At 46.5% G+C, this 63,461-nt stretch overlaps 2 protein-coding genes, 1 long non-coding RNA gene and 4 other non-coding genes across 7 annotated transcripts; 3 read left to right on the forward strand and 4 right to left on the reverse strand.

The window, feature by feature from the left end:
• Nucleotides 1–2,596: 2,596 nt before the first annotated feature.
• LOC118996858 (olfactory receptor 4D11-like) lies at nucleotides 2,597–3,535 on the forward strand. The gene has a single exon (XM_037060428.1). It carries the CDS (start codon nucleotides 2,597–2,599, stop codon nucleotides 3,533–3,535), a length of 939 nt encoding a protein of 312 aa, XP_036916323.1.
• Nucleotides 3,536–12,393: 8,858 nt separating this feature from the next.
• Nucleotides 12,394–12,466, reverse strand: TRNAV-UAC (transfer RNA valine (anticodon UAC)). The gene has a single exon. It is a non-coding gene; the product is annotated as a tRNA-Val (tRNA).
• Nucleotides 12,467–12,751: 285 nt separating this feature from the next.
• TRNAR-UCU (transfer RNA arginine (anticodon UCU)) lies at nucleotides 12,752–12,837 on the forward strand. Its single transcript is given in 2 exon segments — nucleotides 12,752–12,788; nucleotides 12,802–12,837. It is a non-coding gene; the product is annotated as a tRNA-Arg (tRNA).
• A 3,685-nt stretch (nucleotides 12,838–16,522) lies between these two features.
• On the reverse strand, nucleotides 16,523–16,595 carry TRNAF-GAA (transfer RNA phenylalanine (anticodon GAA)). Its single transcript has one exon. It is a non-coding gene; the product is annotated as a tRNA-Phe (tRNA).
• Nucleotides 16,596–16,919: 324 nt separating this feature from the next.
• On the forward strand, nucleotides 16,920–25,527 carry LOC118996877 (uncharacterized). The gene is made up of 3 exons (XR_005068569.1): nucleotides 16,920–16,932; nucleotides 23,463–23,467; nucleotides 25,463–25,527. It is a non-coding gene; the product is annotated as an uncharacterized LOC118996877 (long non-coding RNA).
• On the reverse strand, nucleotides 19,682–19,754 carry TRNAF-GAA (transfer RNA phenylalanine (anticodon GAA)). The gene has a single exon. It is a non-coding gene; the product is annotated as a tRNA-Phe (tRNA).
• On the reverse strand, nucleotides 25,124–57,747 carry OSBP (oxysterol binding protein). The gene is made up of 14 exons (XM_037060463.1): nucleotides 57,019–57,747; nucleotides 51,662–51,870; nucleotides 49,480–49,730; nucleotides 44,513–44,711; nucleotides 44,212–44,314; nucleotides 43,862–43,916; nucleotides 43,542–43,673; nucleotides 38,336–38,581; nucleotides 37,954–38,074; nucleotides 29,825–29,928; nucleotides 28,360–28,455; nucleotides 27,448–27,629; nucleotides 26,411–26,637; nucleotides 25,124–26,310 (listed from the first exon to the last, which is right to left on the reverse strand). The coding sequence occupies exons 1-14, from the start codon at nucleotides 57,378–57,380 to the stop codon at nucleotides 26,168–26,170; spliced, it is 2,430 nt and encodes an 809-aa protein (XP_036916358.1). The 5' UTR covers nucleotides 57,381–57,747; the 3' UTR covers nucleotides 25,124–26,167.
• Between the last annotated feature and the right edge of the window lie 5,714 nt (nucleotides 57,748–63,461).

Below are 63,461 nucleotides of genomic sequence, written 5' to 3' on the forward strand. Positions count from 1 at the left end.
AGACGTGGAGACCCACTGAGGTCTCTCACTTCCCCAAATCACAGTGACGGAGCCAAGACTTGAGCCCAGATGGCTCTCACTGCGGAAACCACGCACTGACTTCTCTGGTTGCTGAGATGATGTTGGGTGAGAAGCCAAACCAAGCACACACTCCCCTTTCTCTCATTCACTGTCACCAGCTGCTGGGCCACGCTTACTGACACTGAAGGAAAAAGATCTATTTTCCTCAAGACAGTACGTTTGGCTGAAGTTGTTTTATAATACACATTCAGGGAAATACACAGCTTTCCTAAAAGGCTGTCAGTATAGTTAAAGCATCCGTGTCTGTGAGAGTCGCTAGCCTTTCCTCTCAGGCAACACTCATAGCATCCCACTCTCAGCAACTTAGGCAATGCTCTAAGTGCTGTTGCTTTACATGGGTCAATTCACTGAATTGCCACAAAATTCACAGAGGGAGATGCTATCGTTCCCAAATTCTGCTGCAGAGACTGAGCCCAGAGGGTGAGGTCACTTGTATGTTTCCAAAACCAGAACGTGCCCAGCGGCATCTGAACCAACTGTGTAGTGCCAGAGAGGCTCTGATACCTGTTGAGAGGATTTTTTTTTCATGTTAAATAGAAGTTGGACAAAACTGCTAACCGAGAAAAGAAAACTTGGAAGGAAGATGAGCTAGGTGAAAAGAAGTATCTTCATTTGAACTGAAAGGCACACCCAGAAAGTGGGAAGGGAGTGACTTCACTTTTCTTTTGTTTCTCATTGACAGAAATGGGAGGAAAAGGCCCATTTTAAGGCTTCATGGAAAGAAAAAAGGAATTCAAAAGCAACAAGGTTATACAGTAAGTATACTTTTTAACATCTTCATAAACTGCCAAACTGTTTTCAAAGGAGATTGTACCATTTTACATTTCCACTGGAGTTCTAATTCCTTTACATTTTTACTCACTCTGGAAATACCCTTTTTTTTTAATTTTAGCAATTCTAATACATATGTACTATTACCTCACTATAGTTTTAATTTACATCCTCCTGATGATAAATGAGGTCAAACATCTTTTCACGCGACTTATCTGCGACCCCTGTATCTTCTTGTTGAAGTGTCTGTACAAATCGTTTGTCTTTTCAATTGCGTTGTCCGTTTTCTTACTATTGAATTTTCAGAGATACAGTCCTTCCACCCCAAGGTACTTCCTCAAGAAAAATAAAAACATATGTTCACACAAAAGTTTGTACGGCAATGTTCAGAGCCAGAAAGTAGAAATAACCCAAATGCTCATCAACAAGCAAGTACATAAACGACCTGTGGTACATGCGCACAACAAGAAGGAACAAGTATCAGCAGACACAAAAGCATGCTAGAATTTTAGAGGGAAAGAAGCCAAACAAAAGGAAGTTACATATTGCAGGATTCCGCTTATGGAGCATTTTCGAGAAAAACAAACTGATGTGTAGTGACACAGAGCAGATCCGTGGCTGCCTGAAGAAAAGGACGCAGCGTGAACAGACTGCAAAGATTACAAAGGACCCTGCTGGGGGACAGATATATTAACTGTCTTAAATGTAGTGATGGCGTCATGGGTATAAGCTTACACCACGTCAAACCCCATCCGAGTGTGTATTTCAAATATGTGAGTCTATGGTATGTCAATGAGAGCTCAATACAAAAGTAACTTTTTTAAAAATATATTTTTATTTTCAGAGAGAGGGGACGAGAAGGAGAGAGGGAGAGAAATATCAATGTGTGGTTGCCTCTCATGTGTCCCCCACTGGGAACTGGCCTGCAACCCAGGCATGTGCCCTGACTGGGAATCGAATCGCAATCCTTGTCTTTGCAGGCCCGTGCTCAATCCACTGAGCTATGCCGGCCAGGGGCTGAAAGTACCTTTTTAAGAAATAAATTTAAACCATGAACAGAAGGAAAACTCTGAGTTACACTTTTTTCCCCCTGTAGTTGAGGTTTTGGTACCTAAACTAATCTAAATTCAAAACAGAAAGAAAAGCTCCCCTTAAGGGAAAAGTGAGCAATAGAAAAATTATGTGGCTTTCAAAGTTTCTAATTTTCCATAGAATTAAGTTCTACTTAGAAAAAGGGGGGAACGCTTCTGTAGAATTCAGTCCAAAGAGAACCATTTGCTGACAGGAGTTCTCACACTATTTCAATGGAGCAACCAGTCTGGAAAAATGAAACAAACAAACAAAAACTGTGTCCCTGTGGGACTCGGAAGGACCCGAGTCACACCAGACAGAAACTGCCGTCCCCACACACCATTCTGACCCCATTTTCACATCCCTGGTGTCACGGTAGTTCCTTTCTGAATACTTCCCGGGTCCCTGTTTATCTTGGATAGCTACAGCAATATTTTTATGCATTTTCTAAGATACTTGTAATTTACAGAGAAAAGGACAATTAAATGAATGTTTATGGGGTAAGATGTCCCTTTGGACACATTAACAATAATCTCAGGAGAGCAATTCATGTTGTGGTAACAGCTCACTGGTTTTCAGACCTATAGCTGACTCTGTAAGGGAGAGTGGAGAATTTCTGAAATAACACTTTTAATTTTTTCCAAGCTACATGAGGAAGAGAAAACATGATTCAATGGCATTGGAAAATGACACCATGCTAAAAGAATTTACGTTTCTGGGGCTTACTCAGTCCCAAGACCTGAGCTTCGTCTTATTTCTCTTTTTGTCTTTTGTGTACATGACAACTCTGCTGGGAAACCTTCTCATCCTGGGCACCACGACCTGTGAGTCTCGCCTTCACATCCCCATGTACTTCCTGCTCCGTAATCTAGCCATCCTTGACATCTGCTTCTCCTCCATCGCCTCTCCAAAGGTCCTAGTAGACCGTTTGCCACAGAGAAAGACCATCTCCTTCGATGGCTGCTTCACCCAGATGTTTTTCTTCCACCTTGTTGGAGGGGTGGATGTATTTTCTTTGTCGGTGATGGCCTTAGATCGGTATGTGGCCATCTCCAAGCCCCTGCACTATGTGACCATCATGAGTAGGTGGCGCTGCACTGCCCTCATTGCAGCCTGCTGGGTGGGGGGCTGCGTCCACTCCGTCGTCCAGATTTGCCTGCTGCTCCCGCTCCCCTTCTGTGGACCCAATGTTCTGGACACTTTCTACTGCGATGTCCCCCAGGTCCTCAACCTCGCCTGTACAGACACCTTTGCCCTGGAGCTCCTCATGATTTCCAACACCGGCTTGCTCACTACCCTGTGGTTCCTCTTCCTCCTGGGGTCCTACACAGTCATCCTACTGATGCTGAGGTCTCGGGCAGGGGAGGGCAGGAGGAAAGCCATCTCTACCTGCACAGCCCACGTCACTGTGGTGATCCTGCACTTTGTACCCTGCATCTATGTCTATGCCCGGCCCTTCACTGCCCTCCCCACGGATAAGGCCATCTCTGTCACCTTCACCATCATCTCCCCCCTGCTGAACCCCTTGATCTACACTCTGAGGAACCAGGATATGAAGTCAGCCATGAGGAGACTGAAGAGAAGACTCCTGCCTTCTGCGATGGAAGAGTAAGAATCTCCAACTTCTCCACTGGGGACTCCTTTCACTATTTCCCCAATGGCTTATAGAGGTATGCAAATAAACTGTCAATAAACCAACTGTACTTACTAAGTAACACTCTATTTTCCTATTTAAGAATAGGTTACTGATAACCCAAGCTTCTGCTGAGAGTGAAATAACTAGTATTATAAGATTAAGTTGATAGATGGGTTTCCCATGAAGGATAACTAAATGCCAGTGAAGAGATTAATTGAATCCAGCCCCTTTTTCAAGTGGTAAATAAATAGAAGCCTAGAGATAAAGGGATTTGCCCAAAATCTCATAGAGACCTCTTTAGATACCCAATCTATTGTTCTACCACCACGTAAATGTATTACATTATTAGACCTATTTATACCAAATCCTGTTCTGGAAAGACTGCATGATCAGTGAGTGCCTCTGAAATACACCTACATGGGTACCTCTCACAGACTAAGAATTTTTCTCTCCTTAGTTAAACTCCTCATGGTCTTGTGACCTAAAATATACATTATGGTTGTTCTCCTGGATCCTTAGGAGGAATGAAAAAGCTTGAGAAGATATCCCGAAATAGCCTAAAGGGATTTATCTTCCCCAGTCTACACAGAACAAAGGCAGAATCCCCCAGGGATCCTACACACAGAGCCCTTCCTTCTCGCTGTGCAAGAGCTGATTTTTCCAGTGGCCGCCTCATCAGGGCCAGTCTCCGACTGGCTTCACCATTGAGGATTTCCATTCTTCCTGCCCGAGAGACAGAGAGCACATGTTAAGGAAGCTAAAACTCTAACCAGCCTATTTTCCAATCTGTTGTTGTTGGTGAAGAGGCAGTCGTGGCTAGCACTTTTGTCTGGGAAGGCATGGCAAAAGTAAGATAAAAAGGAAAAGCATTATAGCTAAAAGCTCTGAGTTCTGAGTCAGGCAGACCTGGGTCCAGACCCTGTCTCTGCTGTCTACCAGCTGTGTGATATTGAGCAAGGTATTGTACTTTTTCACAGCTCATAGTTTACCTATCCAAAGGCACTTGTAATATCTGTCTCATGGAGTCGTTGCGAAGATTAAATGAGATGATACATGTGAAACAGACAATTCCCTGCCAATGGTAAATGCTCAGTTAAAGGCTGATTTCATCCCTGTTGCTCTGGTACACTCTTCTCCTACATGGCCTAAAGTTCTCATCATTTAAAAAAAAAGATAGGATAGAAAACAGGGGGACATACACTGAATTCAAAGCATCTATTATCTTAAAATTTCTGGCTTTCTGTCATTAGAACATGACAATAAGTTTGTTGTTATTTAGCTAGCTTGCAGAGTTACTCTGAAGCTGATAAGACAGAATGTAGGAGAGTTTAATATCGAAGAGGACAATGGGTCCACGATAAACCCTGGGCTTTGAGAGTGAGAGTAGGAGATCAGACCAAGAAGTCAGACTGACCCAGAGGGTCAGAAAAGAGCTCAAGGACACTTAGCCCAAGAACGTGAATGTGGATGTTGATGTGGTTGTGGTTGTGGGTGTGGGTATGGACATGGACATGAACATGAACGTGAATGTGAATGAGCATGTGCAGGGTAATGTGCATGTGAATGCGAATGTGAATGTGAACATGAATGTGAACGTGCGTGTGAATGCGAATGCTGGAGACAGACATCACCGCGGTTCCTGCTGGATCTTGGCTGGCCCCGCAGCACTCATCAACTAACTGGCCCAACTCTTCACCATTCCCTGTCTCCTGACCAATCAGTTCTACCTGTTTACAGTATTCACTTTTATCCACTAGCCTACAAATTCTAAGAACAATTCCCACCTCTCATTGCTCATAGAGTCCATAGTCAGGTAGCTCTGGTCTCGAGAGTCCCAGGCTTTGCATTATAAAATTGCCTATGAAAAATGGATGCCACAGGCCACTGAATAGTCGATTCAATGCAAATGTGTCCTTTCCTTTCCTTCTTAGCTCTCGTGAGTCACTCAAAGCAGATTTTTATCGCTATGTCACAATTGGATGGCACCGAAGATCTCCGGGGTCTGAATCACTGTACTCAGAAGCCTAGTCCCTGAAACATCCTCAGACCCTCTCTAAACATAACATCCCCTGATTCTACAGTTTGAGGGAAGGGGAAAGCAATTGAGTCTGATTACAATATATATCATTTCTCTGCATGACATAAAGTCACAAGCTGGGCTGCATTCCTCTCTTTGAAATCAGTTTTTGTTTTTTAAGATTGTATTTATTTATTTTTAGAGAGGGGGGAAGAGAGGAGGAAAAAGAGGGAAAGAAACATCCATCGGTTGCCTCTCCTCTGCACCCTGACCGGGGGACCTGGCCTGTGACCCAAGCATGTGCCGGACAAGGAATCGAACAAGCAACCTTTTGGTTTGCAGGCTGGCACTCAATCCACTGAGCGACACCAGCCAGGGTGAAATCGGCTTTTGTTATTTCTTCAGCTCTGCTGCTGCTGCTGCTGCTGCCGAGAGCCACAGAAAAATCAGTGCATTCTAGGCACAGACATGGCTTTCCAAGAATCCTTCCTTGCTTGGCTCACTAGATCCAGCATTTTGATGATAAACATCTCTTGCTACCCATGACCCCACTAACATAATTTTGAAGAAATTGAACAGATGGACACCAAGGGCTCTCCCTGTGCTACCTCTCAGCGAGCTGTGGATCTCAGAGGTGCAGACTGAAATAATTGCGTGGGCCAATCCACCTGCCCCGTGAAACTGAAATTGCGCACATACATCTACACTGTTGGGTCTCTCACAGTGGCTCTGACAGTGGCCACAGAGCTTCGGATTTCCCTTTGCTACCCTTCTACTGAAGTTTCGGTTCTCAGCAGACTGCAGCCCAGGTGATTTTGGTGAGGAGAAATACGGCATCCTTGGTGTGGTTTAACATACCGTCTTCTTCCTAAGCCAAGGGGATAATGAAGTGTCACAGGCATGGTCTAAAGAAAAGGACATGCCCCAGAGGTGCACTGGTCCATCTGCATGAGCTGTGAGATGGGGCACAGAGGGAAGAGGGAGAGAGAGAGAGGAGGAGAAGGGGTCAGTGACATTCAGTGACCCCCAAAAACTGCTGAGTCGGACACTCAGCTTCCACATTCATACCCAACAACATTCTCTTGCTATTTCCTTCACTGGGCTTGTGGCTGAGGGTCTAGTAGAGATGGCCAGGCTTCGCAAGTCAACATCGGAGAGTCAAAATGAGGTGATTCCCTGAGGTTGCCTTTTCCCAGCTGAAGAAAGATGATCACAGAATCACTAGCCTTCAGGTAGACATTCGACGAGACACAGAACTCCCCCAGAACCTACTTCTAAGCTATAGTTGGAGCACCCTAAGAGGCTTCATTTCCCTCTTGAAGGCTCAAGTCAGTGTTGTGTGTGTGAACTTCGAAATTGAAAAGCTGTCTGTATTCTACCCTGTGGGATGTTGACCTCAGAGTGCTTCACAGGTACTTGAGAAGGTGCTGATAGCCCAGCTCTCAGGAGGGAGACCTGCCTTGGAAAAACCATTTTGTAAAGATAGAAATGCCAGAATCAGTAAATACAGTCTGGTCAGCTTTGCTTCTTGGCTAGGATAGGAATACAGGGGGCTTTGAGTCCGACGTTTTAAAGGCCAGCTTATCTGTGCCCTTGTGTGCCCTCATTCAATCAGTGTAGAGGCTTTTTAATATTGGGAAAGAGAAAACTGCACTGAGAGACCCCAGTTCGACGCAGAGAACAGGGCAGCATTGGCTCAGAGGGAGGCTGGCGTCTGAGGGCCATTCTCAGTTTGCAGGCTCTGCCTGGGGTGTTTGATAAGCTTGTTTGCAAAGGGTAGCGCTCTTTGGGGTGCTTTTGAAGAAATCCTCGTGCTCGTTAATTTCGACCTTGCAAAATACACATAAAATTGTATTTCTTCATCCATTTCCCTCTCTAAGAGTGTGTGTGTGTGTGTGTGTGTGTGTGTGTGTGTGTGTGTGTGTTTCAATGCAAGGTGCCCAATCCTATACTTTCAAAGTACCCTTCCCACCCTTTGTAAAAAGGCAGCAGCACCCACGGGAAACCCCCAGACCCCTCTTTTGAAGGGAGTTCATGTTTAAGTTAGTGCTCTGCAGAGCTCCATTCCTGCCCCTCACGTGGAGTGCTCTGTAGTTGACCTCCTGGTGGAGGCAGCTCTAAAGACAGCCAAGTCTGCTTTTCCGGACTCCGCTTTTTGTTTTTTCATAGTCACTTCGGACGTCCTCTCATGCTGAGTCACTCTCACCTGTCACTCATCCTGTGCAGACTTCCTTCTCCCGCCCGCAAAGGTTTCTCCTGAGCCCTTTTCTTGGCAGGATTTTCTGGGAAGGGTGGATCCACCCTGGGGAGAAGTTGCGTTGCTGCCGTGAAGAGCACAAGTCTTCGCATGAAACAAACCTCGGCTGAACGAGACAAGACCCAGCTCTACCAGCTGTGAGATGACCTTGAACAAGTTACTTGAACTTTCTGTGCCCCAGTCTCCTCATCTATAAAATCAAACAGTAATAGTTATTTCACATGGATAGTACGGGTTTAGAACAGATGAAACAGAGCAGTTGGCACAGCACACAAGAATCACCCCACAAGTGTTTGCTAAAAGCAAGTGAAAAATAAGCGAAGCAGAGCTCCAATATTCTGCCCACTTTTCTGTAACGCTGGGACCTTGAACATTGCATGGACCACCTGCCGCCAAGGCCTGATATCCAGATGACCATGTTTGTAACTGAAGATTATCATTTATTTTCTTTCTGTAAAGTTTATAGTATAAATAACTGCACTTGCAACTGAATACAAAAATTATTTATGTTGCCCTGGCTGGTGTAGCTCAGTGGATCGAGCACAGGCCTGTGAACCAGAAGATCGTGGTTTGATTCCCAGTCAGGGCACATGCCTGGGTTGTGGGCCAGGTCCCTAGTAGAGGACGCATGAGAGGCAACCACACATTGATGTTTCTCTCCCTTTCTCCTTCCCTTCCCCTCTAAACATAAAGAAATAAAATCTTAGCCCTGGCTGGTGTAGCTCAGTGGATTGAGCACGGGCCTGTGAACCACAAGAAATAAAATCTTAAAAAAAAATAAAAGGCTTCAATTAAAAATTATTTATGAGACTTCCGCCAAGATGGAGGCGTAGGTGGAAACAGTGTGCCTTCTCCCACAACCAAGTTTGAATACAACAAAGGTTTGGAGAACAAAGACGCAGCCAAAGAACAGAAAATTGAACTATACGGAAGTCCAACAACAAACCCCTTCTACCGGACGGGTAAGAGGGGCAGAGCCAGCAGCGGAGCAGGGTTGGGCAGGAAGGATCCCCCCACCCCAAGCGCCCAAGCATCCAGGGTAGCGCCGGCAGACCCAGTGAGGGCTCGGGATGGTAGGAGTGAGAAGTGAGACGGACCGCACAGCCCCCAGCGACGAACCTGGCAGCGGCTGACTGAGGTTGCACGTTCACGAGCAGTGGGGCGAATTGCGCGGCCCTCCGTGGCAGCGGGAGGAAGCGGAGGGTGCTTGCCATTGCCTTCCTTCGGCCCCGCCCCCATATACAGCGTCACAACCCAGCGACTGGGATGCCCGGCCCTGGTGAACACCTAGGGCTCTGCTCCTAAGACGTAACAGGCACGAACAGTCCAAACTATGGCTCAAGAAGAACTCAAAGTCCCAGAGCCGATAACTCTAAGTGACCAGGAAATAGTGAAACTCTCAGATGCACAATTCAAGACACCGTTTATCAGGATGCTCACAGAACTGGTTGATTTTAGTCACAAATTAGAGGAACATATGAAGGCTAAACTAATTGAAATGAAGGGAGATGTCCAGGAAACCAATAGTGATGGAAAGGAAACTGGGACTCAAATCAATGGAATGGACCAGAAGGAAGAACAAAACATCCCACCAGAAAGGAATGAAGAAATGAGAATTCAAAAAAATGAGGAGAGGCTTAGGAACCTCCAGGACATCTTTAAACGTTCCAACATCCGGATTATAGGGGTACCAGAAGGGGGAAAGAAACAGCCACGAGTGGAAAACTTATTTGAACAAATAATAAAGGAGAACTTCCCCAGTCTGGCAAAGGAAATAGACTTCCAGGAAATCCAGGAAGCTCAGAGAGTCCCAAAGAAGTTGGACCCAAGAAGGAACACACCAAGGCACATCATAATTACATTAGCCAAGACTAAAATGAAGGAGAGAATCCTAGAAGCAGCAGAAGATAAGGGGACAGTCACCTACAAAGGAGTACCCATCAGACTGTCAGTGGATTTCTCAAAAGAGACCCTACAGGCAAGAAGGGGCTGGAAAGAAGTATTCCAAGTCATGAAATCCAAAGACCTACATCCGAGACTGCTCTACCCAGCAAAGCTTTCATTTAGAATGGAAGGGCAGATGAAGTGCTTCTCAGATAAGATCAAATTCAAGGAGTTCATCATCACCAAGCCCTTATTATAGGAAATGTTACAGGGACTTATCTAAGAAAAAGAAGATAAAAAATAGGAACAGTGAAAGGACAGCAAACTCACGGTTACTAACAACCACACCTAAAACAAAAGCAAAGCAAGAGGACAGCTAGATCAGGAGTGGAACCATAGAAATGAAGAACACATGGAGGGTTGGCAACAGGGGAGTAGGAGGAGGAGAAGGGGGGAGAAGAGACAGAAAATAAGTAGCATAGATGGTAGGTAAAAAATAGATAGAGGAGAGGGCAAGAATAGTAGGGGAAATATAGAATCTAAAGAACTTGAGACACGTGGGCATAAACTAAAGGGGGGAATGATAGGGGAGGGGTGTGTAGGGTGGAGGGGAATGAAGGGAGGAATAGAACAACTGTAATGGTATAATCAATAAAATATATTTAAAAAAATAAAAACTATTTATGTTTTTAAGCAGGTATGGGAAACAATACTCTTGACTATTTTAGGCATATGTCTTAGCTCAAATTCCTGAGCAAAAAAGAAAAAATATCCGCAGAGGAGAGATGGCACTTCCCACTTTTGTACCAAAGTGTTGGGAGAGGGCTTTGATACAGGGTCAATAGCAAGATGCATCACTGTCAGGCCCCCACAGGTGGACCTGGCCTGAGCTAGGAAAGAAGAGCTCACCTGGAGTTGGTGAGACCAGGTAGCTACTGGCAAAATCAGATTCCTCGGCTGCTTTCAGTTTCCAAAACCGACATGCAATCTCACCTCCTCCTTAAAGACACCCTGGGTGTGAGGTAGGGCTTATTATCACCATGTTGTAGATAAATTAAAATGATATAGGCTAAAAATGGACTCTAAGCCATGCCTTGTGAACCTATTTTTAGATTTCCACAATATTTTTATCAGCAAACAAATGTACCTATACACACAAACGGGCTAGTTTAGGAGGGATTCTGCCATTCTGGACTTCTTTGAGAAATTCCAAGAAAGTTAGGGCTGTTTTCATTTCATTTTTAAGATGCTAGTGTAGTCAGCACCATGGAACCAAATTTAAGCATCTGTAAAATTCCAGCCCCGACACTACCCTGGGGTGCGGGGTACAGGGGCCCGGAGGGGCTCTGCAGAGTTTTGTTGAGTTATTGTTGCTTGAGTTGTCTTTCCAGTCTGAAAGGGAAGACAGTCCTGAGTGGCAAGAGATACATGCCTACAATTGCAAGCCCTTTTTAGTAAATGCCCTAAGAAAGGGAGGTCAGGGACTATCTCATTGTTTGTGGGAAAAAACAGTCAATTCTCCAGGCAGCTTGCTACTTTCCCAGCAGGCATTTTCACGGGAGGCCGGGGTCATCATCCTAAGGACATGCTGTACTCTGCCAGAGTCTCTGCTACAGCTTGGTGTCTCTTGGCGCAGAGGTTTGCACGGAGTGGTTACTGTATGCTGAGAGTTCTGCAATTCTCAGGAGCACAAGGAAACTTTAAGGGGTGATAGAGATGTTCCTTATCCCAACTATGGTGGTGGCTTCACAGGTGTATACATACAGGGTCCAGCAGAAGTAACGCCTGCTGGAGTGTGGTTGGTGGGGTCATAATATGGGTGTAGTAATTTATAGCTCTAATTTGAACGTTTCACCTAAAATGTCCCATGGTGTGCTTGAGTGTGATGTTGTTACGTTAAAAAATTACACACTTATGATTTTGTAATAAAAAGGGGGCATTATTTGTGCTCGACCCTGTATATGTCAAAACTCTTCAAATTGTACCCTTTAATTAGGTGCAGTTTATTGTATGCAAGTTACACCCCAACAAAGCTGATTTAAAAGTGGAGCCAGGGTCTTCTCAGGGTCCCTCCTTGAGGCTGCTAGAAACGATGTTGATATTACTGTTTATTCAAATCTTTCCAGGCAAAGGTCGATGGGTGTCCTTGAGAGGAGCACTCAGAGGAGCCAGGCTAATGTCTGGTCAAGGAGAAAACCTTTGTCAGAGGGAGACATCAGGGAAAACATGTGGGACTGTTTAAATTCTTTGCCACAGGCATATAACTTTTTTAAAGCTATTTTTAATTTAGGTATCTGGACTTGAAGTTAATCAACAAAGGAAGGAGGTAGCTGTCGGGATATCTAGCTAAGTGGTGGCATAACGCAGTTTAGAAGGGAGCACCAGGGGGGCACCTGCAGGCGGCGAGTCAGGGACAGTCGCCAGGGCGCAGGCCCAGAGGCTGGAGAAGGGCCGCCCGCCTGCACCTCCCAAGTGTTGACACACGGGGGCAGCCTTGGCTGCTGATCTACGGAAGCACGCCGCCAAATGGTGCTGGCTTAGGGAGACAAAGCCCTGAGCCACGGACGAAACCGAGGCGTCTGCCGCTTCCCGGAGCAAAACGCCAAGATCCGGCTGGCAAAAAGAACGCTTATCTTAAAGGATCACTGATGTCAAAAGGGGATTCCCCTCACGCTGTGGTTCCACTGGGGATCGAACCCAGGACCTTCTGCGTGTAAAGCAGATGTGCTAACCGCTACACTATGGAACCGCACGTGAAAACTTGCTCGCCAAGGTCGAATAACTCCACACAAAGACCTTTTGCTGTCCGACGTGGAATGAGGCTGAGATTTGATGCCGAGCGATCTTTCAGGGAGAGAAACTCTCAAGATAATTTCAGCCTCTGAAGCACAGCTTCGACCCACGCTTTTCCTTGGCGACACAGACGACATTATTTCGTGAAGAATGAAAGCGTGACCTAACCAGCGGTGAATGTCCCCGGGCAAACGCCGCTCATGCTTTGATGTAAGTAGCGCAACAATCTCCACAGGCGCTTGGCTCTGTGGCGCAATGGATAGCGCATTGGACTTCTAGATAGGTGGAGGCATTCAAAGGTTGTGGGTTCGAGTCCCACCAGAGTTGCTTTTATTTTGCTATATGGGGGGGGGATAATAGAAGTAGAAAAACAACAAAATACTTAACTCATTTTAATTCTCTAATCCGACTCTCCCACCACGAGACGGAAAGACACTCACTCCAGTTCCTTCTGGGGTGCGCAGTGGTGAATGAAGGGGTGAGGAATCCCTCTGCTTGAATCTGCCTTCTCAATCAGTTTCACGTGGCTCCAGAATTTCTGGAACCTGGAGACGAAAAATTAGCAGGATGTGATAAAAGTTACTAAGATTCCCCTCCCCCCGCTTTACAGTACTATTCTTTTACGTCAGGAATAAAATTTTTACATAGTTCTGCAACTTTGCAGTAGCTTGGTCCCGTTCAGATTATCAGCCAAATAATATGAGGTAGTTGGGGGTGTTAGGATGGTCAGGTGGTTAAGGCCCTGGACTTAAAACCTACGTAGGCTTCTACTCTGGCAGGTTCAAGCCCCACCTCTGGAAGAAGATGCCCGTTTTCTCCAAACTTTATAAAAAAAGAGAAGGACAACTCCTGAAAAGTTTGACCATGGTGAACCGTTTGTAGTATGCTACAGCCCTGGGATTTTTCCCCACGTGACAGTTAACGTGTATTTGCCAAACAAACATCTTCAGAATTGATGACTTGGAAACTAGAAATCACCTGCATTGTGAGGGAAACGCATTGCGCAGGAAAGACATTCACTATTTGAAATTAGTCGAGTTATTTCTTAAAATCCTACTTTGTGACAAGTACTGTTTGTTCTAAATCCTGGGGTTGTGGAAATGCAGAAAGAAAAAAGAAAAATGCAAAAGTAAACAAAAAACATCAGCAACTAAAAAAGACAAGGTCCCAACCAACAAAGTTACTGCCCAGCAGCATTTTTATGACAGGATGGCAGAGGAACGAGGTTTATAAACCAATTTGCCTGGTTTGTAAACAAGCAAATACATAGAATTTCAGATGGCAATAAGCGCTCTAAGGAAAATAAAACGAGGACAAAGTTATTCCAGTTGATGATACGATCTTTCACCTTCACAGGAATGCTCTTCCCTTCTCTCTGCTCAGCAGCCATTGTGGCCGCAGTAGGTAGAACCGTGATTGAGACGCTGAGGTCAGGCCAAAGGCTCGCTAACTCCCCCAGGGCACAGGGGGCTCTTTTCTTGGTGCGGGGCGGGGTGGGGGGCGATGGGGAGGAGCCAGTGTTCTCAGCTGAGTCTGGACGCAATCGTCTGATGCTTAAGGACCCACGTCTTTATTTGTGAAAACGGTGCCTAATTCATTTGTAATTTTTCAGTACCAGCAACTCTCCTCCAACACCTTGGGACCTGGAGGGATTTCTGGGAGGGAATCCCTCCTAGCAAGGAAATCCGTGCTTTTAACATTTCTCTGCTGGGACCTGTAGGAAACAGGGATCAGGAACGCTTGATCTGAAGGGCTGCCTCAATGATCCCAGATGGTGGAATAATTTGCAGACTACATCTTTTTTGTTCCTCACATGTTTTTATTAGGAAAAGAAGACATGCTTTTTTTTTTTAATCCAATAATACAGATGTCCCTAAAGAAAGTAGCAAGAGCCCCTTCTCACACACTTCATCACCATTCCTGAAAATGTTTGTCGGTTCGTTTTATTCTTAAACATCCCACCTATGTGCAAGCGCCAAAAATACAAATATATGTAATTTAAGGATTCAGACACATAACCTCTAATCTTTTCATCAGTATTACATACATTGCATAGCACTTTGGGTTGTTTTTGCTTAACATGGGAAGATTTCCCTACAGATCACCTTTTAAACGCCGCTCACAGTTCCCGGCCCGTTTCTCCGCGGAAGAAGGCAGGCCTCACGGGCCGCCCACTCGGTGGCGTCGCTGAGATCCGAGGGCTGCAAAGGCGGTGAGGCTCCGCCCCAGGGGGTTGGTTCCCTTCCAGAGTCCTCACCCCATACGTCAAGGAACCGCACGGCGATGCAGGAGCAGGACGATTGCAACATATTGGCTCATTAATTACATGCGGGACAGAGCTGCCCAGGGTAACAGTACTTCCTGAAAACTTCCTGAATTCTGGATCGTAGCTTGTCTGATCAAGACTTTTCCAATGAAGGCTTCAGAAAAATGTTCGGAGTCCCTAGCGCACGTGCTCCCTCCCTTTGGCTCGGAATTCTTTCCCCAAGACCTCGGGGTGCAGCCACCTCGNGGCTGCGGGGGGGGGGGGGGGGGGGGGGGGGGGGGGGGGGGGGGGGGGGGGGGGGTTCCCCGGGACCTGCAAGGGCGGGTTTCCCACCACTGCCGCGCTGGACTGGGCGCTTCTTCGCTGCGCGTCTTTGCGCCGCAGGGAGGCCCGGACCCGGCCTTCGCAGCCCCAAAAGCTCGCTCACGCTGCTCCCGGGGCGCAGCACGCTTTCAGGGAATGTCCCAGAGATGGTTTGAAGCCTAACCAATGATCAATAATGCCCCACCCACAAGACGCTCTAAGTGCTCCGCAAAGATTGGGGTGAGACCCAGGTGAGGATTAGGAACCCTGCTGCGCCCCCGGAGGCCCTAAACCCGGAGAATTCCCCTTGAAGGGGAACTCAGTTTCCTTTAGGACGCGGGGGCGGTTATTTTCTCCAGAGTCTTCCTGCGATAGGAAAAAGGAGAAACAAAGACTCCATTTCGCCGAAACGCCTGCTGGAGCTCGGTTCTGCACTTTCACTTCGCGGGGAATCAGCCCCGAGGCTCCGCGTTTCAGTCCCGGCGGGAGCGCCGGGAGGCCACTCGGTCTGTGTTATGTGGATCCCCTCCCAGAGAGCCCTCCTGCGGACCCGGATAGCTCAGCCGGCAGAACATCAGACCTCTAATCTGAGGGTCCGGGGTTCGAGTCCCAGTGCTGGAGGAGTATTTTTAAACAGGTCCCCACCCCCCCCACCCCCTCCCCCAATTCAGGTGTGTGCCGAGGCCACTCTTACTGCATAGGTAGGAGTTTGTGCCCAACGCAGCTGGGCCTGGCTTTCCGCGGATTTGGCTGTTAGGGGAAAGGTGAGGCTCGTGCTTCATTCCCCGCGATCTCTTTCAGCTTCGTGCACTTCTCTGTCTGCGGGTGTTTTCCTGAGCACCGGAGTGTGTTATGTTTCCGTGCAAAACAGCAACACACGCAGACGCAGAGCCGCTGCACACGTATCGTCAGAGCCACGCCAGAGTAGCGCGCCGCTTTGGACGCTGAACGGTTCTGGCTTTTTAAAAAATTATTATTATTAAAACCGCGCTGAGAAAGTGGAGCTTCCAAAAACCATTTCAGACCAAGACATGTGCTTGTACATCAACTTCTCCAGCTGGGGACCTTCCTTCACCAGGTTTCCAACGCTCTTTGCTGGAGAGGAAAACGTTTTAAAGGACCGCCTTCGGGTCTGCAGTGCACGGAAACCCCACAACAAGTCCCGCAAACTGGCTTCACAGTGGCTCACCCAACGCCTCTGCCTTGCGCCCCGGCCATGCCGGCCACCGCGCTGGGAATCCTGCTGCGTGTCGCCGCCTAAGGCCCAACAGTCTAGACCGGGTGACAAGGGGATGGGCGCGGATCATTGCATTGTTTGTGGCTTCTTTAAGAGGCTCGAGCTCTTTGTCCCCTCCTACTGCTGAATCTACTGTAGGTGCATTGTCGTGCGCCCGCTGAGATGCTATAAGGACGGCAAAGGACTCCACTCTCATGCAAAAGACCTGCCGAAACCCGGGATCGAACCAGGGACCTTTAGATCTTCAGTCTAACGCTCTCCCAACTGAGCTATTTCGGCGAGCTGGGGGGAGGTGCTCTACACTGTTCCTGAAATTTAAAATTTAAAAAAAATTCCATCTTCATCCTTTCAGTTTCTGATTTCACCTTGCAAATAGTACCGTTTTTAGCTCTGAGGTTTTGAAAGCCGTGGATGAGAAAACCAGTTCTTGTCATGTGAGGAGACGTTTGCTTTGGGCCTTGTCCCTGGCTGTCTTTTGTCTCCCTAATGCTTTCTCTACATCCCCCGCCCCGGGTTCTAATGAAAGTAAAGCCAGTCCCTTACTAAATGCCTACTGTGTGCCCAGCACGTGATCCACGTGGAGCCATTCAATCCTCACACCTACCCCTGCTGTGAGGTGTGGTAATTTTTTTAAAAAATAACTATTTTGCTCCAAATTCTCCAGAGTTGAACCAGAGCTACCAGCTCCAAAGCCCAAAAAAACTCTTGGTAGAGACGGACTTCAGTTTTTTTTCCCCTTACTTTTCACCGAAGGGTGAAAACCACAGTTAGAATGGGCGTGAACTTGAGAAGAAGGGCGAGAGAACTAGGAGGTCTCAGGGCTCTCCACCCTTGTCCTCTCCTTCCCCGGGCCTGCTCTGTTCTCATTCAGCCACAAAATGGAGCAAAGGAACGCACTTCCCAAGGTTGTCCAAGGTGAACTTGATCACTTTCCAGGGGATTCCCTCAGGAAGAAGAAAAACTCCACGGTTCGCTGGAACTGCTTGCACTGTTTCTATCCTTGGAATGCCAGAAGAGCCCCGTGATTCACTTTCTTCGGGAAAGAAACCCCTGGTGACCAACCAGTCCACTCCTCCCTGGATCAGTGACCACAGCTGTCCCTTTAGCATGTACTAACCCACACGAGTCACGTGAACATGGACTTACTCTCTTGGGCCTATTTGGAATGAATTTCTCTGAAATGGTTCTCACCTACTTCAGTACGTTATGTTTTGTTTCCAGCTTAGGAGGCTCTTTAATAATAATAGCTACAATGTATTGAAATGTTGCTTTTAGGCTAAGACTCTATGAAGCACGGCTCAAACGTGTTATTTTATTTCATCACTCCAAGTTTATGAGATGGATGTTGCTGAGGAAGCTGCACGAATTGTGGGTTGCTGTGCGCCCACCAGCAAGAGACTCCTACGCGGCCTGTGGAGGCCCCATCCCACTGACCAGGGCTCCCTGGATACCGCAGTCCATCAGCTAAGAGGGCGGCAGACTGGCGCAGCCCCCATCCCCATCCTCTTAATGGGGAGAGCAAGCAACAGACTTTCTCTTGTTGCCTGGTAGAACCAAGGAAGGCTCACTCTCCAGCTAAGCAGGGATGGTCCGTTCAACCTCACCGGAACATTAGTTCGGCCGTGGGGAACCTGCGCCTGTGCATCTCTTGGATATACATCCCAACTTCCTCAAAATCTTTCAGGACCCCGATGATTCCTTATTAATTTGTAGTTAGTGGGAGTTAACTATTCTGTTTCCCAAATACAAGGACTTGCCTCATTCCAGTCCCCTGGATACAGTCTTTCCCCATATGCACCCTCTTCCTCCCACCAGCAGAAGCTACCATCTCAGCCTCAGCTCCTCCCGGTACTCAGGGTCTCACTTTGAGGGCAGGGGAGAAATCTGACTTCGTTTGAGGGGATGGACTGCTTTGCTTGGTACGTCCGTCAGATTCTGGTTGGTCATCTCTCCCCTTTCAGAGCACAGAAAATTCTCTAGCAGGGCAGGAAGGTGGGGTCGCAGGCTTTAGCGAGAGAACACCCAAGAGAGTGTCCGCCGCGGACAGGAGGGCCAAGGTGGGCAGAGACTGTGGAGGGGGTGCCCCGGGAACGTCCTGAAGGTGTCTGTTCCCCATTCTTTAATTACAGCAGTGGTGGGAACCCCGCAGGCCCATCTAGTTCCTACAGTCACGCGCTTGCAGCATGTCAGTCAGTCCTGGAGTCGCCCTGCCTGGGCTTTTCCCAGCAAAGCGGTTGGATTGGCCGGATTTCACTCTCTTCTCTAGAGGAAAACGCTAACACTGTCTGCTAAAGCTGGGTCTCCGGGAGAGGGGGGTGGGGAGGGGAGAGAGGGGGAGGGGAGGGGGGAGGAGGGAAAGGGAGAGAAGAAAGACCCTCTCACCGGGGCTCACACCATCCTTCTCCAGCTGAATCCACACTCCCCACTTCTCACCCACAAACACTCTTTTAATCTTCTGGGCCTTTGCATGTGCTGTTCCCTCTATCCCTCTAACTGGAACGCCACCTCCTTTTCACTGCACCCCATGCACCTTTGGGAAGGCAGCCTAACCGCCCACGGCCCCGGGCAGCTCCTGGTGGCCAGCGCCATGCCCGGCCCTCTGCTCCCCGCGCTGTAGGCCGAGCGGGCCAGTGTGCGGGCAGCAAGGCTTTGAGAGGCAGGGCAGTCGGTGCCTCAAGCAGAGGAACGTGCAGGTGCTTTCGGGGGAACGACTCGGCGGCGTGCGGAGTAGAACCTGGCAGGAAAAAATAGAAAGCGCTGGCGCCGTGCCTTAAATTGGGCCGGTGAACACACAGCGCAGTGTGCAGGTGAAGTGTGGAACTGTGCACCCGAAACCTGCATGATTTTGTTTACCAGTGTTACCCAGTAAATGCAACCTTAAAAAAAATGAAGAAAGAGCTTCCTGTCCCCACCCCCCACCAAAAGCTGTGACGGGTCCTCCTCGTTAATCCGGCTGGACCCGAGGAAGCCCAGCAGGTCCCCAGCCCCGCTAAGCCCCGCCCACTCGGGGCGAGCCGCGCACGGAGGCGGTTCGGATCCTGCCGCCGCCGTGGAGTCCGGAACCGGGAGACAGGAGGGAGGTTCTGGGAAGACTTGAAAGAAAGCGTGCGGCGCGTGGGGAGGGCGCAGTGTCACCTGGACCCCGGATCGAGGAAGGGACCCCGACTTCGCGCCTCGCCGGTTTCCAGTCTCCTCCCACCTTCCCACGGGTAGGAAAAAAGCCCCACCCTCCCACTGGTAGCAAAGAGCAAAGAACGGCCTCCGTGTCCACCACGAGCAGGTCACCGACCGCGTGCGCATGAAAATGACGGAGATCTGTCACGAAGAGGAACGGAGTGCCCCTTGACGCGGGAGCCTAAAACCTCTGCCGAAACCCGGGATCGAACCAGGGACCTTTAGATCTTCAGTCTAACGCTCTCCCAACTGAGCTATTTCGGCGGCTCCCGGGGTGGGGTCCTCCACGTGTGTACAAGAAACAGTGTCATCGTCACAAATCGGGTCAGTATGGAAGTCCAGCTGGGGGCTAAGTATTCAGTAAATACCGCAGAAGTCAGGAGACAGGCTTCTGTTACAAGCCAGAAGTGACAACTAATTTTACTTTTCTCGTTTGCTTCACTGGCTGCCTGCAGTCTGCTTTCCTCATTTACAAGTAAAGCGTGAACTTCTTTTGATGCCAGTACAATAGTATAAACTATGTCACTCGTTTTAACCCGCGCACGGTACCGAGTTGTGTGGGTATAACATAACCCACTTAATCAAATTGCTAATGGTGGACATTTTGACTTTTCCCCTCTAGTTTCCATTATTCAAAAACAATATTGTAATGACTATCCTTTTGTATTTATTTGTTATTCTTGTGAGAAGATAGATTTCTTCCAAGGTCAAAAGATAGGAACATTTTGAGTTTTTCGGCTATTGTCATATTGGACTCAACAACTATACGGAAGGAGGCAGTAAGGCCATTTTTCGAATTTTTTAAAGGCTTCAAGTGTGGACTTATAATGTTACTTCCAGCCGAGGTGCACGAGTCATTGTATCTGCACGTTGAAAGCATTGTTTTGCTAAACCTAAATATTTCAAATGTACCTTGTTTTTTGTCATTCCACCTTGGCACTTAAAAAGCTTTAAATATATAGGACCCGGCTGGGTAACTCAGGTGATTAGAGTCATCCCTCTATGCCAAGGTTGTGGGTTGGCTCTACTGGCCGGGGCACATACAAGCAGCAACCAGTGACTGCATAAATAAGTGGAACAACATATCAAGCTCTCTCTCTCTCTAAAAATCAATCCATCCATCCATCCACCAATCAATCAGTAAAGTGGAATTGGCTCAGACCTCTCTCAAACTTCTGAGAAGCAGGCTCTGGTTTTAATGATATCCCCTGATCTGCTAGCTGTATTCCGCCTCCTCCCATTTCATAATTTTGCACCCTTTGTGTTCAAATAACGAGGGTGGGGCAAAAGCAGGTTCACAGTTGTTTGCATGGAAAATAATACAGTAACCAATAATAAGAAAGGAATAAACTCTGTTTTGCATACTCATAACTGCTAGCCAACTTTTGCCCCACCTGTATGTATAATTGCACTAGTCCCAGCCCCAAGGGAATTGGAATCTCTGCTCATGGGGCTCAGGATTATGTAACTGTTAAAGCTGCCCAGGTGATTTTAATGTGTAACCTCTCTCAGCATCCCGTTCCTCTGTCCTCACACAAAAAGGTAACCGTTACACATAGCTCATGTTTTAAATTGCTTACTCAACCTCTCCACAAGCCATCTCCAACTCAGAATGTCCCAAAATGAACCTGTATTTCCTCTAAACTTGTTCATCTTACTACCTCTTCCATCCAAGTTTCCCAAGCCAGAAAAATACAAATTTCTTCCTCCTTCCCACCTTCTGTTCTTCACCCATGATGGCACACAAGTGCCAGTCATTGCAGTTCGATATTTCTGGGACCCCCTCCTCTTCTTTTCATTCTCAAGTCTTCGCCAAACTCTTCATGGATCTTCCCCTCTATAGATCAGTTTTCGTACTGGAACCCATCATCCTGCTTAAAAACCCTTCCCTGGCTCCCTAGCTGAGAACAAAAACCAAGGCTTCTTTACATGGTACGTAAAGACTCTCCGACCTTGGGCTCTGCCACTCCTCAGCATCATATCAGTGCCTCTCCTCAACTCTAACCTCGAGTCATTCATGCAGCCTTCCCCACTCAGGATGCGGTCCCTGAGTTTGCTCATCATTGTCCACGCAGCACTTTTGACATTGCCCTTCGGCCAACCGCCATTAAAACTGCAACTCGAAACTTCGAGTCTGTCTCCTAAGTTCTAGAAACCCCCAACATGTCCCAGTGCCCTCCCTCTGATCCCTGTAGGCTGGTTGCCCCTGTACAGTGAGTGCTTTCACAGAGCGCTGGTCAAACTGGATTGTAACTGCCGTCTGCGTCCCTAGTGTATGTTACTTGGCAGGCCGGAGTAATGTTCGATGAATGACGACATGCCTAGCTGTATCTCAGGGCCAGCGGGTTCTTCACGAACTTCTCATATCACCTGGTCATACTCAGATGTGCCCTCTGCAAGGCCATATATATATATATATATATATATATATATATATATATGGAAGGTTCTGAGCTCTTTAGTGCTTGCCTTTAAAGATTCTTCATCTGACTACCCTACCGCCTTCCCCTGAGGGACGAGGGATGTCTATGAACTAAGAGGGGCACTCCACTTGAAAAGAGGAAAGCCTGAAGAGGATACAACCAGATTATTTTAGGAGTTTGGGAAGAGAAAGCCACGAAGGCTGGGAATGCTTCCCGTGGGGCAGGGCAGACTTCTGGGTAAAAGCTTCATAAACTTTTAGAAGCAAGCTCTAAATTTTCGTAACAATCTTAGAGTTTCATAAGGTATACACCTTATAATGAGTAGAGTCTACAGATGTTTCTACGCTTCCTTTTCAGACTATACTGTAGGTTGGTTTTCACTTACCTTGCTGGAAGCAGAGCAGATCCTTGAAAAGTATAGGTTTAACATGTTTGTGGGTTCTTCAAAGGTCCCTGGGAAGTATAGCAATTTGCAGTTTTGCTGAGTCATAATTTTGAAATCATGAGTGTGGTGGACCTCTGTCCCAACCCATAATGCCACAGTAGCCCACCGAAGGACTAAAGGAGGGATTAAAATGTGCCAGGTGCCCTAACTAGAGGGTGTAGCTCAGTGGATTGAGCGTGGGCTTGCAAACTAAGGGGTCACGGGTCAATTCCCCAGCAGGGCACATTCCTGGATTGTAGGCCAGTTCCCAGTGGGGGACACACGACAGGAGAGGCAACCGTACATAGATTATTTCTCTCCCTCTCTCCTTCCCTTCCTCTCTAAAGAATAAAATCTTTTTAAATATTAAAAATAAAATGTGTCAGGTGTATTTGACTGCTCCAAAAATAATAAAATGTGATGTATAATAAAACGTGTTCAATGTGTTCAGGTGTGTTAGTGGAAGATATACCACAGGGGTGTTCAAGACTGCGGGATGCAGCTCTGACAAATGTCTATGTCTATTGTGATGGCTTTTAACTTGCCAGTGAAAAAAATGGTGCTGAAACTTACATCAAGCCCAGCATTGGGAATCATTGGGAATCAGGCAGTTGACTTGAACAGGTAAGCTGCCTCTCCAGGACCAGGCTAGAAAACCTTTCTCTGACAACCTAGCTAATCTAATCTTGTGGACATGAGTCTTGAGGTGTCAAGGAGGCCGAACTTCAAGAATGCTCCTTCCTACAGGCAGAACCCCCAAAGTGGTACTATCCACTTTAATAAGCCTCTGGAAACAGCACAGCATTTCTACAGGATGTGATCCAATCCAGGGGTAAACAACTTTATCAGCTGCCTTCCACCCCGGCTCCTCCTGGAACACAGGGTTGACGGGGTCACAGTCACCGGGGTTAAACAAACTCGGCTCTGAATTCCAACAGTGTGACTAACCAGCTACATGACCTTCAGTGGAACTGATAGTTACTTCCGTGCCTCCCTCCATATTCAACATGATTGTGAACATTAACCTCTTAAAGTGGTTTAAGCGTAAGCCAGACAACCCCGAGTTCCTGTCTCAGCACCCCGGACCCAGAAGCAGGTGCTCAGTGAAGTGCAGGCCTCCCACAGGGCAGGTGCTGGGCTTGCTCTCTGGTGGAGGCCCCCCAGGCCCCTTTGATTACTCACTCTGCCCTGAACTCCACGGTTAACCTAAACAAGCATCTTCACTGTTCTTACTTCTAAGGTCTTTAAAGTCAATACCCACTTGCTTATGTTTGGAAATACAGATTTGAATCCCTATATGAAACAGCCAAAAAGTTAGGAACCTAAACAGGCCAGAGAAACTGAACTTTATTTCTGAGGTGAAACAGGCCCAGCATGTGACACTGGAAACCGCCCCCTCTACCAAAGTGAGACGCTGTCCATCACGCCACAGCGAAGCGCTGGGAGCTGTCAAAACCACTCCTGCTCACGGGGGCTCCAGAATATTGCTGAACAGCTGAAACGTCTGGAAATCAGTGCCCTGTTGTTCCATTTCCTGTGAAGATCAGCACCCCAAGAACAAGCCACCATTGGGCCAGTTCCCCACCTCCTCCCACCACTTCCTACCCCATAGAAGTGAACAGACAAACAATATGAGTTTTTAAAAATTATTTAATTTAGTAGTTTTCTTGGAAAAAACAATAAGGCAAAAAAACTGAAAATATATATAGTTTTGTTTTGTTTTGTTTTCATGGGACTTTAGTTTTTCACCTGAAGGACTCGAAGCTGCCTCTATCAGCAGGAATCTGACCAGGGGATCAGGCCGGAAGTGTAGTACAGACGGTGGAAGAGGAAATGGGGCAGGAAGCAGGGACGTTCAGTTTAGTTGGGGGATCCTCGCTCTAGGCCCCCCAAGTCATCAGGCCTTCACTTTTCTGGATCTCCTTGAAAGAAGCCCCAAGGCAATCCCCTGCTTCTATTGGGAACCAGATTCTTAGGAGGAAATCCCCCCAGCAGTTGCCCCGTCTCAAGTCGGGGGAGGGGGGGCGGGGGGGGGGGAAGGGAGGAGGGACGGAGTGCTAGCTCACCCAGCAGAAACCCAGCTGCCCTGGAGGGTTGGCTTCCTCCGGCATGACACTGCCCCCTGGGGCCCACACTGGCTGGGGCTCAGCAGTTGGGGAACAGAAACAAAAAAACGCGAACAAAAGGCATACAAAGGAAGGCACCTCAATGTGTGATCCTCAACCAAGGCTGGGCTGCGCGGGGTGAGATTTCGGAACCAGACAACTCAAACAAATACAGAAAAAGTGAAGGAAGCCAGAGCCCAGCAGGGGTTCTCTCTCCCACGCCTCGGGGTGCTGCTCTCGCCCCGAGTCCAGGAAGAGAGCTGTTTTGGGAGACAGCGGTGTGAGCAGTGACTGGTGTGAGCTGTGACTCGGACAGAGGCAGGGCCAATCTGGAGATTACCCTCCGCACTCTCGACCCACACTCCCCCAGCCCCCGCCCCCCACACTAAAGAAAGGCCGGAGGTGAGGATTTCATTTTCATGAGTCAGGAAATTAGGAGAGCAGACTTCAGACAGCTGTGGGCACCCTAGGCCCCAAGTCACAGATCACGTCCCTGCTCAGTGACTGCTGGGCCAGACCAACCCCACTCAGGTTCTGAATGCGTCTGCCCCTAAAGGGCGGAAAGTGGAGGAGGCTCCAGTCCACACCTTCATATCCAAGCGAGTCCCAGGGAGACCAGCAATATCAAAAAAAAAAAAAAAAAAAAAAAAAGAACAAGATTCTTAAAAGGAAGAAGGAAAATCAAACAAAAAATTAGATTTTTCTCTACATATGTATAATATACAGATTTTTAACACATTATTCCATAGGTGGCTCCAGTCCATGGGGCTTGAGAGGTGGTGACAACTTTCATTCCAGATGAACCGCTTCTCTCAAATTCTGCAGGAGATCAGAATGGGACAGGATAGGTTTCGCTCCCCGCTGGGGCAGAGACCCAAACTGGTACCGTGCGGAGAGAAGCGAAGTGAGAAAGGAAATGAAGGACGGGAGTGAGGAGGAAGCCAGAAAGCAAAGGTGGCTGGCAGTCTTTTCCCAGCCCGCCAGTTCTCGGGAGTTCTCTGCTGGAGGGGGGCGGCAGAGCCCTCCTACCAACCCTGAAGCGGCCTCAGGTGCTGTCGAAGGAGATGGAGAACAGCCGAAAGATGCTCACCGTGGTGGAGACAGAAACGTCCAAGAACGTGCCTCAGGGTTCCAACCTGACAGAACAGTTCTCCTTCTGAGTGTCCCAAGACGCAGTCATCCCCACAGGGACACACCACGACACAGGCCCCACTGGTGAGCGCATCTCGTAAGGTCCACCCCAAGCTCCACCGCAATCGTGCGCACTGCCTCCATTGATAAGCCTGACATGTTTCCTTCTACAGGAACTTCTAAAACCAGCTCTTACTCTGAACAGCACCAAAATGCCCCTGAATCATGATCTTGCGCAGACCTTGGCTAAGCAGGACACTACAAGGGGAGGCTGAACGACATCATCTCGAGTGGGGGCCGAGGGGAAGGAAGAGCCAGGAACACTTGCCTCTACAGAAGTGGGCCTCGACCTTTCAGCCAGCAAACCTCTCCCTCACAAACACAGGAGTCTATTACGTTGATTTCAGTTTCAATCAGCTAAGGCAACCAGCCAATCACCACCACTGGTGTCTGCTTCTGGTGATTGATTTGGAAAAAATGATTGGTTAAGACAGGCAAACTTGAGGAAAGCCCTCGGGAAGGGTATCCCCAGCTTTCCCGGGCATCTTCTGTCCCCTTGGCCTTTGGCTCCTCCTCCTTTTCCTTACTGTTGGTTCAGAAAATGTTCGGGCATAAGCTCCAGTCCTGTTTTTCTTTAGACTCCCAGTATCCTCCCCTATAAATATGGGTTAACTCCTTGGTAACAGGGTCTTCCTTCGCCTCAAACCACAGTGCCTTATAGGGATCGCAGGGTGTGCCTGGAAGGGAAAGGGGGCAAAGAAGAACCAGTTAGAGCCCCTAACACATTGGTATGTATTCTCCAACAGCAAGAAATCGAGAGGAGGGCAGGTGTGTTACCATCCTCTTTGGCTGTGCTTTTCATAAATTCTGCTTCTCTCTTCCTTCTGGAAAGTCTTTGTTTTTCTTCCAGGCGCTGCTTCTCAGCATTTGCTTCATCCCACTTCCCTTCTTCCATGAGTCTCTGGTCGGGCCGCAATCGGCTGTCTGTGGGAGCAGTGCCAGCCTCCTCGGCATTGAGAGTCAGAGCAAGCTCTGAGAAGTAGTACATGTTTTCTGCATTCTTCCTAAAAGCAAAGGATGAGAAAGAAATAGGCTCATGCCAGAGCCCGGGCCCCAGCTAGTTATGGGGCCACAACTAAGCATGCTGCTGAGAGGACCAGGCTGCTGTGGGGATGGGCAGACGCACGAACCATGGCACCTCCCCCGAGTTAGGAGACCCGAGATGAACCATTCCTCCTCTTCCCCCAGCACCACTCAGGCCCAGTTTTCTGGGCTTGTGCTGCACTCAGGGGAAAGTAGAGAGACATTCGTTAGGAAAGAGGAAACATTCTATAAATGAAAATTCCTTATTCCTGTTTCCTCTGCCTTTCTTTTAACCTCTTTCTGAGATAATCTCAGCTCTTACTGCAGACCGAACATAGTAAATGATGACAGAAAAACGGCTTCTGTTTTAATTTATTTCCAAAGTCCTGTACATTATCTCAGGAAGCTTTACATTGGCGCTGGGCCTTTTGGCTAAATTGTTGACAAGTGGTGTGCATCTGTCTCCTCTCGCCACTTCTGCATAAATTTTTGCTCTAAATTATAGTTTTGCTCTAAACTACAGACGAATATCCACCTGAGCCACAATCCAAAGGACCTACAGAAAGTACCAAACATGGCTTGGCAGATATTGTTCGATTAGTTTGAACTTTCAGGATAAAGTATGCTATGACCCCAGCCACACAGTGACAACCTCTGGCAATCTCTCTGAAGGTTCCGATTTCTCTTGCTCAACTCCTCACATAATTCAGTGGGAAGCAAGGCAGACACGTCAGCACCGCTCCCAGGCTGAGGTCACAGAGCGTCTGGGCGGCACGCGTGCTGATACTCACGGTAAAGGGTTCCGCTGCCACAGCGTGACCCTGCTCTCCTCTGCCTCGTGGCTTCTCTGTCGAGCATCACCCCCGTTGTCCCCAGTCACGGGCTGTACTTTGAAACAGTCCATTTTCTCATCCCACGTCCCCAGCAGGACAAAGTGAACTTTTCCCGATTCATCTTTCACTTCCCCGGTCACCTACAAGGATGGGAAGCAGGGCTTTGGCATACGGACCACAGCCGCTGTGGGCTAGCTCACCTGGCTCTTCTGGAAACCAAAGTCCTAGTGCAAACACTAGGTCAGTCCTGTTCTGACAAACATTGCGGAGTCATCAAATTATTTACCTTCTCTTAGGCTGCCTAAAATACGCGAAGCATGAGTTGGAGGTTTCATCGTCATTGTGGTGCAGGGATTTTTGCTACAACAATACTCGGTAGGAAAAGGATCTGAGCAGTACTCAGAATTGCGGCATTTTCCTCTCCCCAGAGTGCAGAGAGAGCCACAGATTGAAAGCTCTCTCTCCCATCAAAATCCCTGGCCCTGCGGAGCAGTGCACACCCCCTGCCAGGCTCCCCGGCAGGGTCCCGGCGCCCAGGCCCTGTCCCTGGAATCCTTTGGTTAGACCCGCCCCCGTGTTTCCTGTTTGTCTCTCATTGCTCTTGACCTTTCTTACTTGCTCTTGATCTTTCTTACTTGTTGCTTTTCCCAGAAAGAAGAAAGATTTGGGGTAGTAATGCAGTATAGCCCCCTTTCTTGCTGACTTTATCCTTCACCTCTTCAGAGTTTTTTCTGAATCATCACATGTATATATATATGCAGACTACCTCCCGCCCGCCCTCCCTACCCGCCTGTCCATCCCAGCCCCAAAGGAGTAGGCTTTCTAAGGCGTACACACCAAAAGGACAAATCATAACTCCAACTTTCTTACCTTTCTTGCTATGTCCCGAGAAAAGTAGCTATAAGGAACAAATTTAAGTTTGCAACTGTCTCCTGTCTTGTGATTTATAATATCAATTTCACCAGACTATAAAATGAAAAGAATCATGGGTTAGTTTTATTAGACTCGATGACTTGAATATCTGCCAACCCCATGCCTCATAATTCTTACTTTTCAATCTTATATCCTAGCACTCCTTTGCTTAAGATTCAGGTCTTGGCCAACCTTGAGGTGCTATGGAATCCCTCTGTAACCTTGGTATCCCAACTTGGGATGAAGACCAAATGATGTTTTATCTAAAAATTGTGCCCTGGCTGGTGTGGCTCAGTGGATTGAGCTCGGGCCTGTGAACCAAAGGGTCACCAGTTTGATACCTAGTCAGGGCACATGCCTGGGTTGCGGGCCAGGTCCCCAGTGGGGGACACAAGCAACCACGCATTGATGTTTTTCTCCCCCTCTCTCTGCTTCCCTTCCCCTTTCTCTAAATTAATTTAAAAAGTAAAATCTTTAAAAATAAAAAAAATTTTGTCAAATGTTAGATAGCACAATTTGCTCTTCAGCACATATACTAATATTCACATAATAATTTACTTTCCAAACCACCTTTTCCTCCTACCTTCTGAATCCCAAACCACTCTTTTTTTTAAATAAAGATTTTATTTATTTATTTATTTATTTATTTATTTTTAGAGAGAGGGGAAGGGAAAGAGAAAGAGTGGGAGAGATACATCAATGTGTGGTTGCCGCTCATGTGTCCCCTACTGGGGACCTGGCCTGCAACCCAGGCATGTGCCCTGACTGGGAACCGAACCGGCAACCCTTTGCTTCACAGGGTCGTGCTCAATCCACTAAGCTACACCAGCCAGGGCCAAACCACTCTTTTTAAAAACAGACTTATTTACTCTATTAGAAAGAGGGGAAAGGAGGGAGAAAGGGAGAGAAACATCAATGTGAGAAACATTGATCAGCTGCCTCTTTTATGTGCCTGGACCGGGGACTGAACCCACAACCCAGGCACAAGCACAAACCAGGAATTGAACTGGCAACCTCTCACTTTGTGGGATGATACCCAATGAACTGAGACACACAGGTCAGTGCTAGAGTATTTTGTTAAATACTTTTCATGTCATTATCTCCAATGATAACTCTTTGAAGGACAATGTTTCATCAGACTTTGTGTCCCCAGGACCTGGTACTCTGCTTGGTAGTAAATGTCTAATGAATAATGGAAGGATGAAGAGTGGAAGCCGTGTTTACTATTTTTTTTATCCTAGGACCCTACAGTCCTAGTAGTCACTGAGGGTTGTAAGTTGGTCATTTATAAATACTAATTTAAGACACAAAACCTCGGGGAGGGCAGGGTGGGCTACTGCCTGAGGTGAGTCCCTTAGGAGAAACTCATAAGCCAGTGACAACAGCCTGGGGCTTCAGGAGCAGGTGGGGCACGTCTGCTCACCTGGTCTATCCACAGTTTGCCCACGATGATGTTGTGCACGGTTGTGGTCACCTTCTTCCAAGTGTAGTGGTGCTCGCTTTCATTGAAAATACAGTGGATGCTGCCTGGAAGCAGAGACAGGCACACAAATTAAGCCTAATATTTAAAGAAATGGCCATGTTAGCTAGAAATAACAATGGGCTGATTTCTTCTTTTCATAGTTCTTACTTTTAAATGGGAAACAATAAGTCAAAAAAAATTCATGACCTTTGTAAATGATGGAGGCACTGACTGAACTGTTTCACTCAATTTTAAAATTTATGAATAAAACATAACTAAGTGACAAACACGGAAAACAGCTCATCTAGAAAGCAACTGTGTACAACTGCAGAAATAAAAATGAAGCAAAAACCCCAACTTTTCTTCAACTGTGCCCACCATGCCTACTGCAAAATCCACAGGAGGAGGTCAGACCTGCCCCAACATGAAAAACATAAAATTGCATTGTGCAAAGCAGCATGCGTCGGTAGTTAATTCTGGGGCCAGGCCCTGTTTGTAGTAACCAGCTCGGTGACCTTAAGCAAACCACTTATCTAAGGGCCTTAACAATAAAAAAGGAGGAGTGGAGAGAGCCGTAACTTTGGAGTCAGACAGAACTGAATTAAGTACTGGCTCCGCCACTCATCAGCTGTATGGCCCTGTGTTATAGAATAAAGAATTGGTCTGCTCTTTGTCCATGGTTCTGGAGTAGAAACCTCGAAGTCCTTGGAACTTCCCAAGCGCCAGCAGTGTTTCTGTTATTCATGGGGGCCTTGAAAGTTTATGCCAAGGAGTCACCGCAGTGGGCCCTAGATAGCTTCGGCTAATGAGACGGTTCAGGATGAGGGCAGGCCAGAAAGACCAACCATGTAATTGGAGAGAAGGGGCTTTGAGTTACCTGATAAGGGCTGGACCTCCTCACCTCCTGGAAATAATATCCCTTCCCTCTAGGAGGGAAGGAAGCCTGGATATTGAGTTCAATCATGTGGTCAATGATTCAATCAATCATGCCTACATAATGAAATCCCAATAAAATCTCTGGACAATGGAAGTTGGCAGAGCTTCCTGGCTGGTGAACACACCATTCCATGGGGCAAGGGCATGGGAGGACCTTCCCAGACCTCACCCTGTGTGTGTCTCTATTTGGCTGGTCCTGATTTGTACCCTTTATAAAAAAACTGTAATAATGAGTGTAGCATTTTCCTGAGTCCTGTGAGTCATTCTAGCAAAATATTGAACCCGAAGGAGTTGTAGGTACCTCTGAATTTGTGTGCAGGTGGCCTGGGGACCTCCAAGCGTGTGGCTGGCATCTTAAGCGAGGGCAGACTTGTTGGAGACTGTGCTCTTAACCTATGTGGTTGCTATTAATCTGGGTAGTTAGCGTCAGAACTGCATTACAGCACTACACCCCGGGCAAGTGTTCAACTTTCCAAGGCCTTAGTTTTATCTATTCGTAAACTTGGGGTGACCACATCTTGTGCTGTATATGTCTGTTTATTCACACAGTAACATGCTCGAAACACAGTAGGCACTCAGATATAGTCCTCTCCTATTCCTTTGAGCTAATCTCCAATGAATACCAAACCAAAATCAATTAGTTGTTCGAACAGAAGTGACTGAAGAATCAAAATAATTAGAAATGTAAAGATATACATATTTATTATTTCAAATCATATATATACACATACGTATGTAAATATACCACATTTTGCCATGTACGAAGTGCACTTTTGCTCAAAGTTTTGAAGGAAAAATAAGGATGCGCATTGTACATGGGTATAACGATTACATACATGGGCGTAATAATCCCATGTACAGTGCACACAAACATGTGGGTGTGCATTATACATGGGAGCACATTAGACACAGCAAAATAAGGGGTGTGTGTGTGTGTGTGTATGGTCAATAATACAGTCAGTTCCAGTAATGGTATAACTGTAAGCTCCCCGCATGACCATTAGTGAAAAGGACACACTGTGGTTTAGGCGTGCCTTTTTTGCACAAAAGATTAAAGTTGCCGCGGGAGCTGCAGCTGTAGTGCTGCTGCTGATGACAACAACATTAACAACAATAACAGCAGCTCTGCTGAGAGCACTGCAGTGTACCAGACACCGTGCTAGCTTCTCTTCATACAGCACCTCATTAATCTTCACAGCCGCCTTCAAAACACATCTGTAATCTCTTGCTCAACACCTCCTCCACCCCCACTGCAGTCTACACCACCATCACCTGTCACTGGACTCTCCAGCACCACTTCTTTTTGGTGTTCCAGCTTCCACTTTTGCCCCCTTAAAGTCTCTCATCAAAACGATCTGTTTAAAACACAGCATACCAACTACCACACTGAGAAAACTCCCTCAACGACCTCCCACTGTACTGGGAATAAAGCCCCTGAACCCCTCCACGTCCCTGCCGGCTCACTCGGAACTAGCTGCTGTGGCCTCGCGGTTCTCAAACGCACTACGCCTGCCGCCCACTCAGGGCCTTTACCTCGGGCCTTCTGTCTGGCTGGAACAGTCTCCCTCAAATCAACTCTTGGCTGGTTTCGTCTTGTTCCTTGGGTCTCTGCTCAAATGTAACCTTTTCAGAGAGACTCTCCTTGACTATCCTCATCCAAGGAACGACACACACACTCGTTTTCCATTAACCCTATCTCAACTTTACTTTCTTCAAGGCCTACCACATACAGAATTAAATTATTTATATATTTACTTTTCTGTCTACTTAAGAAAAGGATGCAAGCTGAACGAGAGCACTGTGGCTTTTGTTCACCGCTGTGCCCACAGCACCTAGACTATTTTCTGGCATATAGTGACTCTCAAACATCTGTTGAGGCCTTAGCCGCAGGCACTATGATCCCCTATTGCTGCTGGAACCAGCTGCCACAACTTGGTGGCTTAAAACGACACAATTTATGCCCTGCAGTTCTGGAGATCAGCAGTGCCGGAAGGGCCGTGTTCCTTCCGCAGGCTCTAGGAGAGAAGCGGTTTCCCAGCCTTTCCAGCTCCTCGTGGTCACCCGTGTTCCCTGCGGTCCTTTCCCAGCACCACTCAAGTGTCTTGCTTCTGTTGTCACCGACTCTGATCTTCCACCCTCCCTCTTACAGCAACCCTCGTGATTATGCTGAGCTCAGAGAATAATCCAGGACTATCTCCCCAGCTTGAGATCCTTAGCTTAACCCCACCTACAAACTTCCTTATGTAAAGTGACATATTCATAGCTTCCAGACATTAGGATGTAGACATAAAATGAGGATATAAACCACATCCTCATTTACCAATGAGAACTCTGAGCTCTGAGAGGTCAAGTAATTTGCCCAAGGTCACACAGCTAGAGACTGCCAGAGCTGAAGTTTAAAATAAGGTCGGAACATCCGTGTAGCCCAACGCCATAACCCTATTTCCCACCCTGATGACCTGGTGTTCTACACAGAGTCCCTTCCAGCTCACTGGGATATGGAAAGGAAAGAATGTCCTATGACTGCCTTCTGCATATAATATTTGTGTTTTGAAAACCTGACATTAAGTTAAAGATGGGAAAGCAGGGTCATATGAATATATGAAGGAAAAGATAGCCGCTTCCAGATGGTGTAGTAAGGACGTCCCTACATCTGCTCCTCAACAAAATCAACAAGAACACTAGCAGAAAGTACCAGAATGAACTTTTCAGAACTCTGGAAATTAACCAAAGGCTTACAATGATTTAAGAAGCATGTATTCAGGAGAAATGATTGAATCTCAGTAAGAAAAACAAGCTTTGGGGCAGGCATTTTAACCTGCTCTATTCCCGCCCTCCTACTGCCGACTTGCCAGTGGCCTTGAAACCCAGCAAGCAGCCTAGCAAACACTTCTGGGCAAGCACGGACTTCCCCACACTTCACCAGCAAGTACGGACTCCCCCAAAGTCCCATTTTCAAAGAACTGTCACTACCTGACCTGCGGGGTGGCTCCTTGTAAACTCCCACTCACAAGGCTCACCTCTATTTGACCTGACTCAGCACCTGGTCACTTCTCACAGCCTTTTCCCTGGGGTGATTACCAAATCCATCAGTGGCAAACGACAGTTTAACACAGCTGCTGCCTGAGGTGGTGATAACAGTCGGAGCAGTTGAAGAAACATAGGCCAGAAATTCCCCAAATGTGACAAACACCTTAATCTACACATCCAAGAAGCTCAATGAACTCCAAGTAGGATAAACTCAAAGAGCACCACACCGAAATCCATCATAATCAAACTATTCAAAGACAAGGACCAGGAGAATCTTGAAAGCAGCAAGAGGAAGCGATGCATTGCACATAAATGACCCTCAACGAGACTATCAGAGACTATGGTGGCCAGAAGGTGGTGGGATAACAAAGTCAAAATGCTGGGGGGAAAAAGACTGTTAAATCAATAATTCTATATTCAGCAAACCTGTTCTTCATAAGCAAAAGTGAACATAAGACATTCCCAGAGAAATGAAACTTAAGAGAATGCAGAGCTAGCGGATCTGTCCTCCAAGAAATACTAAATCCTTCAGGCTGAAATGAAGGGATACTAGACAGTAACTTAAGTGTACATTAAGAAATAAAGAGACCAAAAAAAAACACCCCTGCAATGAAACTACATAAACATAATATATTTTTTTGCTTGCAATTCTTTTTCTCTCCTGTATGAGTTAAAAGAAAACTGCATAAAGCAACAGTTACAAAACTATGTTGGTAGAATTATAGTGTAAAAATTATGAAAATAAAAGCATAAAGGAGGGGAATGGTAATAGATCCATATACTTGGCAAAGTTTTTGTACACAGTTGAAATTAAATTGGTATGAATCTGCATTAGATTGTTGGAAGTTCATTGTAACTCCCAGGATCAAAATATTTTCACAAAACCACTATGAAAGTACCTCTTAAAAATACAGTCAAAGAGAAAACAAGGGAACCAAAACGATAAACTAAAGAAATCCACTTACCGCAAAGGAAGGCACTAATGGAAGAACAGAGGAGCCAAAAAGACGTAGGATGCACAGGAAGCAAACACGAAACAGCAGATGCAGGCCCTACCCAACCAGCAATTACAGCAAATGTACATGGACTGAACACTCTTACCAAAAAACTTAGAAACTGGAAGAATGGACAAAATACATGAGGGGGACTTTTTGACTAAAGTATCGCTCAGGGCCAAATTCAAGGTCCCCGGAGCCCAGCAGTGTCAGTTACACAGAGATCAACAGGCTGAATGGTTGCTTCATTCATATTCTCAAACTGTGACTCTTCTTGGGCTAGGGAACTCCAGAAGTATAAAGCAATGTTCTCATTTTAAAAAACTTCTTTTTTAAATAGATTTTATTTATTTATCTTTAGAGGGGAAGGGAAGGAGAGAGGGAGAGAAATATCAATGTATGGTTGCCTCTCATGTGTCCCCTGCTGGGAACTGGCCTGCAACCCAGGCATGTGCCCTGACTGGGAATCGAACCGCGATTGTGTGGTTCGCAGGCCTGCGCTCAATCCACTGAGCTACACCAGCCAGGGCTAAGAAAAAGTTCTTATTTAAATGTATCTCTTTAAACTTCAAGGTTATAGCCTAGTTCCAATACCCTGGTACTTAGTGAGAAAATTCATGGTCTTTACCATTTTACAAACTTCAATCGTATTTTCTGGAAACATTCTTTTTTCCAGATTGCAAGAATTCTAAACTGTTTAGTCTATTTTACAGGGAGACTCAGACCCCCTGCCACCACCTCAAAAAACCCCTATCTGCCAAAGAAGGAGCTCCTACCCTTCGAGATAGCTCAGGTGGAACTGGAGAATATTATGCTAAGTGAAATAAGCCAAGTGGTGAGGGTCAAACACCATATGATCTCACCCATAAGTGGAACCTAATCAACAAAATAAACAAACAAGCAAAATATAACCAGAGACATGGAAATAAAGAACAAACTGACAGTGCCCAGAGGGGAGGGTAGAGGGAGATAATGGGGGTGAGGGAGACGGTCAAGGAACTTGTGTAAAGGACCTATGGACATGGACAAGGACAAGGACAAGGACAAGGACAAGGACAAGGAGGAGGATTGAATGTGGGAGTGGGGAGAGGGCAGGGGAGAACAATAGGGACAACTGTAATTGAACAACAATAAAAAAACTTTTTTTAAAATAGCATCTATCTGCCTATTCAGTCACAACCCTATTCATATATCTTTCTTCAGTGACATCTTTTGGTCTGACAGTGTCTCCTCTGGGAGTTGGGCGCCACTGCAAATGTGAAAACTTCACCGCATGACTCTCCTTCCAAGTCACTGATCCAAAAGTATTAAATATAGCCATCCCCGGGGCTAATGTCTGGAAATCCCACTCTATACTTTTCTGTTCAGTTTCCTGTCACTGGGTCAATTCTTCATTCAAGTTCCTTATAAAGGCTGAGATCTGGGTGTTGTTCACTTACATTCCCATGCTTGTTACACAGAGGTAGCCATATCTAATAGACAACACATCCTAGTGACCTGAATCCTCAAATAACCACAAGAATGGAATCCCATCAAAGACATTTTTTTAACTATAAAAAATTAGATCTACCAACTAGACCATGTTCATATGGTTACCCCTCAGAGAATTCCAGATTAATCAATCAAATTATAACATAGAGCACATCACTGGTAAAAGAAGTTTATTGCTACTTTTCAAAGATAGATACAACCCTCCCTAGAATTAAATATACTCTGTCTCTTTACAGACCTGTAGGTGGCCCCGGATGCCCTAGTTATGAAAATTAGGTACGCAGATCCCAGGCGTTTACCACTCCTAACTTAATACTTTTGAAATTATTAACTTCAAAGATAATTAAGCCCTGGCTGGTATGTCTCAGTGGATTGAGTGTGGGCCTGGGAACCAAAGGGTCACAAGTTCGATTCCCAGTCAGGGCACATGCCTGGGTTGCGGGCCAGGTCCCCAGTGGGGGCCATGTAAGAGGTAACCACAGATTGATGTTTCTTTCCCTCTCTTTCTCCCTCCCTTCCCCTCTCTTTAAAAATAAATAAGTAAAATATTTTTTTTAAAGATAATTTAGCAATGAGAACATTTTTAAAGGTCTTCAGTAAAGATCAAGACCAAAATCACTTGGTCTCCTTCTCAAAGAAGACCTCAGAGCCTTTTGCGTTTTAACCATGAAGTGACAGAATTAACGCTCCAGTTTCTTCTCTCCTTTTGTGATTACACACAGCCCTGGATTTGTTTTGGCTGACTTCTAGTTCGCACTCTCCCCGTTATATTTTGTGTCTCTGAGAGAACTCTATGAAAGACGACTACAGTGCCATAAGCAAGCCCTGCAGCTAGGCCCCCTGACCGGCCAGAGCCAGGAGATGGAGAGCCGCAGGGCCTCAGGTAGTTACTGTCTCTTGAGAGCTGCTCGGTTTCCATCGGCTTCGTGCTGCTTTGCCTACGGACCAGCATTCACCCTCCGTCCACAAACGCCCCGACGCGGCTGCTCTCACTTCACAGAGCGCTGAGAATCTCTGCTGCACGTTGCGAACAATCTCACATCCCTCACAGCACAGGCACTTCCCTATCTAACATCACAGAGTAGGGTTCCTATTCCCAGGCCTGGTCTCTTTGTTCTTGCTGCACAACTAACTTGTAATCCATTAAGATCTTTTAAAATAAAGTTTCATTTTACCTGGGGTTCGGCAGTTACATAAATAATACCTAACCCGTCTGGTAGAGGAAGAGAGAGGGGAAAAAGGAGGAGAAGGGGGAGGGGTAGCTGAGAAACCTAACCTCTTAGTCACAAGAGTTTTGATTTACAGAGAACCTGACTGCTAGGGTAATGGGAGAAACACCAGTTAAGAGAGAGAAATATTTTTTGACATGTTAGAATTTATATTTTTAAATAGCACTTAAAGATGCATTAAATAGAGCTAAGAAGACAAAAAATATGACTGGATGGGTCCTTAGGGTCTCGTGCCTTCTCATTCATCCTACAGCTGAGAAGTTAAATGACTCGCACAAAGCCAACTAGTCAAGTTCAGCGCCCAAACCAGACTTCCGGTCTCCTGACCCCTAAACCAGGGCCCTCCCCGACCGTGCCAGAGAACTTGTTGTTCCAGGAGCACCAACTCTTACAGAGACGGCGGCCTTACCTAGGGGCATGATGGAGAGGTATTTGCCTCGAAACTTGCTGGTGATTTTGATTTCCTGACGCAACGTCCAGCCATTGATGGACTCGGCATGGTGTGCAGCAGCGGGGGGATGATGACTCACCTTGAAGAAACCAGTGGTTCAAATTCAGAAGGAAGACGGGAGAAGGAAAAGGTGCTGCCCAGTAACTGGTGAGCACCTGAAATTCATACTTGGCATTTTTACACCCACAGCAGGGTGGAAGCCCTGAAGGAAAAGAAGGCAGGGTGGGATGACGGGGACTGGAAATCTGGCAAACACGACACCCGAGGGTGGAGAGAGCAACGCAAAATATCAAGCCTTTCTCCAAAAAGGAAATGTGTCACGGTCCTGAGGCACCTTTACCTGCTCACAGAGGGATCGGTACCCATTCTCCTCTACTCGGTCCAGCTCGAAGGTCTCCCCAAGGAGTGGGTTGAATGGCTTGCTGGTACGGAAGACAGTAGTGGAGTAGGAGGACACGGTGAAAGCTGCAACATAACAGAGCTGTTCTAGAGAGTTCTTACATTTTGCAGCTTGGTCTAAGAGCTCATGGTATTCCAGATCTTCAGTAAGGCGCTGAAGCATGGATAAGGGCTCATTAAAGTTCACCTGTCAGAAAGAAAACAGATATAAAAACTTTGCCCACACATCTGTAAGAGACAGTTTCATTTTCCTGCAGGTGGAGAAACATGTTGAGTTGTCACAATGATAACGCAAACTGCTGGTAAGAGAAGTGGCCTTTGCCCAGTAGAGCAGCTCTGAGCTCTAAGCTGCCGGCAATCCCTTCTCCCAGGCCCACTGTTCACGTCAGTGACTGGCTCACATCACTGTCTTCATTTACATCACTCACTATAAGCTCTTCATTCATCACTGCTCGTGCAAAGCCATCAATACCTCACACACAGGAGACCGTCATCAAATAGGTATTGAATGAACAAATCAAAGAGGAAATATATTTCAGCACAAGTATACCCAGAGAGAAAGGTTGGTATTTAGCATGCTTGAGGAAAGAACGGGTAGTAACTTTTAAGTGCAGGCATGCCCTGGATAGTGCAATGAAGACATCACAAGTTCGCTTTCACTCCTGGACTAGATGACCACGAAGTGTCAGTTCTGTTCTACACCAGGCCAGGATTCTGACTTCTCAGCTCTGAGACTGGACAGGTGTCATTTGGGACCTGGGCTGCTTTTAATGGGAACTAAGAGGGGGCTGTGAATGTTTCCCCCTTTCAAATTTTAAAGCCAACTTAGGGTTCTCACCCACTGAACATCCCCTGCTTCTCCCCAGCAGAAGCTGTTCATTTATTCGTTCATTCATTAGTTCCTCCCACCAATATTCACGGAGCCCTCCTGTGTGCCAGGGCCTACACTACTCACTGGGTGCAGAGAAGTGGACAGAAGACATGTCGTCTCCCCAGTCTCCCCCTTAAAAACAAGTTACCTTCTAAATTGACTAGAATTTAAGATAACATTAGTATTTTTAAAAATGCTATTTTTTAAAAAAAGAGCTAACTTAATCCGTAATACAGCTGAATACACCCAGATCTCACTAGCCTAAATTTTGAATCCAGAGAACAGAGGAAGGAAAAAAAAAATTTCCTTTCTAGTGGAAGGAGCTAGACTAAAGCAACATTTCAGTTAAACAAACCAAACAAAAACAACACTTTTCTTTCCTATGGTCCACCTCCTTTTTCCCCCGCATCTTTGTCTAGTGTCCTACCTGCCAAGCCCCGAGCCACCCTCATATTTACTGTCCTCCCAATTATAAAATATTTTATAATTTCCACTATGACAAATTTTAAAAGCCAAGTCTGAAGGAAAAATTTACTTGAAATGCCATCAGCCAATGATAACCATTAGTAACATTATGTTTGTTTATTAGCATTTGTACAATTCTAATAATATACTAGAGCCTGCTTCTTCTCTGAGGAATATACCAAGCATTTCTCCGTGAAAATTTCCCAAAGAACACAGAGCCACAGGACCAACACCCGAGTCCTCCTCTTACAGACGTAGGATCCACCCTCCCTCAACCAAAAGAGTGCACCACTCCCTCAAACCACCTCCCCGGCCCCAAGAGAACAGCACTGTGACCAGGAACGGCACACTGAGAGGGGCAAAAGACCGGTAAGACTTGAGCGATTGTTTTTTTTTCCAGAGGATGCTTGTTAACTACGCCAACAAAATTTCTCATTGGCAGAATTTTAGGTGACGTGAAGTAATATTTCCAGACATTCTGAGAAAAACTGGGGATGGGTGGTATCGTCTCCTAGTGGCCAGAAGACACAGCAGCACTGCCGCATTGCATCCTTACGCCACCACGGCTCTTCACACCTACACACAACTGACCCCCAACTGTTCCTGGAGCCAGTTTCTCTAAAAGTGCCCAGATTTTCATATTGGTCGTTTTATCACTCTGAGGCCTAATAGGGGAACAAATGAACCTGTGAATTTACAGTGGAGGGAATCAGGGAGACAGTGACACAGCTGACGGAGAGTTGGGCAGCCCAAAAAGACAGGCTAGAGGTTTGCATCAGCAGGAAGCCACAGCCACTGGGAAGCTGAAGGCACAGACAGCAGCAGTGGTACTACCTGACCTAAAGGCCACAGGCATCTGGCAGAAGCTAGAACCCCTGTAAGTACCCTGGGGTCCCCCCCACTGTAAACTCCTACTGGCACCTTGCACTGGTGGAGCCCGGCCAGATGCCAGCAGACACGGAAGCCGGAGAAACAACCTAGAGCTCCCAGCTGTCCTGTGACACAGCACAGGGCAGGGAAGGGCAAGGTCTAGACCTGGAGGCAAACAGGTGCTGGACTGCACATTCCCAGTGGCAGAGTCAACAAGGAACTAACGGTAAAGGAGGACAGAGAGGTCACCTACTCTCAGAAGCTGTTTCTAAGCAAGATCTGCATTCCCAAGGCTGCAAAGACCTGCCTTTCCAGCCCACCTCCCACGGCACTTCCTTCAGGACACCAGGCAAGTGGGACATCTTTCAGGCCCTAGTGAACCAAGTACGGTGCGCTTACTCAGGGCCTTTTCTGGAGGTCAACATTTTTTAAACAGAAATCTTACACGCTTACATATAAATCTATTGGTTTTCCAAGACCCAATTAACTGATTGCCTCAGCATTTGCTGAATGGTGTGTGTATGTGCCAGGCCCTGGTGAAGAATCGAGGTTATAAAACCAATGAGACAATCTCTGCCCATGAGGAACTCAGTCTGTGATCACTGGTCCACAAGCCCCAGTAATCTCTTGCTCAACAAGTGGGGTGTGAGAATGCCTTCTGTAATTCTGTGCGCACCTGGCTGTGTGCAGAACCTACGGCCCCCTCCACTCCCCAGTCTTCCTTCCTTCTATAAGAGGCAGGACTCCGCATTTTTAACTGGGTGGTGCCACCAAACATAGACGTCTTCATTGCCAACCTCTTTCCCAGCTAGCTGTGGCCATGTGATAACCAAGACCTGGACAAACAGATCAAAGTGAAAGGGTTTATGCAATTCCAGGAAGCACACCCTTCTTCTCTTTCCTTCCTGCCAACTGGGATGAGACCCTGATTGCCCAAATGTGAGCAGCCATCACGACCTAGAAACTGAGGCCACAGGCAGCAGACGGAGAGGACAGAAAAGACCTGGTCTGGACACTGCAGAGTCCAGCCCCGAGCCACCTCCTTCTGGACTCTATCGTGAGAATGAGGGAGCTAGTATTTGTTTAAGGCGGGGTTGGCTGGGCTCTCTTGGTCAAGGCTAGAAAGTAAACATTTAGGCTTTAGGGCTGTCAGGACTCTGTCACAACCATTCACCTCTGCTCCTGTGGAACGAAAGCAGCCCTAATAGGCAATCCAAATGAGCACCACTGTGTTCCAATAAAACTTTATGGACACTAACATCTAAATTTCATATAATTCTCATGATATGAAATATTCTCCTGTTGTTTTTTCCAAGCATTTAAAAATACAAAAGCAATCATATAATATTAACCAATATCACTCCAATACATTTAAAATAAAACACAGACAAGCTACTGCTAGCTTGCAGGCTGCACAGATAGTGGCCATATTTGCCCAAGGCTCACAGTCTGCTGACCCCTGGTTTAAACCAATATGTTTCAAATTTGTTCTTTATTTGTTATATGCCCTCACTCGAGGACATTTTTTCATTGCTTTTAGAGAGACAGAAGGGAGGGGGAGAGAGAAACATCTATGTCGATCAGCTGCCCTCTGGCATGCACCCGGACCGTGCCAGAGGTGCACAGGAATCGAATCTCCAAACTTTTGGTTTATGGGATGATGCTCCAACTCACTGAGCCACACCAAGCAGGGCTGAATTTTTTCTTTCTATTAAACTCATACCTAACCGACATGCTGTTACACCACCAGGCAGATAACAAGTGCTCAGTGAATGCCTGTGGGATGAACAAGCAAGTGCTATCCATTTCCCAGACATAAACGCTGGATTTACTAGTGCACAGGAGAGAGAAGGCCTCACCCTGCCGGGATGCAGGGATGAAGCCGTGCCGAAAGCGACAATACTACAGCTGAATCCTGACAGAAAGGGTATTCAGCAAAAGAAAAGTGGCCAGGGTGGGTGGGGAGCTGCCGAAATCCCCAGCAGCAAGAGCAGTGCGTGCAATGCCCTGAGGGAAGAGACAAGCCGCCTCTGAGCACCTGAGGGGGGACTGCAGCAGAACGCCAGAGTGTGCGGACACAGCCTTGTCCTCCAAGGGGAAGCACCGAGCCCAGGCAGGAATTGGCCTACTCTCAAAGCCATAAAGACCTGGTAAAGGGTTTTAAGCTAAGAAGTGACACAACTACATTTTCAATTTTGAGAAGATCACTTTAGCAACAGGGCGGACAGAGGGGAAGAGGGCATGACTGCAGGCAGGGAGGTCAGCCCAGACACCGTCTTCATCATGGCCCTGATCCTCACCTTCTTGGTTGGAATGAATTGTGGCTTTTTTGTTTTTTAAAAGTTTATTTATTTATTTTTAGAGGAAGGGAGAGGGAGAAAGAGAGGGAGAAAAATATCAATGTGTGGTTGCCTCTTGTGCACCCCCCTACTTGACTGCAACTCAGGCATGTGCCCTAACTGGGAATCAAATGGCAACTCTTTGCTTCGCAATCCAGCCCTCCATCCACTGAGCCACACCAGCCAGGGTGGAATGCATTGTTTTTGCTTCTGTGCTCCCCAAACCTTTATACATACAGTACTTCAAACAACACTACCCTATCATAAAAAATAATGCTTTTTATCTGTTTTCACGCCTGACTCCTTTAAACTACACACTCCTTGAGAATAGAAACTGTTATCTTTGCCTGGCAAAGAAATCTGCCGGTCTAGAAATCTGCTCTTAAGCAAACTGCTGAACAGATGATTCGCGGTGATCTGAGAACATACCAGATCCACAGCCCAAATAACAGCAGGTAATTTTAAGGGACAGATACAACTCTAAGGGCAACCAACACCATGCCACAACCGGCCACACCAGTGGGTGGGGCCATCACGGCAGCACTCTCCCCTGGGGGGCTGGGGTCCCTCTCGGCAGCAGCCGGGGCGTGCGCGAACCTCACCGGCATGGGGATCTTGGAGAGTTCCTTTCCGATGCAGTTCTTCATGATGCTCCACAAATTGAGGCTGTAGTTTGGCTTCTGTGGTATATGAGTTCTCTTTACCTTCTTGGTCTCTTCCAGCTGATACTTGTACTGAGAACAAACACAGAGCCATTCAATCTCCCGAAAAGAACAGAAAACCTGGTATTTATAACCTTCCCTCCCTGCCTCCTGAAACAAAAAATTCCAGCACTTTCTGTTTCTCTAAGTGCTTTACAAACAAGTCCTCGGGAATCACACTCCAAGTCCCTCACTTCAGATAAGTCCCAAGTAAGACTAACCTGTTCGTCAAGGCTGATGTCGCTGCTGGCTCCACTGATGTTGCTGTCAGTACGTCTGCACGGACGGGAAGTACATGAGAATTAGAACAAAGAGCAGCACTAGACCTTGGTCCTTGCCACGTCTTCATAAGGCGGAATGCTAAGCATAGTGCACAAACTTATTAATGGGTGATCGAAAGACACTTAGAGTAAAATACGTATGAATTTAAACATCTCTGGACAATCTGTTCTGGTAAAAAAGCTACCGGTTCTCCACTTACTTACGAGACAGGGCCTAGATCTCAGTAAACACTGCCGGCCTTTGGAAGGTCGGATACGTTCGTTCTGGTGGAGAGTCAAAGATAACTTACTTGTGGCCCAAATTTACAGGCGTGGCGATAATCTCAGGCGCATCGAAAAATTCATTCTCATCATCCTCATCGCTCATGTCTCCTTTGCCAGAGCAGCACCGATCTATAAGGGGAAAGGCCTTATTCACTCACCTTGGCCACATTTACCAAACCTGGCAGGCTCACTTCACTCTAATCACAAACACGGCAACAAATGGTAGAAGACAGTGGAAAAGTCGGAAGACCTAAGCGGCTCCAATGATCGCATTTCCCACGAGTCACTGCTTCTGGGGAATCTGGAGTTCCTCTACCAGTGTCTTACCTTTACTGGAACCTACACTGTCAGGAGTGTTTGCCGGCAGCACCGTGGCCCCTCGGAAGGCCCTCTCCAGGTGGTTGTGCTGTTTTGCCAGCTGCTCCAGGGTCTCCTCCAGCCGGATACGCTGGTCTCTTTCATACTGTAGCGACTTCTGCCATTTTTTACTATGGGTCTGGGCTAACGTAAGGAAATCTCTGCAGGCCTGTAGGGGAAAAGAGTTAACATGTGTCACATCAACTCAACTAGTCAGAAATACCCCTCAGGCCTCTTTCAGCCCATTAAGGAACCTTATTCTGGGAACTTGAACACACAGATTCCAATGAAAGACTTTCCCTGCCATCATCCCACAGTATCAGGGACAGCCAGCTTCCTGAAGAGATGAAGGTCAACTCCAGAAAAAAAATGAGCATGGTTTGTCACGGTTCTTTTATATTTTCCTGGTCATGAGGATCAATCAAATGCCAGGTGAGCAGTAAACCTAGACAAAGTATTTGTGGCAACATCACAAAGGGCAGCTATGTGAACTACACCGAGAGGAAAAAAAAATCTACCCATTGAAATAGAGGAAAAACAGTAGATGACGGCTTTCAATAAATTCTTGACTAAACTCAACTCCCCTAGAGCTCAGGAATTCAGACACTGAGAACACTGAGACACTGAGAAGCTGCACTGAGTTAGACCAAATATGGGAACACGTAATTTTTGTTTTGGCCATTAAGAAACAACTGATGTTAAAAATTAGAAGCCTACCTGAGGAATCAAAGAAAGGCACTGGAGACAAAACACCAATCGGATCACATCAGTCCCCCCACGGGCTCCCTAACTACCCGTTATAAACACAAGGGCCTTTCACGGCGGGGCCACCACCTGCCTGACATCCTCCCCTCCAGGCTCCTGCACCTTCCCATGGAACCGCACCGCGCCGCTCACCATTTCCTGGGCTGTCGGGTTCCTTTCAGGCCTTCCTGTAACAGCACATGTTACTCGCTCTGCCTGGGATGCCCTTTCCTGCTGCTTTTCTCTCCTTGTCCAAGACCTCGTCACTGTTTAGTGTCGATGGCAAACGTTATTCTTCTGTGACACTTCCCTCCAAGTCTCTTCCCTACATTTCCACAGCACTTGGTGCATACTTCTGTTCTACACCAGCCACAGCAATGTCATGACTGTTATCTGTCTCTCCATATGGATCATAAGCAATATGAAGACACAATTCATATTAATTCATATCTTAGTGGCTTTGTACATAGTAGGAGCCTGATAACGTTTGCTTAATAAATAAATGAAAAAATGAAGCAATGTAATCTTCAAATTCAACACCCTGTTCTAGAGGAGCTATAAGGTAAATAAAATATCTACACCCATGGTTTCAACTCCTGCCAGCAGGCTAACGATTACAAAATCAATAATTCCAGCTCTGTGCTCACCAGGCTTCAGACCGGAATATCCAGTTACCTATTCAGTGGCTCAAGATAATCTCGAAATCTGTGGGTCCCAACCCGAACTCCCCAGGCTCCCTCCCTGACTCTGCCTCTCCCTTCGGAGGGCCCCGTGGCACAGCAGTTCCAGGGCCCCCCACCTGCCCCAAACAGAAAACCAAGGAGAATCCTTGCTTCTGAGTCTTGAGTCCCTCTCTACATCCAATGATCAAGTCCTATGGATTCTTCTTTAATATTTCTGGAATCTGCATGCTTCTTTATTTTAAAAAAAAAATTACTGATTTTAGAAAGGAAGAGAGAGTGGGAGAGGCTGAGAGACAGATTTGTTGTTCCACGTATTTCAACATGCATTGGCTGATTACTATAGTGCCCTGATCAGGATCAAACCCACAGCCTTGGCCTATGGGGATGGCACTCTAACCAACAGGGCTACAGGCGCACGCTCCGCTCCGTCCTCCATGCTCAGAGGCAGGCGCACGCTCCGCTCCGTCCTCCATGCTCAGAGGCAGGCGCACGCTCCGCTCCGTCCTCCATGCTCAGAGGCAGTACAGAGTACATACGCTGGAGCGGCACTGTCAGAACTCCAATCACCGCTCCACCCTACTGTCTAGCTATGGAATTCTAGGCAAGTAACATAACCTCTCTGTGCTTCATTCTCCTCATCTGTAAACAGAGTGTGATGATAATAATTACCTCAAAGAGTTGTTGCTTTACATGTAAAGCATTTAGAACCACCTGGGCTTATAGAAAACATTCAGTAAGGTGTTGGCTATTATATTAAGGCTGCACCAAAACTGATCTTATCCTCTTTAAAGGTGTGCCTACCAAACCCATTACATAGGATCTGCACCCCATCGCCTCCTCACACTTAATTTTTTTCCAGTCTCATCCCCAGTAGTGACTACGTTGCTCCACTAAGAGCCAGTCACCGAACTCTGGAAGAGAGGAAGAAATCCACATACACCACCTCTACCTGGATCAACTCTTCTCCCTCACCTCCCTTTAATGACATTGATCACAACGAAAATTTAGTGAGAGACAATTACATGTCAGGCACTTTGCTGGACACCTGGTGAGCAGCTTACCAGTATCGTCACCATTCACACAAAAGAAACTGAGGTCACAGAGGAAGCAGGCTGCCCCAGGCTGTACAGACGGTTACCTGCAGCCCCCAGACTTCAGGGTCCCAGGCTCTATATTCCTTTTTTTTTTTTGGAGGAAGGCTCTCTCTGCTCTTCCAGAATTTAGTTGAATTCTAAATTCTCCTAGTCTGCGCTAAACCATACGTGCCATTCCCTAGCAGCCATGCTGTTCCCGCCATGCACTCAGCACAGACCGCATGACCTCCGCATGACCTCTACTTCCCTGTCCCTCCCACCAGAGAGCTATCTCCCTGAGGGCAGGGACTGCCCCCACATCTGTTTCACGTGTCCTAGCAAAGTACCTAGAGCACAGACAGTGCGAAACAGATATTCCGATTAGCAAATGGACACTGGCTGTGTCAAGCTTACTCCTCTGATTAGACTCACTGTGGTAGTAAAGAAAAGCTAGGTTCTAAGAAACTGAATAAAATATATACTTCCTTTGATATAAGTCCCCCTTTAGAGATGTGGTGTGCCAGGATAGTAATTTCTAACACGCACATTATGCTTAAGACCTAGCCGCCATCACCTAAAAGGTAGAAAGGAAACAAGACAGAGATGAAAAAAGAAAACAAAATGAATTTTAAGCTACACCAGTTATGAAAAAGGTACAGGCAGTGCACGAAGGGAGACGAGAATAAGACACAACTTTCCTCTGACACCCAAGGAATCATTCCCTTTGACACAAACTCTGGACCCTCACAATTTGGAGAAGAACTGCCCCAAGGACTAAAATGAGCACAGTTTCCAGAGTAAAGTCCAAACTAAAGTTTCAGTTTCATGAGAAAATTTTCAATGACGAGGTGCTTTATTTAGCAAATTTTTCATATAGCAGAGGAAAAACTGTCATGGAGCAAGATATTCACCTGAGAGGGATAAAAGACATTATTCACTACTGACAAATTGACCTGTGTGATCTGTGAGGTTTCCCTGATCACAAGAGGACCAGAAAAGCAGGCACGACCACTAAGAGGTGCCACAGTTTGGAAAAAGGGCGCACGACCAGACAGGAGAAACCCAGCACAGTGCCGATGAGCAGAGGAGTCCTGGACACAGCTGAGGTCCCCCAGTGCNTCATGGAGCAAGATATTCACCTGAGAGGGATAAAAGACATTATTCACTACTGACAAATTGACCTGTGTGATCTGTGAGGTTTCCCTGATCACAAGAGGACCAGAAAAGCAGGCACGGCCACAGTTTGGAAAAAGGGCGCACGACCAGACAGGAGAAACCCAGCACAGTGCCGATGAGCAGAGGAGTCCTGGACACAGCTGAGGTCCCCCAGTGCACAAGACCCCGGGTCTGTTCTATCTGCTGTGCAAGGTCCACACTTCAGAAAATGATATGAAAAGAAAGGTGATCACAACGTTTTGTAAGGAACAAAGGTTTTAAATGAGCACAATAATTCACTTTCCCCTTGGTCACAGGGAAGACCTCCAATCTCTCGGAGCCACGAAAGCCACAGTAGCTCTAAGCAAATGCCTTATTATCACTCCCTAACACGGGAAAATCTGGCCCTAGTGAAGGAATTCCAACTCATTTAATAAGATGAGAAAAAAAACCAAACCCCACACAAGCCCTTTCTCAGAGAGTTCCCTTCTCACTCATGTTACGAAATGTCCTCTAGGGTTCTCGTGTAGAAGCTGCTAAAACAACCTGCCAGGTGAGAACTAGTCACCAGTAGAAGACAAACAGCATTTCAAACCATGCATTCACTTCATCTCAACCACCCAGGACCTGAAATACATCGCTAATGCCAGTGGTGCTCTGGCTTTACTCGGAGTCTTGCCGCCAACCAACGCCAACCACCCAGACGGAAGTCACAGGAGGCGGAGGCACTGGCCCCTTCTTTCTAAACAGAAGGTATCCAAAGCTGGGCGTTTTGTCCCGCCACTCAAAGTTACCCCTGGAAGCAAGGAGTAAAGATGGGAATACCGGCAACTAGTACTACAAGGTTCTCACCAGTACTTGTTCCAGCCCCTGTTCACCACACTGTAGGCCACATGCATTAACACGTAGGGATCAGACTGTAACTTAAAAGCTCAAAGAATTGACAGTGGAAAGGACCCATGAGATCTTTTAGTTCTAACAGACACAGTTAGCTCACAATAAATAAAACCACAACCCAGAGAGGCTAGAGGATGCAATGCTCACCAGCAGAACTTGCTCCCTGGCTGGAGCAGTGTCCTCCTGAGATTTGAGCAGAACGTGAAAGTCAATCCATCTGTGCACTCCATTCTATTTCGTGCAACAAATAATGTAACTTAAATCCTGAGCAGCAAAGCAGGATCTGATGCTCTGTGCTTTATCAATACAATTCTCCAGCATTTGGGAAAATTACATTTTGAAAGAGGGAAAGAATCACAAAGCAACATGGACAGTCTGCACTTACATTGATCATGGCATTGGATGTGATCCTAAAGAGAGTGGCCCGTTCGTTGACCTGCTTAATCTTCTCATTGCTCTCGGCGGGCAACCTCAGGGACTCCAGCTCACTGAGGGAGCGCTGCAGCGCCGTGCCATGCTTGGCTATCAGGTCGTTGCACGTGCTCAGGTCCTCCACTTTGCTGGTCAGAGTCCGCAGGGTATTCTGCAGCTCTGTCTTGTCAGTTTGTGAGACAGACTCTTCATCTCCTGACTCATCTGCAGAAGCAAAAGGTAAGTTGCATGATTCCAGGCCCGGGAGCGAGAGCCTAAACCTGCCAGGTCTGCCCATGACCAAACTTTTGCTTCTCCTACTGTGTGTTCTGACCAACCAACAGCTTGCCGGTACCAGACAGCTTCTCTCCAGTGTGGTCCACAGCCCACCTGTATCACAAACACTGGAGTTCTTATAGGTGTGGACTCTCTGGCCCCACTCCCCAAGTTTGATTTGGCTGGTGTGAGGTAAGGCCTAGAAACCTGCATTTTGAATAAGCTGCCTGGTAATTCTGATAGGCACTGAAGTTTCAGAACCCAGAGGACAGGAGGGAGAATCTAAATGGCTCCTGGGGTTAGGTATGAATTATGAGCCTTTAAACTCTCGAGTGAGGGTTCCAATCCGGTCCCAGCTGATTATCACTGCAAACTCACTGTCACTTGTTGGGTGATCAGTGGGCCTCCTGTGAGATGGGTTGAGAACCACAGCCTGGCTCCTTGTAAACCAAGTCCCCATCACCAAAAGACTCGGTAACTCATGGTTTTTGAAGATGAGAAGACCACCCATTTGTTTATCTTTTCTGACATGACAGCCACCACCGCACTGAAAGTAAAGCAAGGTCTTCTGTTAAATGACTCTCCAGTAAGAAGTCATGCAGACAGCTGTGCTGCACGTCTCGCTCCCAATTTGGTACTTAACACTTTGGTGGCTGCAAAGTGCTTTTCCAGCAGTGTCACTTCCTTTGGGGGCGCTAACATCGGCCCGAAAATCAAAACAAAGGAAATAAGGAAACACCTGATCTAGCTGCTAGACAGAGAGGCAAGGCCAAAGTGAAAATATAACCTGTTACCGAAAACTTTACAAAGCAGTGAATTTTCCTCTCACTGCTTAACAGATACTACATATGGCACGGGAAATGACAGGGCATAGGCAAAGCAACAGATGCCCTAGCCAGAGAGACTCAGTTGGTTGGGGTCACTCTGCAAACCAGAAGGTCACTGGTTTGATTCCCTGCAGGGCACATGCCGGCTCAGTCCCCAGTCGGGGTGTGTGCAGAAGGCAGCCAATCAATGCATCTCTCTCACATGCATGTTTCTCTCTCTCCCTCCCTTCCCCTCTCTCTAAAAAACAAAACAAAACAAAACAAAACACCCCACTATCACCAACAGATGAACAAAAGTCAGCAGGTAACCATCTTGGTCAGCTCAAAGTGAACAAGCTCAGTATGAGTAAACTATCGACAACTGAGGGGGGGGTGGTGGGAATCCTACCATTTTCCTCAAAGAAAAATCTAAACATAATTAGAGTACTCTTTTTTTGTGAAACAAAGATAGCAAAATGAAGATTTTTTTTCATAGAAAACATCATATACAATGTTTTCAGCAGTCTACAAAGATTGTTTCAACTCAACTAACAGTTAAGTAAGATATCAGGAGAAAATAAAAAAGTAAGAATAGATCCAAATTGCAAGCTGTAATAATCCTAGGACTGATTTAGCAATAAAATAATTTATTTGTCAAAATGTTAAGGTAGTCAATTGGCATTAAAAGCCAAAAGGACAACTGTTTATGCCTGTAGGACGCAAGCCTCACCCTCAGCCCTACTGACATTCGGGGCCAGACAGCTCTTTGCTGGGTGGCTGTCCTTTGCCTTGCAGGAGGTTTGGCGGCCTCCCTGGCCTCTACTCACTACATGCCAAGAGCACCACCACCTTCGGCCAGCACCAGAAAAATGGCTCCAGACATTGCCAAATGTCCCCTGCAAGGCAGAACTGCCCTCAGTAAGAAATCATCATTCCAGGAGAAATACTGCATGAGGAGAAGCCCAGACATCTAGGAGACAGTTGATAATTAAATGACCATGAGTGATAAAATTGGATTTGTGCGGAAGACAAGCAAATGGAAGTTTTCCAGACATAATGTTCTCTGCTCCCTACCTGATTCTGCCAGCATCTTCACAGCCTTGGCCTTGGCCAGTTCCAGGGCCGTCACCCAGCGCTGGCGCTCCACTTCTGAGCTGGCCTTCAGATGGTAGGTCTGAGCACCCCCATTGGAGATCATGAAGTTGCAGGAGTCCTCCACAGTGATATTGGCTGTGGCCAGGTTAATGGTACCACGGCAGGTATGTCTCATTTCTGCCTTTGACCTACAACAAGGAGGCAAAGACACGCTAAGTGGGAAGTGGATGGGTGGTTCCTCTTTGATCACGTCCCATTTCTTTTCATAACTCTAAGCCTTTCGGAAATATAGCACTGGTAGGAACAAGCAAGTCCTAGTATTTCCCTCCAACGAGTCCCTAAATTCAAGAGACAATTAGGAGAAATTTCCTTTCAGAGCCTACGTGTTGTTTCTGAGTCAGACTGTATTGATCTGCTGTTCCTATCACCCTCGGCTTTTTTTAAGAAAAAGGCTTCGCTGAAGTACAATGACAAACTATAAATTCAGCAACTTTTAAAATTCTATTTATTTTTAGAGAAAAGGTAAGGGAGAGCAAAAGAGAGGGAGAGAAACACCAATGTGTAGTTGCTTCTTGTGTGTCCCCCAGAGGGGACCTGGCCCACAACCCAGGCCTCTGCCCTGTCTGGAATCCAACCAGCAACCCCTTTCCTTAACAGGCCCACGCTCAATCCACTGGGCTCTACCAGCCAGGGGTAAATTCAGCAATTTGAAGTGTATGATTTCAGTGAGTTTTGACAAATGTATATAATTGTGTAACTACCTCTATAATCAAAATGTGGAATATTTCCATCACACCAAAAAGTTCCCTCGTGCGCTTTCTCAGTCAGGAATTACTTTTTTACTTAGAAATTTATCATTATTACAGTGCTTTATAAACCCTTGCAACAAAATTCTGTGTAACAGTTTCATTCCCTAAAAGAACAGCGCCATTTTACATGTACTGAACAATCCTCCCTGACCTCAACTCCCCAACTTCGACTCAGCCCACATGAGACCCGCCACACTAGGCTTCGAACTGTATTGCAGAAGTATATAAGGCACACCTGGACGTCTAGAATATTAAGTGTTGACTACAGCTCAAATGATATGCAATAGGAATGTATAGCTTTCTGTGGGAGAAAAGACAAAATAATCACAAAAAATCACCAGGTGGTCTAGTCTCTCTGGACTATATTCTTTCCTAAGACCCACTGACCTCCATTGGTGGGAACTCCTAAGCCATCTATTAATAGCTAGGAAAGATTCAGCAAATCTGTTCTCCAAGGACTGGGTGTAAAAATTGTCCCCATCTCTACTGACTGACAGTTCTATTCATAGACTTACTTTTGAACTTTACAGCACTGCCTGGTGACAACAAGCTACAAGAGACTTCACATAAGATAGCAAGCTGCTGCCCTGGCTGGTGTGGCTCAGTGGATTCAGCACTGAGGCCTGCATTACAGGCCAAGCCCCAAGCTGGGAGTGTGAGAGAGGCGACCTGTCAATGTGTCTCTCACATATTGATGTTTCTCCCTCTCTCTCCCCCTTCTTTCCCCTCTCTAAAAATAAGTAAATACAATCTAAAAAAAGAAAGAGAAAAGATAGCAAGCTGCTAGCACAATTGGGTATACTGTGCAAACTGTCCTAATTTCCCCACCACCTGCTGGCTATGCCCAGGGACCTGCAGGTTGAGACTGCAGTTTTCCCTGACCAACTTGGAACACAAAGAGGTCAAAGTCCTTTGCCAACTACCACAGCGCAAAGCAGAGCCACTTCCCTTTCCCTGGGGCCAAGGAGCCCAACACACCTGGCACATTCAGAATTCCTGCATGCCAGAAATGACACGCACCCGTCTCTAGAAAGTGTGATTTGGTAATGTTTGTGAAAGTCGGTTTACTGGGCTTTGGAAGACAGATGTGCTATTGTTCAGTTTTGTCACACGAAACTGGTTTTTCATCCTCAGATGCACAAATGAGCAGGTTGGGACAGCCAGGGGGGGTCTCAACAGACTGGGCAGCTCTCCATCTCCTGCACCTGCCACACTGTAACGTGAATCCCTGTTTTTTTTCTATTCTTACCTCCCCTCCCTCCCACCCAAGCTTCAGTTACATTATGAATAATGCAGGCCGAATTACAGACCCACAGCGGGCAGCAGCTCACCCTTGCTTTCTACTCCAAAGGTGCTACCAGGACCTTCTACCACATGGCTCTCCTGTGTTGGTAACTTCTCAGAAATCACTCCCCAGGAATCTCTTCTGCTTGTTCATGTTTGCGAACTAAAGAAGTTTCTCAAATCATATAAAGCCCATAGCAGTTTTAAAGATACAAAAGAACCCCGGGAGTAAGGCAGGCTTGACCTCGAGGCTCTTGGGTTTGGGCAAATACACAGATGGTTATAAATGATTAGTATAGAAGCTAGGAAAAAAATGATTTTCAGGGTGCACACTAAGTTCTTCAGGCAGTACCACATTAGGTAGCTAGAAATTTCTTCCTTGAAAATGCTAGTTGAAACAGTAACTCAATCTCTAGAGGCTAGCCAGGAAAACTAATACTATGGGCCTGTCACGATGTGTCTGGGAGAGCTGGGACTCTACATTTGGTTTTAAGTAACTGGCCATCTGTGCAACTGGGTATGTGAGAAAGAAGAGGATGTGTAAGGAGAGGGAAGTGGTGTTGCCAAAGCCTATTAGGACAGTTTGTCAGGGGACAGGTCTAGGAGGTCCATGGTCTTGGTTAAAACAACAACAGTATTTGTGAAAGGCATATATAGGGAATGACAGGTTTTGGAGGCATGAAAAGCAAGAGGAATGACAACTTAGCTAAATAATTCTAGGGAGCTGAGGACCAGAAGAACTCGACTGGGAAGAATAAACTACCAACATACTTGGTAGCAAGTACTTCAATCTGATTTTGAGGGTAGTGCATAGACTTGATAATTCTGGATCCTGTTGCCTGGTTGGTTCGTGGGTGGGACTATCTCAGCTGGCAAGGACAGGCCTGTGGCATATTTCCCAACATGTGGTTTGGTATGTTATTGAAGGAGTTTTATCTATGGTCAGACAGATACCACTAGCTCTTATAAGAGAAGTGTCAAAAGTGGTCTCAAGTGCTTGAAAACAACATACATAAGCGCTGGCCTGCAAACCAAAAGGTTGCTGGTTCAATTCCCATTCAGGACACGTCTGGGTTGCAGGCCAGGTTCCCAGTTGGGGGGCTGAGAAAGGCAACTGATGGATGCATCTCTTACACATTAATGTTTCTTTCTTCCTCCCTTCCCCTCTCTAAAAGTAAAAAAAAAAACAAACAACAATACATGTTATTAATATCCAATCAAGATCCATATTGATCAAGACTGGTACTGATCAAAGAATCTACTGGCCTGGAAAGTAGATTTGGTAAGAACTTAGATGGGGAAAAATGATCGTACATTAAGGCCCTTGGCTGATACACAACTTTTGAAAATAGGGAATCAGTGTTAATAATGACTTACAAGCCAAATTAGGATGTGAATCAATTGAACATCAGAATGAGTAAGGAAAAAGCTTTGGAGCAAACTAAATTTTTTAGTTTTGATCTAATCTTACAGTACTGGATAAGTAATTAGAATAATACAAATGATATACACAACTGTTCACAATTAATATTGCTAAGCAGTAAGGATACACTAAGGTATTTTCTACTCTTCCTAAATCCAACTAAACTTCCAACTCCCACCTTTGGCTAACCCTCAAAATTTCTCTAAGGGCCAATACAATGAAGTTAATGGAAGAGATTCGTTCACCCTAACTCTCCTGGGGGCAGAGTAACTGCTGGCAGAGGAAAAGAAACAGAATGACCTACTCCCAACAACAGCATTCTGTGTCCCAAATAGGATGGTGGTCTTCATAAACAGATTCCAATTAGTAATGCCACTGTACTAAGCAAAGTCTCCCTGGAAGGAGACTTTTATACTCTGTATCAAAATAAACATAGTAACCGTGATCAATAAACTTACTTGCTATTGATACCTAATTATCTCTACCTAATTCATGTAACACTAACCTGGGTTTTAGCTTATGTTGGTGCAAACGGAACCAGTTTCAAATCCTGACTCCTCAAGACTTGAAGAAGGAAGCCCTGGCTGGTGTAGCTCTGTGGATTGAGCAAGGGCCTGCGAACCAGAGTATCGGGGTTCAATTCCCAGTCAGGGCACATGCCTGGGTTACAGGCCAGTTCCCAGCAGGGGACGCACGAGAGGCAACCACACATTGATAGTTCTCTCCCTCTCCCCTTCCCCTCTGAAGATAAATAAATAAAATCTTTAAAAAATAATAAAATAAAAATAAATAAAAAATTTTTTAAAAAAACTTGAAGAAGGCTGCCTGAGCTAAGTCTCAGTTTCCTCATCAGGAAGATGGGAATATCTCCTGATTCCCAGGGCTGTTGGGGAGTCAATGAAATACTGTATGTAAAACACCCGTGCAAACTGGCTGGCCCTCAGAAAATGTTTATGTCCTCTCCCCAAAGCCGGTATCTTAACCCCTCTATCTACAGGAGTCAAAGGCATGTTGTGCTATGGCAAGACTGTGGATCCCCATAAACATATATTAAACATCCCGAAACACACACTGTTAAACAGGAGTAATCATATCAAAGACAGTGCTTCTTTTTTTAATAAACTCAAACCAAAGTAACCAGAGACGCCAGAAATACTACTGGATAAAAGACTCAAATCATTCCATGGGAGGAGGTGGGACGAGCAAAAATAAAAGCAGCACGGGAGTGCACATCTTCATTCTGAGCTGTCTAGGAGGAAATATAAGCAAGTCTTGGAGAGATAAGGAAGACAAGGGGACAGATACCGGGCTCACTCTGTGAGCGGTGTCCTTGTGCCTGAATGTGGAGAGAGCAAGAAGGGCGGGTACATCAGAGATTGCTAATAACCTTGAAATTTGGAGACTAGACACAAACAGCTAAACCTTGGGACCTTTACTCTAAGTTCCTTGGGTGCAGAGCCTGGGCTTTGCTCTCCCATACGTAGGGGCACCCTCGGCACCTACAACAGCGCCTTCCTTGCGAAATTAACCATCACACCGGTATGCTGGTGGAAACCTAATGGAAAAACCGATGCTCTTCAAACAACTGGAAAGGCCAGAGGCCAAGGGGGAAGGTATGGCAGCAAAGATGGGTAACCCAGGCAAAGGGGTAAATCCTAGGACATTCACACTCTATGATGGTGGGCCCATGTCGCGGGCTGTCAATGCTCGCAGGTGATGAAAAGGAGCCTGGGGCGACCTTGGTTGTGGTGCCGGCTGGAGAGGGTGACGGCGTGGGGACTGTGGGCTGCAGTGGGGAACAGCGCCCCGGAAGCAGTTACCTGTAGTAGCTCAGGAGCCCGTTGCTCAACACGAACCACCGCCGCTGGTAGCCTTTGATATAATTGGTCCATTTGAAGAGCCAGCCCTCTCTAGCCGAGCCTGAACCCCCAGCGCCCGAGCCGCCAGAGCCCCCCGCGGGCGGCGCTGAGGCTGGGCTCGCAGCCGCCACTCCCCCAGTCCCAGGGCCTGGGCCGCTCGCAGCCGCCGCGGCCACAGTGCCTGGCGCAGGCCCGGAGCCTGACCCCGCGTCTCCGCGGCCGCCTCCGCCTCCCACCACGGGGGGACCGGTGCCGCCGCCGCCCGGAGCTGCAATGGCTGCCGGGCCCGGCCCCACCACTCCTCTCAGCTCCGTCGCCGCCATGAACTGCCACCGCCTGGAGACACAGGACCGGAACCGCCTACGAAAGCCGCCGTCGCCGTCCGGAGAGCCCCACACAGTTAGCGCATCAGCCGCCGCCGCGCAGCGTCACCGCCCTGCCAGGCCCGCCGTGGGGAGGAGGGATCGGTCGCCGGTAAAAGAAAGTCGATTGGTGCGACTGAGTGTCACTTGCTGAAGATCTCTAGGATATTGGCATTTTTCTTCGGGCCTGTCATTCCATACCGCCGAGTGAGAGCCCGGGGGTGGTACCCGTCCTCCAGGCACGCCGTTGATTGGTTTACATAAAGGCCCATCAGATTCTTGTAAAGCTCATTGGTGATTTTCTGAAGCTCATATGGAGAACCGGAGAATGCAGAGTGCCCGGCCAATTGATCGCTGATTGGCTAGTGTTTCTGCCACTCATTTGAGTTTATGCTCCCGTCACTGCCACGTCACCATATTCATCATCTTTTTAGCGTCCCCTTTTCCGCCCTTACGGATTGGTGGTTGGTATCAGCTGCTCAACCTCTTCTACCATTGACCGAGCGAGTTGAGGGGAAAAGGGAGGACTCTTTTCGTCATGTCCTTACTTTAATTTCCTATTGGGTAGCAAACCTGTCATTCACCTATGGGGGAGCTTGAGAATGTTGACCAATGAAAGAAACCTATTGAGAGAGGGGCAGGCCGGGGCAGCCAATAAAATGCAGGATGCTCGCCTAGGGGGTGTGTGCGCCTGCTTCTAGCTTTGGGGCAGTTGACGGGAGATAAAAGCAAGACAGTTTCACTAAGTTGTTTTTGATTTAAGCGTAGTGTTGGAGTACCCCTTGCTGAGTTAAGACCTCCATAGTTTCTTAGCATAGTTTCTTAGTAGGAAGAGTGACTTTCAGCAGTCAGGCCCTGCCTGAGTCAGTCTTCCCTTTCTAGAGCTCTCTCGCAGTATTTACCCCGAGCTGAAGGTCCAGATTCCTGGGGAGCCCAGAAATAGCTTCCCCAGTTCCTTCCTGGATCCACGATCCTCCTAATTCCCCTCCCTGGTTTTCTCATCAGCGCACCACACCCCTTATCTCCTGCTTCTAATTCTGTCCCAAGAGTTGCCCACCTAGCTGTGAAGAGAAAATAGACTTACCTGACTTCATACTTCACCTCAGTGTCTCTTCCAGGCCCAAAGGCCTGGTTGGTTTTAGCGTAAGCGCACGTGTGTAGGCCTAACTTCACACCAAAATTTTTTGTTATAAATTGACTTTGCTCACACATTTGCGAAAGTAACATATTCAGTAACTTATTTAACATTTAGATGTTGTAAACTACTGTTAAAATGGAGCTTTGGGAAACCTGTTACATTTTGCTAGTTTAGATAGGCAATAGATACAGCTGTCATTGTAAAACAAATTGCTTTTCCTTGGTAATGTTTTCCTGGTATCAAGAAAGTAGAGAAAAATATCTTTTTTTAGAAAATCTTTTTTGAAAGATGAGATTTATGGAACTCAAGGAAGAAAATACACTTTGAAAATCTGCAGTTAGATGTAAGTTATTTGGGATTAATATTTTTAAAAAACTGAACTAAAGGGAACCTATTTATGCTTCAGTCCTGTTTTTGCTACTTATTGGCTCTAGGACTTGGGAAAAATCATTTACTTAAACACTGCAGGGTTCAGTGTTCATTTCTGTTAAACAAATAAAACCCTATAGGGATGCTGTTGTACATTGGAACATACTTGGTAACCTGTAAACAGCTGCAAAAATGTGAGGTATGTAGCCAAATATACCTCTCAGATAACTTGCCAATCAGAAAGGAAGACATGTTTGCAGTGGGGGAAGCTGGCTGTCCCTACCTGAACCCAGTTATCCAACTTAGCATCATTAACCATGGGGCAATCAAGTTTTTGTGAGGTCCCCAGTGTGCTGCAGCATAAAGTCTACAACATCGTTTAATCAAGCTTTTTGCCAAAACAGTTCAAGCTGATTCCAATCAAGACTTTAGATCTAATCTCCCCTCTGCAGGGGATGGAGGAACCAGTCAGACAAAAGAAACTATAGGAAATCATATCGTTCAAGAATGTGAGACATTCCGTAAGACAACTGGTTTCATGGAAGAGGGAACACAAAAGATCAAGCAAAATTCATGTCATAAAAAAGGGTCAGACTGTCCTAAGCTTCAAAAAAACATAAAAGACAACCAAATGCTTCATTGGATTCAGGTTCTGGAAAATACCCAGATTTTTAGACATTGTTGGGATAATTGGGGAAATTTGAAGATTGACTGGTATTTGATGATATTAAGCAGTTTTTACACTTGTTCGATGTAATATTGGCATGATGGCTATGAAGGAAAACATCTTTAAAATTGAAGAAATGTTTAGGAGTGACCACTGTGAAGAGTTTGACATATATTCCACTATCTTAGGGATTTTAATAATTAATTAAAACATTTTGAAGATGAAATATTTGACACCTATACTTAGTAGTTTGCTAGGGCTACCAGAATGGAGTGGCTTAAAAATGGGAATTTATTTTCTTACAATTCTGGGGACTAGAAGTTCGAGATGAAGGTATTGATTGGCAGGGCCTGTTTCTTCTGGTCTCTTGCTGACTTTCAGATGGCTCTTTTCTCTTGGTGTCGTCACATGGGCTCTTCTCTGTGCCTGTGTCCTAATCTTATCTTTTTATGGACGCCGGTCCTATTGGATTAGAGCCCAGCCATGCTAATAACTGTTTTAACTTGAGCTCTTTAAAGGCTCATTTTCTTTTCTTTCTTTCTTTATTTAATAACTTTTTAAAATTGTAATAGTTTTTTATTTCACAATTTAAAGGCTCATTTTCTATATACAGTCATTCTGAGGTTCTGGGGGCCAGGGCTTCAACATGAGGTTTTTTAAAAATATTTTATTTATTTATTTTTAGAGAGAGGGGAAGGGAAGGAGAAAGGGTGGGAGAGAACCATCAATGTGTGGTTGCCTCTCATGTGTCCCCTCCTGGGGACCTGACCTGCATGTACCCTGACTGGGAATCGAACCAGTGGCCCTTTGCTTCACAGGCCTGTGTTTAATCCACTAAGCTATACCAGCCAGGGCTCAACATGAGTTTTGAGGGACACAATTCAATCCTTAAAATCCATAGAATGCATATGATATATGAAAGTTATGAAGTATAACAGTAAAATTAATACCCATTAATCCACCACTCAACATAAGAAGTACAAAATGACGTTTCCTACATCTTTATGCCCATCCCATTCCCCTAAACACTCCCAAAGTAACTGCTGTCTGAAGTCTGTTTTTTAAAAAATTAATTCCCTGTCACTTTGCCTTTAAAAAGGCTCAGTCCCCTCATCCTGTAGACCAGGAATAGTGTTGTGAGGGCCTTTCCTAAGTGCCCCCTTCCCTTATCTATTTCCATCTTCATACAGCAGAGTGACTTTTGTGATATTTATTTGTTTACCTTTAAAATCCCCACCTGAGGATATGTTTTTATTGATTCTGAGAGAGAGGAAGGGAGAGAGAAAAGCATTGACGCTGTAGAGAAGCACCGGTAAGTTGCCTCCTAGTTGCTCCTGGACGGAGACTCGAGCCCACATTTAGGTGAGTGCCCTGGCCTGGAACTGGTCCCACAGACTTTTGACGTATGTACAGGACGACGCTCCAACCAACTGAGCCACCTTGGGTGGGTGAGTGATTTTTAAAAGCATATGTCAATCCTGGCTGCTGTGGCTCAGTGGATTGAGTGCCAGCCTACGAACTGAAAAGGTCATCCGTCCACTGGTTCGATGCCCAGTCAGGACACGTGCCTGGGTGGTAGGCCAGGTCCCCAGTAGAGGGCATGTGAGAGGCAACCTGTCAATGTATCTCTTGCACACCAATGTTTCTCTCCCTCTTTCTCCCTCCCTCCCATTTCTCTAAAAATAAATAAAGAAAATCTTTTTAAAAAAGCATAAATCAGATCACATCTTGTTTTGTACTTTTTCCTTAAAAACTCTGGAGAAGCATTCCATTCCATGAGAATAAATCCCTACAAGACCTGGTGTGGTTACCCCGTTTCACTGCCTTCACTCCAGCGACACTGATCCGCCACGGTCCCTTCAACTTCTCCCTCATCCTCATGTCAGGGCTTGGCCATCTTCTTCATTTTGCTTGGGATGCTGTTCTGAGACCTTTGCACGGCTGTCCTCTTCTCATCATTCATGTGCCTGCTTAAACGTCGCATGCTCCTCAAGGCCTTTGCTGACCACTCAGTCTGAAGTACGTATCTCCCCATCCCTCTTGATTCCGTTGTCCTCTTCTATTCTCTTCTTAGCACTTACCACTCTCAGTAACCCTCAGTATGTAAGCTGCACCAGAGCATGGCCTTCGTTGGTCTTTGTCGCCCCTGCACATGGAGTAATACTGGACACCAGTGCTTGCCTTATGTTATTAAACTGTTCCTGACCTAGAGGGTATTGTGATAAAACAAAAACAGTGTATTTTGAAGTGGGCCTTGCACGCACAGGCTGATTCGTTAAGTTTCTGTCCTCTGATAACCCTTTTCAGCTCTGCTTCTTCCCAGCCCAACTGTTTCATGAACAGGGGCTTGTTTGATGTGTGCTAGGTGTCATCTCTGTGCTGGATGTTGGGGTACACCTGGGAGCAAGACAGTTCCTGCATTTGTGGAGCTCACATATTAATGCAGTGAATAAGTGAACGAACCAACCACCTGTGACAATATATCTGATATAAAAATGCTTTTCAAAATATTGGAAGAGAAAAGGGTGAAAACAAGGTCTTATTTTTCCTCCTTTTAAAAAATGCGTAACCCAAAAGGGACCATACAGATGCCTCACAGTGGCCTTCCTCTAATTCTGATCTTTATGTATTGTAATTGCCCCTTTTTTGACATTACTGGGAGGCAACTGTTTGTCTACCAGAAATGAAGGCATTGAAGTCTGATCGGAAAGGGGTTGCTGGGGGAGGAGGGCAAAGGGAGAAAAACTGGGACAACTGTAATAGCACAAACCATACAAAAAATTTAAATAAGAAGTCCGATAAGAAGAGTTTGCAGATATGTCCTTAAGGGGTTCTCGTGTTTCTGCTGTTCCTGTACGAAGCATGGGGCCAAGGGCAGCAGCCTTCTTGTAGCCGGGAACCTAGACTTGGAGCTTAAAATTTGTGGTTTAAGTCCCAGTTTTAGCCCTTACTATACGCTGGATGAACAATAATGACTCACAAAAAGTTCTTGAGAACTGAATCTTGTTAACAAGGCAGCAGTTAGATTACGGCACAATGGCACACGGTGGAACACCATACAGACATTTAACAAACAGGGTAGCGCTCTCTACAGTGACATAGAAAGATGTCCATGTTTATTATTATGAGGCAAAAAGAGAAGTATCTCTGTGTATGCATATACATACAGAAATCAGCAGGCGGGAGGAGGGTGCCGGGCGGAGGGGAATAAAGGGATGAAGATGGGACAACTGTGATAGCATAATCAATAAAGCATATTAAAAAATAAAAAAGAAGTCACTTGGAGGACAATACGCTAAACTCAGCAGTGGGTTTCCTGGGCGTGGAACTTGAGATACTTTCCCTTTGCAGGTTATCTGCAGATTTCTCTCTGGTTCTTCAGATTGGTACAAGAGCTGAGCAGCTGAAGATACTCTAGTCATAACTGGCAAAACACACACGTCGCTTGTTACCCAGCTCCCTGATAGACGTTGCCCAGCCATCAGGCCTGATTTAGGTTAGTATGGACTTGGAGAATAAACTTGGTTAAGTTGGGGCAGCTTGGAGAGTCACATTGAATAGTTAAGGAAAAGGTTCTTGGAACAGCCTTATGTGCAATAATAAAAAGCAAACCAGAGACCTGTAATCTCCTCACAATCTGCTTCAAGGAGGAAAAAGGGCAAAACAATGCTATGGATTTCACTGGCCTCCAATAGATGGTAGATGGTGTCCACGTCTCTGTCAAATTCAGTCATGTCTTGACTTTCCTAATGACTGACAGGGAACTTAAGTGAAAGCTAGCTGGCTGGCACTTAGGCCAAAATAGATCTTTCTGCAGCTGGGATCCATCTTAATTCAACAGTCAGTTTGGAAAAATGCAATTTAGTGT

The sequence above is a fragment of the Sturnira hondurensis genome, unplaced genomic scaffold (assembly GCF_014824575.4).
Source record: "Sturnira hondurensis isolate 20B ecotype Veracruz unplaced genomic scaffold, ASM1482457v3 Scaffold0011880, whole genome shotgun sequence".
Taxonomy (NCBI): domain Eukaryota; kingdom Metazoa; phylum Chordata; class Mammalia; order Chiroptera; family Phyllostomidae; genus Sturnira; species Sturnira hondurensis.

What these genes read in the sequence shown, in the direction of transcription:
- OSBP (XM_037060463.1), bottom strand. Translation starts at nt 57,380, where the DNA reads ATGGCGGCGACGGAGCTGAGAGGAGTGGTGGGGCCGGGCCCGGCAGCC. An exon ending in GCAAACTGTGGATAGACCAG is followed by an intron (nt 28,456 to 29,824) that starts GTGAGCAGACGT and finishes TTCATTTTATAG; the next exon opens with TCTGGTGAAATTGATATTAT. An exon ending in TGGCAGCGGAACCCTTTACC is followed by an intron (nt 26,638 to 27,447) that starts GTGAGTATCAGC and finishes CTTTGCTTTTAG; the next exon opens with GAAGAATGCAGAAAACATGT.
- LOC118996858 (XM_037060428.1), top strand. Translation starts at nt 2,597, where the DNA reads ATGGCATTGGAAAATGACACCATGCTAAAAGAATTTACGTTTCTGGGG.